This window comes from Bos javanicus, chromosome 5, assembly GCF_032452875.1.
Source record: "Bos javanicus breed banteng chromosome 5, ARS-OSU_banteng_1.0, whole genome shotgun sequence".
Taxonomy (NCBI): domain Eukaryota; kingdom Metazoa; phylum Chordata; class Mammalia; order Artiodactyla; family Bovidae; genus Bos; species Bos javanicus.
Window position 1 is genome coordinate 45,938,888 of NC_083872.1, and position 71,868 is coordinate 46,010,755.

At 41.7% G+C, this 71,868-nt stretch overlaps 2 protein-coding genes and 1 pseudogene across 2 annotated transcripts; 2 read left to right on the plus strand and 1 right to left on the minus strand.

Moving 5' to 3' along the window:
* Positions 1-7,640: 7,640 nt before the first annotated feature.
* Positions 7,641-32,213, plus strand: IL22 (interleukin 22). The gene is made up of 6 exons (XM_061419131.1): positions 7,641-7,710; positions 26,545-26,776; positions 27,734-27,799; positions 27,908-28,054; positions 28,974-29,039; positions 31,680-32,213. The coding sequence occupies exons 2-6, from the start codon at positions 26,591-26,593 to the stop codon at positions 31,785-31,787; spliced, it is 573 nt and encodes a 190-aa protein (XP_061275115.1). The 5' UTR covers positions 7,641-7,710; positions 26,545-26,590; the 3' UTR covers positions 31,788-32,213.
* Positions 32,214-33,559: 1,346 nt separating this feature from the next.
* LOC133248838 (small ribosomal subunit protein uS5-like) lies at positions 33,560-34,953 on the minus strand (annotated as a pseudogene).
* A 16,402-nt stretch (positions 34,954-51,355) lies between these two features.
* Positions 51,356-66,933, plus strand: IL26 (interleukin 26). Its single transcript, XM_061416555.1, has 5 exons — positions 51,356-51,592; positions 51,679-51,735; positions 51,909-52,043; positions 65,518-65,583; positions 65,669-66,933. The coding sequence occupies exons 1-5, from the start codon at positions 51,422-51,424 to the stop codon at positions 65,753-65,755; spliced, it is 516 nt and encodes a 171-aa protein (XP_061272539.1). The 5' UTR covers positions 51,356-51,421; the 3' UTR covers positions 65,756-66,933.
* Positions 66,934-71,868: the final 4,935 nt, after the last annotated feature.

Genomic DNA, 71,868 nt, shown 5'->3' on the forward strand with positions numbered 1-71,868 from the left:
TCTTAAAAAAAAGTGAACTCCTAGAAACCGAGAGGAGAATGGTGGTTGCTAGGGGCTGGGGTGTGAGTGGGGCGTGTGGGAAATTTGGTCCAAGGGGACAAGCTTCCAGTTATAAGATGAATAAATTTTGAAGATCTAATTACAGCATGGTGACTATAGTTAATAATACTGTGTTATATACTTGGAAGTTGTTAAGAGAGTAGATCTTAAGTCTTATCACCACACGCAAAAAAATAGTCATTATGTAAAGTGATAAAAGTGTCAATTAACCTGATTTTAGTAATCATTTCACAGTATATACATGTGTGTATCAAATGATCATGTGTATACCTTAAACTTGCATATCTTATATCAATTACATCTCAATAAACTTGGGGGAGAAAGAGTTTAACTACCTTGAACAGTGAGAGTGAATTGTATTTTTAAATCCAGCTCCTCTTTCTCTATCATTCCTTAAACATTGGCATTATTTAGGACTTCTTTGGACCCCACTGCTCCTCTCATTTTATAGATGCTCCAAAACAATCCCTTTCTCTTCTAGAAAAGACTCTAAACCTTCTCCTAAACTCTATACCTGTATATCCAACTGTTTAACTGTACTCCACAGGCTTGCCCAGTTCAGAATCCTGAACTGTACTCACTACCTCGTTGCCGTTTCTCCCCAAAATGGTCCCCAGTTTCAAAAACAGTGCCACCCAGGAAGATGAGCCTGTGCTTCTTGACTTCTCTGACCCCATACCCCCATCTCCAGCCCCCAGGTGGTTGATTCTACATCTGATATCTTTCAGCTCATCCTCCTTCACTTTGCTCCCCCTTTGAGCTGGGCTCTTGTTGCTTACCTACAATGTTTCACTGGTTTCTCGATTCTCCTGCCTGTTTTCAGTATTGTACCCCTATTCTCATGACTTCAATCTATCTCCCAGACTACAGCCAGAGTGAGAGTTCTATCAAAGCAAAGCTATAATTTACTTCCTGCTTCTGTGTCCCAGGCAGTGTGCTAGAGACCTGATGCACATTATACATACTTCTCACAGTGTACAGTTATACCCATTTGCCATCAGAGGAAACCAAGTTCCACAGGTGATGATATCCTGACTCCTGAGCACTAGAACAAGACCCTCTAGGACTTAGCCTGTTTTACTTCTATTAGTTTCTTTTCTTGACAAATTTTTCTTACCCCTCTGTGCATCCTACCCTCTCGCAATTCCAAACTATCCATGGTTTCCCAAACACCTTGTGCTGCTCCACATTTCCATGCCATTCTTTAGTTATGCCCTCTGCTTGCTGTGATCTTTCTTTCCTTGTGTGAGAGATTACTCGACTTACCACACTCAGTTTAAGCTTTCCAAGTAGAGTTGACCACACCCTTTCTGTTCTCACTGTACTCCACAGAAATCGCAATTTCAGCATCACTTTAGCACATTTACTGATTAAATGTCTTTACTTCTCTATGGAAACTCTTCATACTCTACATCCTTTCTCTGGGTGAGTTCATCCCTGCCCATGACTTCAGTAACTATCAATAAGATGATGAGTTTCTAGTCAATAATAATCTAATAAGCTGATCGGGTATTTCTGCTCAGGTCCTTATCCTTCTATCCAATAGCTTACTTGGACCTCTGTACTAATGTGGTCCAAACCAAACTGACTAATCATTTTTCTCTCTCCAAGCTGCTCTTCTTTTAGCTGCCCTGTGAATGAGACCCCATTTGTTTGCTATTCAGGGTAGAAAACTCTTTTTTCTTCTCCCTCTGTCTTAATGTGCCATCCATCTGTAAATTCTAGTTGTCTTAGATCTGTCTTATTCATGTGTTTTGCACCCATCACTTTTCTCTCCACCCAAATCAGCCACTCTATCCCACTATCTTCCCATTTCTGCATCAACCTCCTAACTCGCTTCTCTATCTCCAATCTTGCCAAAACTATTCTTTTCAGTCTCATCAGAATGCTGTTTCTAAAGAACAAGTAGGAGCTCATTGGTTTCTGGCACTGTAAGCTTTCTGTACCTTGACAATGCATTACTAAGCCTAACTTGGGTCCATTCACCTGAGTGCAGTAAAACCCATCTGTGACACCAGGTTTGGTGAAGGAAAGTGCAGCATTTACTACAGGGTGCCCAACAAGGAATGTGAATGGCTACTGCTCGAAAGGCTTGAACTCTCCAGTGACTTTCAGGAAAATGTTTCTAAAGGCAGGGTGAAGGAAAGGGTTGTAGTGTGAATTATTAGCTTGTGGGCATCCTTCTGATTGGTTGATGGTGAGGTAATCGGGAGTCAGCTTCATCAGTCTTCTGGTTCCAGCCAGTCTGGGGTCTACGTGCTTATGAGCAGCATACAGGTAACTTCTTCCACTGGTGGGAGTTTCAATATTTGCAAAACACCTCAAAAGATGTGGCTCAGAATATTATCTATAGTCCTTTGAGTCAGTTCTAATGATGTGTATGGAGCCTATTATACAGAGTGAAGTAAGTCAGAAAGAGAAACACAAATACTGTATATTAATGCATATATATGGAATTTAGGAAGATGGTAACAATGATCCTATATGCAAGGCAGCAAAAGAGACATGGATGTAAAGAATAGACTTTTGGGCTCTGTGGGAGAAGGAGAGGGTGGGATGATTTGAGAGAATAGCATTGAAACATGTACATTATCATATATAAAATTGATGACCAGTGCAAGTTCAATGCATGAAGCAGGGCACTCAAAGCCAGTGCTCTGAGACAACCCAGAGGGATGGGGTGGGGAGGGAGGTGGAAGGGGGTGCTCAGGATGGGAGAACATATGTGCACCCGTGGCTGATTCATGTCAATATATGGCAAAAAACCATCACAATATTAAAGTAAAATAAATTAATTAAAAAAAAAAAGAACTAAAGGTCCTTGACTTTGTTTAATGGTTAAACTATCATTATTTTGTCTGGCTTGACTGTCCTCCCTTTTTTCCTACATTTTCTCACTTCTCTGATTAAATTTATTCTTTGGAACTTGGAGAAGGCCTAGGAAGCTAAAGGTTTTCTACAAACAAGAGGGGGTAGGGGACATCAATGGGTGGGTGGTGGGGGAAGGTCTGTCCCAGGAGGGCCCCACAGGGTCCTGCTCAGGTACAGTTGCCTTCAGGATAAAGTACACACTTGCAAGAATTAGGATCTTTTAATATCCCTTGCGTTTCTCTCCAGCCTCATTTCTCTCTAGTTCTCCCTTTCACATTAGCCTTTCATCCTCACATATTTGCACACAGTTACTCAAAGGTGATTTTGCACATGCCTCTTGGGCTGCGTAAGTTGTATTTCCCTTCACAAGTCAGCTCAGAGGATTTCTAGTTTGGAGTGTTTTCTCTATGTTCAGAAAACTCTGCCTCTGACTTTGTACACTTTAAACCCATTGAAGAAAAGAACTGTGTATCATCCTCAGAACATAGCCCAGATGCCAGCATGGAGGAAGTAAGGTACAGCTGTTTGCTGAGTGAAGGAATGAACTTTCAATTTGGAAGTGTATGATAACTTGGTATATATTTAATTGACCAATTCATCGTATCCTTTAAAATTGAAAGTTCACTCCTTCATGTGAGTAAATAGTTCCCCTGACATCAGAGAGTGCCATTTTGGGGGGAAAAAGAAAGTCAACCCCCTCATCCCACGTTTCTGGAATCTTTTAACATTCTACCTTTCTTATGCCTTCAGAAACACGTCTCAGCTTGGCTCTGCTTCCTCTCATTCCTTGAGTTTCAGCAACAACAACCATTTCCAGCACTGAAGAAAATTCCAGCTTTAAAGTAGGCAACAGATTACCTTTTGCATAATGTTTGCACAATGCAATGTTTCTATGTCATTGATTATTTTTGTGGAAAAATGATGGGCTTACAGCTAGAATAGTTGTATCATATTGACGTACCCGTCTTTCCTCCTGATGAAGATTGCCATAGGGCTGAGGGACTCAAATACCCCGTTTGTTGGATGATAATCTATAGCCACCAAGGAAAGAAAATATTCTTTCCTGTGGTATAATTTTTTAGACATGGTTATAAACAGGTTTAAGCAGGACTTTTTAAGAAAAATATATATTGACTTAAGCAGAACCTTAAAAAATGAAACACAAAAATAAAAATACAAAACTGTGTGTGCCATGACCTCACTTTTGTAAAATGATTGAGTTAGCATACTTAGAGCAAAAATATGGAGGACTATGCACCAGGCTGTTAAAGGGGATTTTTCTGGGGGGCAGGATCACAAGAGAGCTTCATTTTTCAGATTACAGATTTCTGTTTTTGCTATGCAAAAATGTGCAGAAAATCCTAGGAATATTTTTATTCATAGCTTTATTCTGGGGGCTGTTTTGCTTTTCTTCATCCTCAGAATGGAAGTGCTGCCTAAAACATCATTTAAAGTTTTGGCTCATCATTGTTGTTGCTGCCATTATTCTGATTTTGCACGATGCTGGGGGAAATGTTTTTTTGCTTAGTCTCTTCTCTAAGCAGTAGTTCCCAATTTTTAAAAACGGAATGGGATACCATCCTGAGATCATAGCTCGGCCTAATATGTCTCTTTTGTTTATGTATTTTGGAACATGTTATTATTTTTTTTAAGTTTTTTAAAAAAATATTTATTTTGGGGCTGCAGTGGGTCTTTGTTACTGTGTGGGGGCTTTCTCTGCTTGTAGCAAGTAGGGGCTGCTCTCTAGCTGCGCTGCACAGGCTGCTCATTGTGATGACTTCTCTTGTTGCAGAGCATGGGCTCTAGAGCACAGTCTCAGTGGTTGTGGCACATGGGCTTCCTTGCCCGGTGGAACTTTCCTGGACCAGGGATTGAGCCTGTGTCCCATGCATTGGCAGGCCGATTTCCAACCACTGGACCATCGGAGAAGTCCCGGGACATTTGTTCTTCAATGATATGATGAAAAGTCTGAGACTTTCATGAGTCAGTGAATCATAATTTCCCCCACAGCTAAAATTTGTCAGTTGTTTACAGCAAATAATTTCCAAATTGTAAGACTACATCATCAGAAAGAGGAACTCTGGACCATGCCTCCAGCAGTGGAGCTGATGAGGCTTGTGCCATGGTGATACGGACCACACTCTGAGTCAGAAAGTTCATTAGAGGACTGGGGTTCAAATTCAGCAATTGATATAAGAATCCCTCTGTGACATCCATGATGTGTCAGATTCTTTAACTCAAGGACTCTCAACAGGAGTCATGGAAAAGAACCTTCAGATGACTGCAGCCCTGGTCATCTTGATGACAAAATCCTCATGAGTTTTAGAGCCAGAATTTTAGAAATGATATGAGATAACATATGTTTGTTGCTTTAAGCTTCCAAGTTTGGGGACAATTTGTTACATCTAACCCAGGTCTCCCGCATTGCAGGTGGATTCTTTACCATCTGAACTACCAGGGTAGCCCTTGTTGCATAGCAAGAGGTGGCTAATAAACAAAGAAAATAGTGAATTTATATGGTAGGTGGTGTCTGCAGTTGCCAGGGTGGACTGGGGGGGGGGCTTCTATGAGAAGGAGTTTTATAGCAAACATCTGAGGGATTTGGGGTGATAATAATGTGTCAATGGGGGTTTTCCTGATGGCCCAGACAGTAAAGAATCTACCTGCAATGCAGGAGACCTGGGTTCGATCCCTGGGTTGGGAAGATCCCCTGGAGAAGGGAATGGCTACCTACTCCAGTGTTCTGGCCTGGAGAATTCCAGGGACTGTACAGTCCATGGGGTCACAAAGAGTCGAACGTGACTGAGTGACTTTCATTTTCAGTGCGTCAGTGGAGGTTCATCAGTGGTAACAAATGAGCCATTCCAGTGTGGGATGTTGATAATGGGGAACCTAAGCATGGGGTTGGAAGGTATATGGAAAATCCCTGGGAATGAAAAATTGATCCTAAAGACGGGGAGAGAGAAAGAAACCCTGAAGGAGGTGACAGAGTGAGTCATGTGCATATCTGGGGAAGATTTCTTGTTAATCTTTCTATAGCACTGAAGTCATACGGAACTTACTTCAGTTATTTGAATGTACTATTTTCCTTTTTAACTCCTGGTCTTCCCACATGTTATTTCCTTCACGCAAAACTAAGCCCTCACCCCCTCCCTGGCACCCCAGGCCACCCCACTCCCATTGAGACCTCGTTTAGCCATCAGATCTTAGCTTAGATGCCACTTCTTCATATTTCCCTAGTCTGGGGGTAAGTACACCTGCCTTGTGCTTCCTGTGTCCCTCATCCCCCAACCCCCACCCCAACACACTTGATACACTGTAAGTGCTTGACACACGTAAGATGATGGCCTTTTAAGATGATTGTTGTTCATTAGGTATATTGTACCCTGTAAAGATAGGGCCAGATCCATGACAGTGATAAACATGTCCGACAGAGCAATGGACACTTCTTTGGAATCAATGCATATCTACCCAACTCATGAAGAGATTCTGCTCCATCACCAAACAGCCATCACATCAGTCCTCTGAGTCTCTGTTTCCTCATCTATAGAATACCTCTCTTGGAAAATCCTCCAAGATTGGTAAGGGTCACAAATGGGCCATGCAAACCACCTAGCAGAGTAAGTTCTATATAGTATGGGTCACAGTCTAGTGATAAGAATTTGTTCTTTTACAAGACAGTTCATTCTATTCTATTATCAAGAAGTTTTATTCAGGAGAAAACTGTTGCCTTAAAACTGGGCATTAATACCTTCTTTGGGTAAGCCCCATTTTAATTTTTCAATCCCAATTAGATTTTAGAGTACAAGAGTCAAACATTAGCCAAATTCTTCTTTTCTGCCTCCCTCCCTCTGTTCCTTCCCTCCTTCCTTCTTTCTCTTCTTTTATCAGGTTTATTGAGATATAATTTACATTTAGTAAATTGCATCCTTTTTCAAAGCACTGTTCTATGAATTTTGACAAATGCATGCATTCTTACTACCTCCCCCACACCCTAGTCAAGAGATTTTAACTTTCTATTAATTATCTGTTGATGACAATTCAAAGCAGTGTACAGTGCTTGTGATGCTTCCACTTCTGCTAAAATGGGATTCCCTAATTTCAAATGATTCTGCCTTATTCTCTCAGTGTTTGGGGCATGACATCCAAAGGGGTGCCTGTGTTTTGGGCTGAGTCTCTGCTAGTCTAAAAGGTTGATATTCCAAAGTCATGTTACCCTGCATTTGGATTCCTTTGTGTATGTCTCAGAGCAGAAGACTGTGAATGGTCAAGGATAACTCTTTAGCTTCACTTGGGGCCCTGAAGGTCAAATTCCTTTCTCTTCTCTAATAGAAATAGAAAAAGGAAGATAGCAAGATTTATAACAGGAGAGATTTTTAACAAGAAATTTGTACATGTTTCTCACTATGATCCTGCCATTTAAGATGGGTGTTCTCTTGCTCTTTGCACACCCCCTGCTCAATCAGTGCCACTTCACTTACACCCTACTTACCTGACTACATTTCTGTCTTAATCATAGAGCTGAATCAGTAAATGCCTATGTACTTTCCCCTGGCATCAGTTTATGATTGTTCTAAACTTTAGATCAGAAAGGTTCCACTATGATAGCTTATCAAAGGGGCAGTGAAAGGTCTGCTCTTCTCCTGGTTTCCCTGGTAACCAATGTGTCAACCTGACATCATTCTATAACTGGCAACCTACCCCTATAACTGGCTTGCTCCCCATAGCGAAGCCTTCATAACATGGTGGGGTGTTGCTCCAGGACCTTGCTTCAGACAAGTAAGATTCCCATCCATTCAACCATCTATGTCTGTCGATGACTCAGGGCTCTTTCTTCGGTCTTGAGGCTGGTCAAGCACAGGGCTTGTAGACCTACATGGTACAGCCCAACACTCACCTTGCTCTAAATTTCTATTATATTTAATGTCAGCACCATCTGTTATTTTAATGTTTCCAATTTGCTACTTCTTTCTGTTTGTCTCATTGACTCAAATATAAGATGGGGAGTTGTTCCTTATCTTTCTTTCCTCCTGCGTAATGAGGACTAGACCAGCGTCAGGCACACGGAAGTCATTCAATAAATGCTCTTGTGAGAGACTGACTCGTGGAAAGAAGTGACTTTTAGTAAATTCATGGAAAGGTTTTAGGTGCCCATATCAGGATTTCAGGACAGAACCTCTATCCGAATGTCAGAACTTTTAATTTATTTCAAATTAATTCAATTAATTTAAATCGTTATGATGAATGATGCTTTTGCCAGCACCTAGCAACTTCGTGTGACAAATATAGACATCTAGGAAAGTGGATTATCTCAAACGATCAAGGTAGAGTTTTGGTTGTGGGTGTGAAAAAATGAAAGAAGGAAGCATTTGTGGCTCTTGAGGTTAAGTGATGCTGGCTTCCAGTTCTTTCCTTCAATCCCCTTCATCGTGTATGTCATTGTCGAGAATACTAAACCACCAGGGTGATGCAGGGGAATCCCATAGGCAAACATGATATTAGAACAGGTTCTCAGAAGGGTCTCTGGAAGAGATTTTCTGGACATCCTGGCTACCCAGTAGTGTGTGAAAGTTGCTCAGTTGTGTCTGACTCTTTGCGACCCAATGGACTATACAGTCCATGGAGTTCTCTAGGCCAGAATACTAGAGCGGGCAGCCATTCCCTTCTCCAGGGGATCTTTCCAATCCAGGGATTGAACCCAGGTCTCCCACCTTGCAGGGAGATTCTTTACCATCTGAGCCACCAGAGTGACCCATAGTAGTTTGGGTGCTATAAAGTAGTATGCATGCTATAAAGTCCCCCAAGTCAATCTGGTGCCAAATAATGCAGTCGTACATTCTGGGATCTTATGTGAGAATGTAAGAAAAATCCTCTACTCTATCTCAACTACAGTGAATGCAGCCAACCACAAATATTTCCAAAGAAGTCACAGAAATTTTAATGTTTTAAGAAAGTCAGAGGGTCAGGATAAGGCCTAGACCAACACATTCATAAGAGGCAAAGAAAGTTGCCCAGAGACACGTATCCAAACTCTTTCCTCTACAAGCCGGTCTTTTTGTATCAGCTTCCCACCAGTCATTCCTTTGAGCTAAAATGTTAAAGACTTATGCAAAAATGCTTATTGGCAGTTAGAATTTCTTAGCTATTAGTGTTTAGATTAGTTAGCCATTACTGTCTCAGTTGCTTCCCTTGTGGTTCAGTAGTAAAGAATTCGCCTGTCCATGCAGGAGAGGCAGGTTCGATCTCTGGTTTGGGAAGATCCCCTGGGGAGGGAAATGGCAATCCACTCCAATATTCTTGCTTGGGAGATCCCATGGACAGAGGAATCCGGTGGGCTACAGTCCACAGAGTCAAGAAGACTCAGACACAACTTAGTGACTAAAAAACAACAACAACAGTAACAACAAATTGTTTCAAATAATTACCTGCTGCTACAATGGGTAGTGGAAACAATTTTTGATAAGGTTTGGGACAGGAGGTAAGGTCCAGGGCATGGCATGTTTCTGCTGAGGCTGTGCCTCCACGGCTGAAACGCTGGGCACCCTGCGCAGTCTGGGTTCAACATAAGGTGGAAGAGAACAGGTCTAGTGAAGAAGGTGAGCTGTGGCTGCCTTTGTGGGTTTGTTACCCAGCCAGGTTTGTTTGCCTGAGCGCAGCAAGACAAAATCCTGAGGTGCCAGGGTTTGGAGCAAAAGCAGGGTTTATTCCCAAGGCAGTCAAGAGAGGAGATGGGAGAACAAGTATCAGATCCCCCTCCCTGAAAGCGAGGGGCTCAGGGTATTTATGGGATGAGGAATGAAGCTGCAGAGTGGTCTGAGGCATGGGAAGCCTGGGGAAAGGTGATTGAAAAAAGGTGCAGTGGTTGTGGTTCTGGGCAGGTGTAATTAAGCTCCAGGCTTAAATGTAGGGGTGCTTAGCACCATCTGAGGGTGGAGTTTTTGGCCTCTCTAAGGTCAAATGATCATGAGTTGATCCTCACGCATGTCCAGTTGGAGAGCTCGTGGTCCTAACTAGTCTCAACCAGTTCAGTTCCGACTAGACACAGCTGATTCCACGTTCCTGGAAAACCACTTGGGCAAATATTGTTTAGGCTACAAGACACTTGGAGGACATGCAAGTCTTAAAATGAGCTTGAATAGTGAAGGCAGGTGAAATGGATTTGATGAACAATTATTCACAGCTTCAGTTTTTCATCTAGAGTGCCCTCAGGATGGCCTGATAACTGTGCAGAGAGTGGGAAAGCTGTGAACCTGGGCAGTCTTTGGAGTTGGGTCACTCTGGGGGCATATGTGTCTGCACATGGTGGTAAGAACTGGATAACTTTTGTGATACATGAAGACAGCATCCTTTTTGAGAAGACTTCTTTGAGTGAAATTCCAGGTCTGATCTTAGCTCAGAGAATGAACCACAGCGAGGCTGGGATCACATGGGTGCAGACTTTATCCTTCACAAAATAAGGAAGGGGGTGGTTTGTTCCTTATCTCCTTTCTATATCCATCACACTCTTATTTCCTTATCATTCTCTCTCAATCTCTGCACCTAATGTAGAGGGAGACCTCCTATTAAAAATACTCTCTTGGTTCAGTTTGAGTAATCATGTCATTTGTTGGATGTTATGTAGGATAGCCATCACCTCACTTCTTGTTCTTTTCATTTTACTCCAGGCCATCCCTATAAAGTGTTGGAGAATATGTGCATGTATGTGAGAGAGAGACAGACAGACGGACTCAGACAGACCACGGTATTTAATGGAATTACAGGGAGAAGCAAATAAAAACTGACCTGTCCATGCTCCCTGCTCTGGTGGAATCGACCATGTAGTTGGGGAGATAGAGAAATAGTCAGGCAGTTTACATTCAAATTCACATGTGCCATGATAGGAATGAACACAAGGTACCGTGTGACTTAGTGGAAGAGAAAGTGGTATAGATTCATGGATTCCAGGAAACTTTCTTTGCTAACCAAATCTTTGCTTTGCCTGGATCACTAATACCTGAAATCCTATCATTGGAGATGCATTTAGCTTGACACCTCACTCTGAGATAGCATGAGGAGGGAAAAAACCCTTCATTAGCCCCAAAGTTGTCATTGTGTAGCTGTGTGACTTGGAGAAAGTTATTTCGCTTTCTGATCCTCGTATTTCTTCTCTGCAGAATTTGGAATAACATAATTTGAGAGGTTATTATGAAAAGCAAATGAGATAAAACATAGGCAGCAGCTGAAAATTATGGTTGATACTAGTTTTATGATTTATGACTTAGTGTGATATAAAAGAGTCTGGGGAAGAAGTTGGAGCTAGAGAGATGGTGAATGAAATGATGTGGAAACGAAGAGTTGAAGGTCCCAAAGCACCCTTGTTTTATTCCACACTTTTGCTTCAAATCAATTCTAACTGAAGATAGTAGTTTTTGAGAAATGCAAACAATTGACCCCGTTATTAATGAGGAAAAGGAAAGAAAGACTAGAACGTGTGACTCAGTCATGCTGTCCACAGATAAACCGCCTCTTTTCCTTCCAACAGAAACTATACTGACATCATCAAATGTCCTTTCTTTTTTTCTCAGTCTCAGGATCTGGCAGAGTTTCTGAAAGCCCAACAGGGGCATATTTTCATGGTTGGCTGAGAACAGCCTGAAAATGTCTAAGTGGTTAGCAGAAAAAATCAGATTCAGAGACCAAGATGAAGCCAGGTTAAAGGATTTTAATTCAATTCTTAGGGAGCCCCAAAAGAGAGCTTTTGGGTGGGGCTGGAGGATTGGGTATGGGGAGAAGAGCCGAACAGTGAACTGCGAGGGGTGTTTGTATGAAAGAGAGTTTAAAAGGGTATGTCAAAGATCTTCCTCAAGCAAGAACGTCTCTTGTCCCATCCTTGATGCTTTTGGATAAAGTCCTGCCTTGGGGTCAAATTCAGCATAAACAACTCTCCTCCAGGCTTCCCTCTGTTGAGAACGTGTGGAGATGAGGACAGTCTACACTGAAGCTGAAGATGTCTGTTTTCATTACTCAGTTGCCTCCAGATGTCTGAGTGTCTGAGTAGAAGGGTCTTGGTCTTACTCAGTTCACGCTCCTTCCCAGGCTCGGTTGAGAAGCTGTCAAAGCAACTAGAATGTTTGTTTTCTAGTAGTTTTCACTTAGCAGATCTCTGTCTTAGGTGAGAAGGTCAATTCTATGAGGACAAAATCCAGGAGCCAACAATTCCCTTTTACCCCTCTCTCCAAAACATATAAGCTCTGTGCCCCCAGCATGCCATTCTTATCCTTTCCCCCGACTGCACTCCATTCCACAGGGGAAGCCATGTTTCATCTCTATTCCAATTAGTTACCCATCCCATCACCCCATCCACTTCTGCCCCCCTACCCCAGTCATTTCAGCTGGAGTAGAGGAGGAGTAATCCCTGAGAATAGAATGGAATCTGTTGGGCTCATGGAACAACTAAAAGGAGAAAGTTGGTTAGAAGCCTTTGGGCTGCTGAGATACAATCAATGGCAGCAGTCTAATGATTCCTTCCAAAGCTTCTAAATTTGGCCTAAGTTTCCCTCAGAGTCACCGTTTCCTATTTCACTGATCTCTTTCTCCTAAGTGGCTGCAGCTTCTCAGGGCCCCCCTCCCCCGACATATGGCACCTCTACACTCTGGATATGCCAACTGTTAGGCAGACCATTCAGGCTGATCACCAGCACTCTATGGGACTATGCCTCACAGATCACTCGTTCCTAAAACACTTTAAGTAGCTGACATTTTTTTTCTTTGTACCGAATTGTCTGAAAATATTAAATAGTTTTTTTTGTCACAAACTCAAACTAGCATTAACTCTCAAGTATATTTGGATTCTGACCATTCTCTTCATTGTTTGCTTATTTTGTGTTTTTGAAAAGTTTTTAAATTTTATTTATTTAACATTTAACAATTTATTTATATATTTTTGGGGTATGCCACAGGATATGTGGGATCTTAGTTCCCTGATCAGGGGTAGAACCCACACCCCCTGCAGTCCTAACCACTGGCCTGCCAGGGAGTCCCTGTCTTCACGGTTTCTTATGGCACCAGTACCCCAGCTGTTGCTGTCACAGTCTCCTAGCTCGTCTCCTTGATGCCAGTTTCTGCCTCTTGGATTCATGCTCCGATAACTCTCAGGCTATCTTTTTAGGTTATTGCTTTATACAAGTCCCTTCCATGCACAACTGTCTGTACATGCTAAGTCACTTCAATCATGAACAACTCTTTGAGATGCCATGGACTGTAGCCTGTCAGGCTCCTCAGTCCGTGGGATTTGCCAGGCGAGAATACTGGAGTGGGTTGCTGTGCCTTCCTTTAGGAGATCTTCCCACCCAGGGATCCGTAATGGCTCTCTATTGCCCACTGTCTCAAGTTCAGACTGTTCTGGCTGGTATTCAAAGCTGCTGTTACCCTACATACCCCCACCTCACCTTTGCCACCATTTCTCAAACCATTCCATTCTAATCTTACTGGTCATTTCAGTTCTGTCAGCCCCATCTCCAGGGTTTGTTTTCCCTCTCATTTCCCCTCCTTAGGAAACCCTCTTCCATTCTTTAAACTGATCGCAAAATTAATAATATTAACCGTTTTACTCAGATTCAACATCTTGCAGTCTTGAATGAGTTTCCAGTATCAGTTTCTAATCAGACATCTCTACTGGAATGATTATAATTCCATTATAACATGTTTTATTCCTTTAATGTTAACTTGTAGGTTAATACTACATAGAATATTATTTTTCTCTTTGAGTAATCACCATCTGCATTATACTCTGAGTGCTCCGAAAGCAATAAATTCACCTTATTCATTTGTGCACCCCTAGTGTCCGTCCAGTGCCTGGGACATAGCACTTGAATTAAAAATGTTATAAAATCAATTGTGTTAATAGGCTTCTTGAGGTCAGGGCCATGTCTTAGTCATTTTGCATCCCCCAAAGCCCAAGACAGTACTAGGCACATGGCAGATATTCAGCTGTCATTATTACACTGAGTTCTGAAGATAAAGAAGTAGGAATTATCATGCTTGGAGAGAGTATGTTTGAAAAGAGACTAGATGTAGGATGTGTAGGATGAGCTCTAGAAATCAACAAGTATGGCCTTGGCTTTGTCCATAACCTAAGAAGAGAAACCTGAATAGAGAGTGAAGGTCAAGCCTTCTTGAGAAGTATAGAACTGAACAGAAACAGCCCTGGAAATTATTGTCTGAATTAGAGAAAAATGTGGACAGGGTCACTGCTGAAAAGGTGTCACTGATTCTGAGGAATAGTGATGTTAAAACTTTCATTACTGGAACATACACATAGAAAATTATGTTCTAAGCACAGTGCCACAGAGAACCTGTGCTCTTATGGAGCTGATGTTACAATGGGCAAATGAATAAGTGAATAAATAAAGCAGATTCCCCCTTTTCTCATCCAGCACACATTACTGTCGCTGCTCTACTTCCTGGTAAGCCTCACTCAGATATTTCCTCTTTGACCCATTCAGCTGTATGTTTCCACTAGTTTGTTACTTATTGTTAACTCCCCTCTCTTCTAGCCTTTTAAGTATTACAATACTATTTCCATCTGGTTCTTATATATAATTCCCTCCCTACTCATTGAAGGGCCTGTAGGTACTTCTAATTTCTCTAAAGCTGCATTCATGAACTAACATGAGGTCAATTTCAATTCTAGTTCTCTGGTCAGTATTTAGTTACTTCTTATGTTTCCTCTCAAAAGTACTTCCTCCCACTTCAAATAAATCCTAAGGCTACTAAACCAAATTACTATGTTAACTATTACTGTATTTTTAAAAAGTATTAAACATGGGTTCAAGAATCCTGACTTGGTACTATATTCTAATAGAAACAAAACAGATATTTGTTAAAGAGACTGAAATAGATTAGCTTAGTTTGCCTGGTTGTTAAGATTTGGAAGTAATAACAAAATGGCACTTCTTTTAAAACATATTGCATTTCAGACTTGCCACTGATTTAGAGTGAAATCTTGTCCAACTAACCTAAATTGGTAATGCTTCACCCTATTTATAGCACAAACAGCCTTTGAATTAGGACAGAGACAAAGAAAAAGGAAAGGAGGCATTTTCTCAGGACTGACATTTGTGATATTTTAAAACCAAATTACCTCAGAATTGGAACTGTATTTTATCAGTTGGATTTTAACAAGTTCAACAGGGTCAAGAAAACCTAGGAAAGGTCTAGTTTACTTGGCCCACAATTTTCCCATCAGGGACTGAGAAAGTTTGGTAAAACTGCACTAAGACACACAGAATTTTCAATATGAATTTTTAAAGCAACATTTTAAAATACAATTTAAGCTGGGTAAAAGATTATGAGAAAAACTGATAATCCTAAAATTGATTAGAGAGTTGGGATAAAAGATTCACAGATAATAGGTAATTAGCAATGACTTTGAATATCTGGTGGTATAAGCAAGTGTGAATTAGGATTTTTAAATAGTGATTTACTAGTTAAAATAATCAATGAAAAGAGAGACTGGGATGGATCTACAGATTTAAAAAAAATCTATGCTAGTAAAGGACAGACATTAAGAAGACAATGCCAAATTCTGTGATTATGCCCTAGAGTAGTGAGAAATTGCATAAACATTACTTTCTTTTATCATTTAAGTCAGTTTGAGTACTTGGTATTACTAGAGAGGGAACTGTACTCATTTATATTATGACATCCCCGTGGGTAAGTTCCCTTTAAGATGAGGTAAAGTACAGACTTATAGGGTTTAGTCTTCAGGAAGGAGAGAAAGGTGCCTATGGTTGACAAGTGTCTTTGTGGGTAAAGTGTTAAGAAGGAGGGTGGACACGGTAGGAAGTTGTCCTGGGTGCTGACAGGGCTATATCTTCGAACAGAACTGAAAAGCGGAGAAAGTTCATGTTTAGGGACCCTAGCTAGTCTCCCAGGGATGGCCGAGCCTGGTGGGCTGCCGTCTATGGGGTTGCACAGAGTCGGACAGGACTGAAGCGACTTAGCAGCAGCAGCAGCTAGTCTCTAGCTTGTTCTTTGCTGGATACCTCTAGCTCTCCTCTCTACTGACCTTGAAGAAAACCGCATACTCATTTTGTTTTTAGGAAATGAGCATCCCATAATCTCTGTCTCCAAGCCAAGTTGGTACTCATTCACCACCAAGGGAAAGTGATTAATAACAGCTTAATATCTTCTACTGTGATGTAGCTGGGAATTAAAAATATAACCAGACCTCAGGGAGACAATTTGGAAACACTATCAAAGGTTATAAAAGAAGATCTTATTTATGTAGCCGAGAGATGGTAAATGCTCTGGAATGGGATGAATTCATATTCTAAAGATGCTAATTCTCTCTGAATTAGTCTTTAACTTAAACGATATTCTAAAGTTTCTGCAGCATTTTTCCAGGAACTTGACAAGTCTGTTATAAAATTTATGTAAAATATATGCCAAAAGTTCATGAATAGCTAAGCCAGCCTTGAAAAAGTAGAGAAAAGAGGGTAGACGTCTAGATATAAAGACTCAGTAATAAAAAATATGGAACTGGCTCAAAAACAAAAAGAGAAAACCAAATAAATCAATGGGAAAAAAGCAGAGAGCTCAAAGATAACTGTTTATTAATGAGAAATTCACATATGATAAAGGATTCACTGTTTTAGTAACTGTGTTGGGAAAACTGTCTCATTAAGTGGAAAAAATAAAACTGATCCCCTACTTTCCATCATATACAAAAGGCATTAAAAACCTGATTGTGAAAGGCAAAATTATAGGGTGAAAAGAAGAAAAGACAGAGAAATATCTTTGTGACCCAAGGATGAAGGGAGACTTTTTACACAAAACCTTGGCAAGTACAAATCATACAATGAAAAAAAGAAATTTAAGATGACATCCAAATCACATTTTCTGTTCAACAAAGGAGAAGTAGACAAAGTTAATAGGCAGGACACAAATTGGGAGAAGAGTTTGTTATGCCTACAACCCAAAAGAAAATAATACATAAAATATATAGGGTACATTCACAAATTATCACTAACAATAACAATGAAAGACCAAAGCCCATTAAAAAAATGGGCAATTGATGTAAACAATCGATTTATAAAAAAGGACATAGTGGCTGAAAACATATGAAAAATGCTAATTTTAGCAATGAGATGCCTTTTTAAACCTCTAAAAAGACCTGAATGATGTCATGTGTGTGCGTGTATCTTAGAAAACAGAAATATTACTTCACTGATACGAGAGAATAAATATTGACTCTGCTGTGTCTAGTAAATGAAGAGAATAAATACTGAATAAATACTGACTCTGCTGTGTCTAGTAAATGAAGTTATGTCTATGGCCCAGTAGACCTATTCCTGGGTAACTATTCAAAAATACTCTCTGCGTAACTATTTCAAAAATACTCTCCAAAATTACCATTAAAATGACTTGGATGCAATGAGGTTGCTTAGTGCTGTGATGTCTGCAGAGCAGTGAAGCAGAGGTGGTTTACAAGTAATAAGTCATAAAACGTGGGAACCAATAATAAAACATGGAGACACAGGATAGAATGTCATGTTAGGAACAGGACCTACACACAGCAACACAGATTGCAAGAACACAGTGTGAGTGAAAGGTTAAGAAAGAGAACCATTTCTATAAGATAAAAATGGCACCCCCACTAAACAGCAGTTTACAAGGATGAAAATATATTTACAAATGTATGTCAAATACATGAGAGCAGTTGTTTATAGCAGGCTTAGGGGTGGTGGTGGATGATGGGTGCAGAGGGAAGGAGAACAGTGAGGGTAGGAGCTCACACACACACACACACACACACACACAGAAGGACCCTCATATGGAACAACACTCATGTATGTTGTACTGAGGAGTTTGATGAATACAAAACTTCTTACCTGAGCTACCTAAAGTCCTGCTTCTAGAGAGATGTGTACTTTAAAGGAATGGACTGTGGATTTCCAAGCATCGGCCAATGAGTCAGGAAGGAGTATAATCGTGCATCAGTGAATATTCATCATTCATCACCTGCCATGTGTCTGGCACTGTTCTAGTGTAGTAGCCACGTGTTCTGGGAAACAAACTCACTCAGAAGGACAATGCAGATAGTGGAGTGCAGTTTATTACACCGGCAGGCCCAAGGCAGAGTCTCCTCTTAGCCAAGGACCCTGACCGGTTTTTCTGAAAACCTTATATACCCTAAGTTTACATGCCCAAACCCACCTCCCCAAATTCCCTGAAACTAGTCTGAACAAAGGAAAAGGAAGATACAATCAAAGTTAACCCTGATTCATATGCCTTAAGCCTAGGTAGTTCAGTTCAGTTCAGTTCAGTTTAGTCGCTCATTCGTGTCCGACTCTGTGACCCCATGAATCACAGCACACCAGGCCTCCCTGTCCATCACCAACTCCCAGAGTTCACTCAGACTTATGTCCATCGAGTCAGTGATGCCATCCAGCCATCTCATCCTCTGTCATCCCCTTCTCCTCCTGCCCCCAATCCCTCCCAGCATCAGAGTCTTTTCCAATGAGTCAACTCTTCGCATGAGGTGGCCAAAGTACTGGAGTTTCAGCTTTAGCATCATTCCTTCCAAAGAAATCCCAGGGCTGATCTCCTTCAGAATGGACTGGTTGGATCTCCTTGTAGTCCAAGGGACTCTCAAGAGTCTTCTCCAACACCACAGTTCAAAAGCATCAATTCTTCGGCACTCAGCCTTCTTCACAGTCCAACTCTCACATCCATACATGACCATAGGAAAAACCATAGCCTTGATGAGACGGACCTTTGTTGGCAAGGTAATGTCTCTGCTTTTGAATATGCTATCTAGGTTGGACATAACTTTCCTTCCAAGGAGTAAGCGTCTTTTAATTTCATGGCTGTAGTCACCATCTGCAGTGATTTTGGAGCCCAAAAAAATAAAGTCTGACACTGTTTCCACTGTTTCCCCATCTATTTCCCATGAAGTGGTGGGCCGGATGCCATGATCTTCATTTTCTGAATGTTGAGCTTTAAGCCAACTTTTTCACTCTCCACTTTCACTTTTATCAAGAGGCTTTTGAGTTCCTCTTCACTTTCTGCCATAAGGGTGGTGTCATCTGCATATCTGAGGTTATTGATATTTCTCCGGGCAATCTTGATTCCAGCTTGTGTTTCTTCCAGTCCAGTGTTTCTCATGATGTACTCTGCATATAAGTTAAATAAGCAAGGTGACAATATACAGCCTTGACTTACTCCCTTTTCTATTTGGAACCAGTCTGTTGTTCCATGTCCAGTTCTAACTGTTGCTTCCTGACCTGCATACAGGTTTCTCAAGAGGCAGGTCAGGTGGTCTGGTATTCCCATCTCTTTCAGAATTTCCCACAGTTTATTGTGATCCACACAGTCAAAGGCTTTGGCATAGTCAAGAAAGCAGGCATAGATGTTTTTCTGGAACTCTCTTGCTTTTTCCATGATCCAGCGGATGTTGGCAATTTGATCTCTGGTTCCTCTGTCTTTTCGAAAACCAGCTTGAACATCAGGAAGTTCACGATTCACGTATTGCTGAAGCCTGGCTTGGAGAATTTTGAGCATTACTTTACTAGCATGTGAGATGAGTGCCATTGTGTGGTAGTTTGAGCATTCTTTGGCATTGTCTTTCTTTGGGATCAGAATGAAAACTGACCTTTTCCAGTCCTGTGGCCACTGCTGGGTTTTCCAAATTTGCTGGCATATTGAGTGCAGCACTTTCACAGCATCATCTTTCAGGATTTGAAATAGTTCAACTGGAATTCCATCACCTCCACTAGCTTTGTTCGTAGTGATGCTTTCTAAGGCCCCTTACCTGAGGCAAATTTGTTGACACCTGTTTTATTACAGGAGGGGGCCTCCCATACACAATTTTGTACGGAGAAGAGCCATGGGACTGTGGGGTCATCCTGAGTCTGAGCAGAGCCGTCGGAAACAAGTCCACCCAGGAACAGTCAGTCTCTAAGATCCACTTGGAGAGTGTCTCTTTAAGTGTCTGGTTGGTTCCTTCCACCATCCCAGAACTCTGGGGCCTATATGCTGTATGTAATTTCCAGTTGATGTTTAAAGTTTTGCTTACTTGTTATACTAAATCAGCTATGAAAGCCAGGCTGTTGTCCGATCCAATGCTGGTAGGAAATACAAATTTGGGAACTATCTCCCTAAGCAGGCACTGGGCTACTTTTGATGCTCTTTCAGTCCAGGTATGAAAAGCTTCTACCCATCCCGAGAACGTACATACTATGGCCAGCAGGTAATGGTAGTGTCAGTGAGGTTTCATTTCAGTGAAGTCTACTTCCAGGTGTTCAAAGGACAGCGAGCATTTTACCTGAATCCCTGGAGGTTTCTGTCTGTGCCAGAGGCAGCATTGACCTGTGAGCAGGCAGTGCAGTTCTGAGATTCTGTCCTTTTGACAGCTGGAGGGCCTGGATTAGAGCATATAGTTCAGCCGGTTGAGTGGACCAGTGTGATGGCAGAGAGCTAGCCTCAACGATGGTTTCTTCCATGACTACTGCGTATCCCGACAGTCCTTGTCCTTGTTTCACCAGGCTGGTGCCCTTGGTGTACAGAAGCAAATCTGGGTCCGGGATTGGCTGGTCTCTCAAGGTCTGCTGGCATATTTCCTTGCAATCATATGAGGGCCCACCTTCTCCCATAAGAAAGAGAGTGACCAGATTCAGGGCCTGACAAGGCTTAGTAGTAACATGGGTGTTCTCACATAATAGTCCCTGGTATTGAGTAATCCGGGATGTTGACAGCCATTTATAGGGGTCCCCTCGCAGGAGAGTGTTGACCTCACGCGGGACTTTTATGAACAAATCTTGGCCCAAAGTCAGCTTGGTTGCCTCCCAGACCAGTAAGGCAACTGCAGCAACTGCCCGTAAGCATCCCAGCCACCCAGTGGCAATATTGTCCAGCTGATTAGAGATAAGTCACCAGTCTGTCCCATGTCCCCATAATCTGGGACAACACTCCCATAGCCACCTTGTCCTTTTCAGTCACGTAAAGAGTAAACGGCTTAGCAAGGTCTGGCAGGCCCAAGGCGGGTGCTGATGTAATTGTACCGGGTTTGAGTTCTATTAACAGTGGGACTTGTTTTGCACTGGAGGGCAGGGGGGTGGGTTGTCTTCCACCCAGGCCTCAGGGAATTGTTGAGTTAACACTCTCTCTTGACTGTTTAGGCCCTCCAGTTTCCTTGCTGGGAGACTGTGCAACCTCCATTCATCTTCAGGGGTTACTGAGAGGAAGAGTAAATAGGTGGTTGAGCCCACTCGAACAGTGGGTCTTTCTTGGGGAGAAAGGTCACTTGTGCCCCCAATTTAGACAGCAAGTCTCTTCCTAACAGGTACTGGGCATTCAGGGATGTATAAAAATTCATGAGTCATTTGGTGTCCCCCTACCTGACATTTTCAGAGTAGGCTAGAGATACAAAGGCTGCATTTATCACCATCTGAGACCCAGCAGCCTCTGGCTGGGTCTATTGGCTTATAAAGTCTATAGGCTTCGCACAGTCTTTCACAGAACTCAGAGGGTGATTCACTTTCCCTTTGAATCACTTGGGAGGGTTTTGCGATACTCATAGCTTTTCGGGCCCCCTCTTGAGACCTTGTAAAATAGTCACCTGATATCTCTCCAGGTGGCCCCTCCCTTTCTCTGTGTTACAGTCCCCATTGGGCCTCTTATCGGGGGTAGCTAGTTTTGCCCACTGCTGTGGGTTTGCAATACCCTCAGGTGCCATTTCTCTTAACCATTTTCTGGCCTCAGGATCCTGTGTCTTTCCTCAGTGCTGAAAAGGGAGACTAGTAGTTGGATTATGTCATCCTATGTAGGGCGGTGGGTTTGAAAAATAGTCTCCATTAGCCTAATCATGGCTTGTGGCTCCCCCGAGTTTGGTGGAGCGTGTCTCTGCCAGTTTAATATATCGGTAGAGGAAAATGGCTGGTAATACTAGGCTACAGGGGGCTGATGGTAGTGCCCCATGCGTCCTGAACCGGAGGCTGTTGTAGCTCTCTGAGGAGCATCTGTAGCGGGGTTCTTTCCCCCTGTTCCTTGGCGGAGTGCAGCCTCTGTCTAACTGCTGTGTTTTCTTCCCCCTTCCCATCAGTACTCACCGGGAGAGGTGGATACAATCTAGGACGTCCAGCTGAGGTGGAGTTCTGGGGGCATTGACCAGAGGTCTCCATCGCTGGGATTGGAGCCTGCCGAAACGGTGGCTCTACAAACTCCGGGAGAGCTGGTGGAAGAGCAGTGGCTGCTGCAGCAACTTCACCTGGCCCTGGATGGGGCATTAAGGCGGCCTCCGGTCCTGGTGGAGCACTGGGAGGCAGGCACGTCATTATCCAGTATGGGGGAGGGGTCAGGTCATCCCCGTCCAAATCCTGTAGAATTTCCTTTTTTATCATCAGTCAATGTTTGTGCCATTAATATTTTTCCCTTTCCCTTCTGGATACAGAACCTTGTCCAAGGAGGAGGGTCTTGAGCTAACCCTAGCCATGAGTCAGTATATGGATGTTGATCCAGGTGTCCTGGCTCTCCTGTGACTACTGTATAGACTGCTTCCACTATTTGTAAGTTCATGGTGTCCTCTGGTGGCCATCCTACTCCCACAGGGGGCCATTCGACCTCACAGAGTATGTGGAGGCGGTTAGGCTTCATCTTCACCCCATAGTCTCCTCCTAATCCCTTCTTTAAATTTTTAATCATGCACTCCAATAAAACTGCCTTAGATTCACTTCCCCCCATCTTGCTTACCTTCTCGGACCTTCTTCTACTTTTCCTTTTCGTTCTGTCTACAAAGTTCTCAGTACCCTATGTACTTCTGATATTTCCACTCAATGACACTTGAATTGCCATTCTGCCTCCTTCCTAATTGGGGTGAGAAGAGTCTTACCTGGCCAGATCCCAGGGGGAGAAGGGGGATTGGCATGTCTTCACTTGCCGGTCAGCACAGCCAAACCAGAACACCACGTGGTCCAAGACTGTTTCTCCTTTAACTTTTAAAGTTCATTCTGCCTTGGTGGGCTTGATCAGGTGCGGATGAAAATACAGATGGGTTAAATATCCCATGTCCCAGGCCATCTCCGGAAAAGCCAATTCGTACTCACTTATGTATCCCCCTCCTTCTAGCCTGACAATTCCGAAGGGGTCAAGAATTTCATAGCAGATGGGACACCTCCTTGGGGAGGGCAGAATACAAGCACAAAAAAACCAAGTTTCTTTTCCTAAAAATCCCCTGGCAGTTGCTTGGTAATAATTTTCCCCAAGACGGCGTGGACACCACCTCCTAAATGACCTTCACAAATTTCCTTCCTGAGCTCTAACACGCTCATCAACTTGTGTACCAAGCAATCGTTGCCACCTGCCTATTCCAGCTCCTGTGGGTCTGTGCCCCTTCTAATCCCTCCCGGGGGTGATCAGGCCCCCTCTCCCACCCTACCGGGTGGTTTCCTCCTCACCTGAGCACTCAGTTCCCCTGCTGCCGTCCACTACTTGCTAACATGAAAGGTCCAGGCATTGAGAAGCAGAATCCTTCCAGAAGGGCGAGGCACCTTCCCCCCTCTAGAAGATTCGAGCCGCAAGGCCTCGGAGTAGTCCCAAATGGGACTTGTCTCCTCAAAGTGAGGAGTTCCCCCGCCCATCAAATGTTGTAGCCACACGTTCTGAGAAACAAACTCATTCAGGACAATGCAGATAGTGGAGTGCAGTTTATTACACTGGCGGGCCCAAGGCAGAATCTCCTCTTAGCCATGGACCCTGACCAGTTTTTCTGAAAACCTTATATACCGTAAGTTTACGTGCCCAAACCCACCTCCCCAGATTCCCTGAAACTAGTCTGAACAAAGGAAAAGAAAGATACAATCAAAGTTAACCCCTGATTCATATGCCTTAAGCCTAGGCAGTTAATAGTGGACAATTATCAATAGGCCTGTGGTCATACCCCAATAAGCATAATAGAATTTATGATTCTATTCAGTTACACAGATAATTAGGGTATTCTTTTAGGCAACAGAGAGTCGAGGTATGAGCCCTGGGGCTCTTCCATCCAGGGTGCCTGGTTTTCCAGTTGGTATGTCATTTCCACAGATACTGGGCATATAGCTCAAAGTCCACTGTCCAGCCCAAGATGGAGTCCTGCTTTCAAGATGGAGGCTGTTCTGTCTGTTTCCTCCTTCACTAGGTGCTGGGATGGTGTTTGAATGAGACACAAAGCCTGCCTCTGGCTGGAGACTAGAAATGGTTCTCTTTATTAATCTTTCACTCACACTCTGGTTACCCCTGGCCAATCTGCATTAGGCCAGGCAGATTGTTGCATGTAGCTAAGATCAACCACGGGTACAGTCTATCTGTCTTGGGTCAGGGAGCATGATGCTGCGGCTGCCCTTTATCCAGTGTGGCTTCTGGGAGAGACTTGAAAATTCACAAAGAAATAACTTTAGAGAAGACACATTAATAATCTGTAATTATTTAGCACACACATGTCTCTATGAATAGTTGTTTTCACAGAAGCAGTTTTATGATGTATCTACTGTCTCTCCTAATAGCACATACTTGTGACACTCCTTGTATGATGGTTTGGAAATCCACCTACAGCCCTAGAGCAGACTTTCCCCTTAGTAGGCTTTGTCAAGCTCACTAAAATCTAAGATCTTGGCTCCATTAACACTATCTTACTAATGAGATGATTGTTCATCAGGGCCACATAATGAACAATGCATGTATTGCTGCTACTAAAGACTGGTTTGCAATTTTCTGACATTCTATTTTTGTTTCACAACTATTTATTCCTTATACAGGAACACTGATGAATCTGGCAAGTAGCACTGGGTCAAACCCCAACAAAAGAAGGCAATTCCCAAATTACCTCCATGCAGGTTCCCAAAGACACTTAGTAACTTATTTAATCTATTTATCTATTCATTCAATATGCTCTTACTAAGTCCTTCCTATGTATATAGCACTGTTCTAAGTGCTGGAGATACAAAGATGAAAGAGAGGGATAGACTTTTCTCTCAAGAGCATATAATTCAATAATGTCAGAATTTATTTTCTGCTGGGAACAAAATTATGTATGTTTGTAAGGTTCCCAGGCAAACCAACAGAAGCCTAATTTAATCCATTATATAGTTTAACTCTATATAGAGAACTAAACTATGCATAGAGTTAAGAGCTTAACTCTTAACTCGAATGCTAATATAATTATATAGCATTTTGGACAAAAATGGTCATATCATACATAGCAGGAAATTGGAAAAGAAGAGTTTTCTCATCTGGCATTCATGAATCAGCTCAAGCAAACTTGTACAGTGGGTATAATGGTATGGTTTTTATGTACTCTCCCTAACCTTCCCTTTTAATTACCTTCCCAAATGCTCAGTGTTCTCATGCTGCCTTAACTCTTCACTGTGGCTCCTTGCCGAAGGCCTGTGCAATCTCATAAAATGCTCAAATTTCTACAATTATTCACATGCCTTCTTTGATGCTCCTGATCCAAGCTTGTTGCAAAAAGAAAAATCTGATCAAACTAATCTGCACGAATTTACATTCCTTCCCTTAACAATAGATCAGGGCCCTTGTTTCCTCTTCCCACCTCCTTGGGAAGGTTTCAGTTTTAGGTATTATTTAGAGTTCAATGTATTTTAATAAAAACCACCTGTAATCATTAAATTGCCAGATTCTCTTCTTTAGACTTTCATGTATATAATAAAAAGTGTTATAAGGTTTTTGGAAACATTTGGGGGGGGGGACTTGTGTGTTGTTTAGAATGAGTGCAGGTAAAATGAACTACTTGACTGTATTCTTAAAATACTTGCATGTTAAGACAAATACTGATCAGATTGTTCAGCATTAATATTTTCAAGTTTAAATTGGTATTGATTATGATTTAATGAAAAATTTAAGATATATTTGCATCTACTGTAATTGTTTGGTCACTTAATGCCATAGAATGGGAGGAAAATTATGTTAGCCAATACTGCTACTTTGAAAATTTAAGTCTTCTTCAGCATTCAGCATATTTTTTAAAAAAGGACATAAAATTTTAAAAAATGGAATTGTCTCCAAGCTGTCATTACTGCTTATTTTAAAGTAAAGGATATAGGTCTTTTTTGTTTGATCACCTCTAAAGAGATAAGAATCTATGAAGCTGCTAGGAAAATGAGTCCGTGACCAAAATGCTTACTCACTACAGGAGATCAGAAAATTTTAAACTAAACCTGGAATCTACAAAGACAAAGTAGTCATTTTCTTTGAAAAGTATGTAGGGTTTAGAAACTTTCTGGGATTTGTCTGTAAAAGCACGCCCCAGGCCTAATAGTGACGTTTTAGGGAAATACTGGCGTATCAAGGTGGGAAGGCTTGGAGGTGGTGCTCTGTGGGCTCCTACGGTGGTTAGGTAGTTCTCAGAAGACAGCACTGGAAATTAGATAATTGCTGATGTCATATTTTTCACACACACAATTTGGTGTCCTGGGGGCTATAAAAGCAGCAGCTTCTACTTTCCTATCACAAGCAGAAGCCTCGATACAGGTAAGTCCTCCAACGAACTTGGTAGGATTGGCTTGCTGGGTCTATTCCTTCTGGATACTTAATTTTTTCCCTTAATGTTGATTTTGTTTCTCGTTCTCTTGATACCAGGTTCTTCTTCCCTAGTCACCCATTGCTCAGGTTTGCTTTGTCCACGATGGCTGCCCTGCAGAAATCTGTGGGCTCTCCTCTCAGGGACACTCTGGCCGCTGGCTGCCTCCTTGTCATGGTGCTGTGCTCCCAGGGAGGAGCGGCTGCACCCATCACGTCGCACTGTAGGCTCAACGAGTCCGACTTCCAGGAGCCCTACATCTTCAACCACACCTTCACTCTGGCTCAGGAGGTACTCATCTCAGTCTTTCTCTTTTGCATCTTATCTACTTGGAACCTGAATAGTTCTTAAAATTTCTTCAGAGGACATCTAAGATCTTTAACAGATGAACATTAATCGCTGCTGGTATACCTGTCATCATTTTCTATGTCTCTTTTAAGACTTTTTGGAGATCAAGCTTTACCTCAAGACCTTCCATTTTGCCCGTTAGGCTATGTCCATTCAGTTTTACCCCCAAAGGAGCCAAGTAGTAACCCATCTGACTGTTTATGGTTCCCTTTACTTCTCTAAGCATTCTTTTAGTTTTTGAAGAGAAAGAAATTGACATTTTTGAGCACTTACTATGTTATGAGCTCTATTCTAGGAGCTTTAAATCCATTCTTTCTTTTTTACTGAAGTATAGTTCATTGACAGTATTATTTAAGTTCCAGGTATACAGCATAGTGATCCACAATTTTTAAAGATTATTCTCCATTTATAGTTATTATAACATATTGGCTATATTACGTATGCTGTACATTATACTGTTCTATCTTATTTTTTAAATTTATTTTGAAGTATAGCTGGTTTACAGGGTCATGTTAGTTTCCAGTGTACAGCACGCTGATTCAGGTCTATATATATGTATAAATATACATACATATGTTATATATAATATATGCATATTCTTTTATATATTATTTCCCCTTATTGGTTATTATAAAATATTGAGTATAGTTCCCTGTACTATTTAGTAACTTCTTATTAGTTGTCTATTTTATACATTGTAGTGTATATATGTTACTCCCAAACTTCTAATTTATCCCTCCCCTCAACCCCTGAGCATCATTTTAAACCCATGCACTAAAGAATCCTTTCTTTAGTCTTCACAGTGCTGCTCTGGGCAGAGGGGACAGAGTACAGCTTTGCTTACAGACATTTCTTCTAGCTTTATGATGTCCAGGCACTTAGTCTTTTCTTCTCTTCCAGGCTAGTTTGGCAGATAACATCACAGATGTTCGTCTCATTGGGAACAAATTGTTCCACGGAATCCATGTAAGCCATAGGCATGATGCCACTTGTGGTTACTTGGAGTGGTGGTGAGGATGGGCTGGGTCTTGTGGATGTCGCCTAATTTGAGCCCTGCTGTTTCACTTTCACCAGCAGGTGACAAAGCGCTGCTACGTGCTGAAGCAGGTGCTGAACTTTATTCTTGAAGAGGTGCTGTTCCCCCAATCGGACAAATTCCACCCCTATATGGGAAAGGTGGTGCCCTTCTTCTCCAGGCTCAGCAAAAAGCTAAGCCAATGTGTAAGTTCTTCTCCAGCCTGAGTCCAATCCTCCCAGTGCCTGCCTTTCCTCTTTCTTCTGTGTAGAACCCTCTTCCTTCCCACCCCAGTGCCCCTTCCATGCTGGTAGTGAGAGGTGCCTCCGTCACACCATTACAGAAATCATTTGGCATCACAACCTGTTTGCTTTTGCTTTAACTGAGTCACATTTTGAGTTGATTGTGATGGGCAGGGTCTGAAAGACCACAGGAGGCTCATTTGTCCCTGGGAAAAAGCGATTTGGACTATGTGAGATGAGAAAGGTGTTGGGAGCTGTAAGGAAAAATACCTATTGGTGCAAATGGATTCACTGAATATAAGTTGATGGAGGGAGGGGATGGGAAAGAGAGAAAGGGAGAAACAAGATTTAATATTCGGCAGTGGGTGGGTGGATGAAGACTGCTGCCCTTTTGATAATGGAAGTGACAAAATCAGAGGTGCGTGAGTTTGATGCCTCTGAATATTGAAAACTAAGAAAAATATTTTGGTGGAGTAGGCTGAGCAAAAGGGGCCTACTATTTATTGAGGAGGGCCCTGTTCACATAAGATGTTTTATGTAGGTTTCTTGTTCTGAGCCCATGTTTTTGATGAGGTGCCGTTATGGTTTTATTCTTGACAGGATTTGCATAAACCACTCCACTCTTTCCACAAACTTCAACCTCAGTAGGGTTGCCCAGAGGTGAAGTGAGGTCCCGTGTAAGGGAAATGACTGGATTTTGGTGTCCCAGGGAATTGAAGAGGTCAGAAAATCTAGGTCACTATTGATATCTAGGTCATTGTGGGCAAAATTGCTAAGAACTTTAATTCCAGATGAATTGTAACATACTTCAGTTAGGAAGGCTGAGTTTCAGAATCTTCAGTACAACAATGTTAAACTTGTTACTCTCATTTCCATTTTGTAGCATGTTGAGTCTGACAACCAGCACATCCAGAGAAATGTACAGAATCTGAAGAACACAGTGAAAAAGGTACTACTAACAACTATTAGTACTAAATCATTTGATAGAAGAGACAAATATTGTTTTTCTTCCCTTTCTTTCCTTTTTTCTCCCACGTCATGATTTTTTACTTGACTCTCCTGCCATTGGGTTGATTATTCAGGTGCACATTAAGTATAGATGTGTCTATGCTATGCTATGCTAAGTCACTTCAGTCGTGTCCGACTCTGTGTGACCCCGTAGACGGCAGCCCACCAGGCTCCCCCATCCCTGGGATTCTCTAGGCAAGAACACTGGAGTGGGTTACCATTTCCTTCTTCAATGCATGAAAGTGAAAAGTGAAAGTGAAGTTGCTCAGTCGAGTCCGACTCTTAGCGACCCCATGGACTGCAGCCTACCAGGCTCCTCCATCCATGGGATTTTCCAGGCAAGAGTACTGGAGTGGGGTGCCATTGCCTTCTCCATAGATGTGTCTACGTGTTTATAAGTCAGTTTCCAAATTTTGCAAATTCTAGAACTGGCTGGGAACTTAAGTCATTGACTTTTTTCACCCATGTGCTAGGGATGGCCAGTGTCAGAGTCAGAATAGACTGCAGGACCTCTGAATCCCATCCAGGCCAGAAGTGCTGGATATTATACTTAGTCTCACTAGTTCTTAGGGAAATTTTAGATACCTACTGATTCATGTAGTCTGAAGAAGCATTTGTTCAAAACCAGAAAACTGGGTACAACTTATTTGAAAGAATTTTGAAGTCATTTACACGATGATGTAAAACTTGGAGAAATATACCTAGAACAGCCATAATAAAAGAGCTGGACTTTCACATAGGATGAATTTCTGGAATGGTTTGATACTTATATTTAACTATTAAAATACTCAGCAGCTATTGGTTTTAATTTAAAAGTGAGAGTGAATGTCCCCCCAGTCTCTTTTACACAGTATCAAATAGAATAGAAATATTACTATTAGTAATGGATTCATTGTAGGGAAACGAATGTCCACACTGGAAGCCCTCTTTCTTCCTCTTTCCTTTTCCTTCTTTCCTGGTCTGTTCCTTCCCTTGACAATGTGCTAATGAGCATCTATCTGATATAGGTTAGTGTATATTTTGACAGAGAATGATATGGTCAGGTGGCCTATTTGGGGGGAAAGAACAACAGGGGAAGGCTCAGCTCAGCTGCTGTGACTAATCCAAAAACCAGAGCCACCATGAGCAGCAGCAAAAGTGATGATTTGGTAAGCAGGTACAATTAAACCTCAGAAACAAGAATGCTCTGGTAGATGGAATTTTCAGTAACAAGCGTAACCTCAGTTCCCCCTTTTTTCCATCTTGATTTTTTAAATAAAAAGTATCTCTTCCTGAATGTGATTTAATGAACATTGTCAATGTCTTCCTTTGATAACTGAAGGATTTGTTTTTTTCATTGTGAAGATAAATTCTCTTGTCATAGAACGATTAGCTAGACACAGAGGGCTGAATATTAGCATGCCATAGCCAAGAAGTACTTTGCATTTCTGGTGTGAAAAATTCCTCATATGAGCTTACTTTGTTGTCTTTAGAAAAGTGGAGTGTGGGAGACAAAAAGCTGATGGTGATTTGTGTGGGAAAACAGATTTTAAAGCTCTTAATCCATTTTGAAGGAATTGACTTACACATTAGCAATCAGTTGCCATGTGGATGAGTTGTTATGCTTTTTTTTTTTTTTTACCCTGTAGTTCCAGAAAGCCTAGTGAGAGAGGAATATTATTCAGAGAAATCTCAGCATGCATAAACACCGGTCAGCACTATGAAATGGGAGGGCATCTTGGGGGGATAGTAATCCCTTGTCACTGAAGAAAAGCAGAAAGCAGGCTGTAGCAGAACAGAGAACAGATAGTAGAATTGTTTATCATCTTGGGAGTCTTTGAGATATTAAAAAAATATCTCTTGTCATTATGTCAAAGGAAGTATCGAAAGGTGGAAAGATGGAAGAAAGCAGGAAGAGAAAGACCAAAGTCTAGAGGACAATGATGACTTAGGGTTGCTGTTTTCTTTGAAATAATCTTGAGCACATTTAATAGATTAGACAAGTTTCAGAGGAGGGGATTTAGACTTGTGTTCCCTCTCCCATGGGGAGACTTTTGCCTACTACTTGGAAGGAGGAGGAAAGAAAGGGTGTTAGACTGTATCTGGCCTTTCACTGTTAAAGCAACTAGATAGGAGGCATTTGATATTTCCCCCACAAAAGTGAAAACTTGTTTTCCCCACCTTGGTCAAGAAAGTGGAAACATAAATAGTCCACATGTTTTGGTACATGTGGTAGTTTTGGTTCAAGACTATTGGAGTTGAGTGGTTATACTAACTGATTGGTCACAGCAGTCATGGGACTCAGAGGCAGGGCAAGGAGGGGTGAGTGGTGCTTGGGTTCCCCAGATCCCCCCACAGCCTCTACCTGCTTGCTCTGGTTCAGCAGTGATTTAACACATCAACCAGCTGAGACTGATGCCCATAGGTGCCCTCTCAGATCAGGTCATATATTTTGAAAAAGGGTATTATCACTAATCTTTTATAAAATGTTAAAACTTGGTTTCTGTTCCAACAACCTGACCATCTCATCTCTCTCTAATTTGTTTCTCTTTAGAAAACATGGTATAAATGCTGAAATACTTGTGTGTTCTTATTTTCACAGCTTGGAGAGAGTGGAGAGATTAAAGTCATTGGAGAACTGAACTTGCTGTTTACAACCCTGAAACGTGAATGTGCTCAAGTAGACCAAGGCTGGAAAATGGGTTACTAACCTTTCTCACCTGCTAAACAATAAGATCCCCCGAGGTTTTATCAAAAGGAAAAGGGGGAGCCAAACTCCACAGTTCTGTGTAAATTCTAAAAAAACCCCCGGCTTAGCTTCAAAATGAGAACAATGTCACTTGTATCCATACGATCAGAAGCTAGACCTTCCAAGCATATTAATAACTTTTTATTGTAGTCAGTGTTTTATACACAGAAATTTAACTATTTCCCCACAAAAAAGATTACTTTCTATCTCTTTAGAAAAAGCCCCTAAATAACTTCATTTCCGTAATTAATACTTTATATTTATGAATTAATTTATTGTTATAAGTACATGTCTTATTATTTATGTCACTTTATAATATGGGTTTATTTATGGAAGCATTATAAAATATTTCTACTTAATTATAAGGTGAATAGTAATATTTATGATAATAATTATGGAGTTATGTTTATTTAGTCTCAATAAACACATCGATATCCTAAATCTTGTGGCTTTGTGACTTTTTTCCCCGTTAATGTTTTCACTACCATCATCACCATCATGATCATCATGTAATCATTCCTATTTGCTAAATGGGTCCGAAAACTGTATAAATGATTTTATTCCTGACTCTAAGCAAATGAGGTGCTATTAGTATTATCCCCTTTTACTGGTGAGAAAACTGAATCAGAAACATGTTTAAAATATTGTGTCACTTTGAGTAGTTGGACCTTTTAAAGCTAGGTCTATCTGATTTCTAGGGGATCTTCTGTATTACTCATATAGATTTATTGTGTTGATTCAGCATGTGATTCTGAAAGTTAAAAGGTAAGAAATTTAAAAGAATTCATCTGCATCATTAGCAGTTTGTGGATAAAAGAAAAGAATGATGCTGGAGGAGAAATACATATTGCCTCTGTTGCTATAGATGAACTGCTTTTAGTTCTAGGTAGAGCCTGTTAGGCAGGGCATCCTCCAGTTCGCCCGTGAGTCAGGAAGGAAAGTGGAAGCTGATTGAGTTTGGGGAGTCTCATCTGCTAGTGGAGTTTAGCCCTGATAGAGAAGTCTTGTGAGTGGAAGATGACACACACATGAGGGCAAAACTGGACATTGTCAAGATCTGTGCAGCAGTACAGAGAAGAGAGAAGAGATTAAAGTTGGACTAGTTCTGTCTAGAAGAATGGACAAACAACACCAGCACTGAAGCTTGTGTAGGTCTCTCCATAGAAGGTGGAAGTCGGTGGTCAGCAGTCTAAAATGCTTTCCTGTCCAAAAAACCAGGAACTATTTTACAGGGCACTCACCAATTGTTTGCCAAGCTCCTGAAGGATGAGGTCAAGACTGATGATGATTAATATATAGAGCACAAAGAAGTGGTTACCTGTGGGGAGAAGGGCAATGTTCAGGCAAATAAGATGTACAAACTATTAGGTATAAAATAAGCTACAAGGATATATTGTACAGCATGGGAAACAGTGAATATTTTATAACTATAAATGAAGTATGCTGCTGCTGCTAAGTCACGTCAGTCGTGTCCGACTCTGTGCTACCCCACAGATGGCAGCCCTGCCATCCTCCTCTGTCCCTGGGATTTTCCAGGCAAGAATACTAGATTGGGTTGCTATTTCCTTCTCCAATGCATGAAAGTGAAAAGTGAAAGTGAAGCCACTCAGTTGTGTCCAACTCTTCCCGACCCCATGGATTGTACCCAACCAGGCTCCTCCGTCCATGGGATTCTCCAGGCAAGAGTATTGGAGTGGGTAGCCATTGCCTTCTCCGATAAATGAAGTATAATCTTTATTTTTTTTTCTGGTTTCATTCACTTTATTATTCTCTTTATAAAATTATGTGGTGGCTACATCTGGGGCCTGGGTCCTCTGCATGGAGACACTGGTGTGGGTCTTCACAAGATGGTCAGTGAATTCCTGATATGGAGACTTGGTGAACACTGTCTCTTTCCAGAGGTCAGGGGTGAGGTAACTGTAGGTCTTGAAAATGGCATCAAAAGTGGCCTTGGCGAAGTTGCGAGGGTGGCAGTGCAGCCCCTGGCAGAAGTGTAGCAGTCATCGATGGCGGCCGTCATCAGCAGCTTCTTGGGCACAGGGGTGGAGACGACGCCAGTGCCTCTGGGGGCAGGGATGAGGAGCACCAGCACGGAGCCACAGCGGCTAGTCACGTTGCAAGGAACCATGTGGGGCTTTCCGATCTTGTTCCCCCAGTAGCCTCTTCACACGAGGACAATGGACAGCTTGGCCAGGATGATGGCCCCACGGATGGCAGTGGCTACTTCCTTAGAATACCCAGCTGACATGTCTGTTATAATCCCGGATAGCAACAAATGCCTTGAACCTGGTCCGCTGGCCAGCAAGGGTCTGCTTTTGCATAGGCATAATCTTCAAAACCTCATCCTTGAGGGATGTGCCCAGGAAAAAGTCAATAATCTCAGACTCCTTGATGGGCAGAGAGAAAAGATAGATCTCCTCCAGGGACTTGATCTTCATGCCCTTGACCAGGAGGCCCAGCTTGGTAACTGGGAGCCACTCCTGTCCTCGGCCTTGCCTCCACGAAATCCGCGGCCTCTGACCCGGCCCCGACCCCGGCCAGGACCCCTGCCTCGGACGCCACTGCCTAAGCCTCCGTGGAAGCCACTGCAGCCTCCCATTCCAGGGCCCCCGGAGCTTGCGGGTCCTCCCACAGGACCGGCGTCATCTACCAGTTGGTGTTTTCATGAAGAAGCAGCAAAGTATAACCTTTAAAAATCATGAATCACTATATCATACACCTGTAACTTATATAATGTTGTACAGCAACTATCAGTTCAGTTCAGTTGCTCAGTCCTGTCCGACTCTTTGCGACCCCATGAATCGCAGCACGCCAGGCCTCCCTGTCCATCACCAAACTCATGTTCACCCAAACTTGGAGTCCATCAAGTTGGTGATGCCATCCAACCATCTCATCCTCTGTCGTCCCCTTCTCCTCCTGCCCCTAATCCCTCCCAGCATCAGAATCTTTTCAAATGAGTCAACTCTTCGCATCAGGTGGTCAAAGTATTGGGGTTTCAGTTTCAACATCAGTCCTTCCAATGAATACCCAGGACTGATCTCCTTTAGGATGGACTGGTTGGACCTCCTTGCAGTCCAAGGGACTCATAAGAGTCTTCTCCAACACCACAGTTCAAAATCATCAATTCTTCTGTGCTCAGATTTCTTTATAGTCCAACTCTCACATCCATACATGACCACTGGAAAAACCATAGCCTTGACTAGGTGGACCTTTGTTGGCAAAGTAATGTCTCTGTTTTTAATATGCTGTCTAGGGACGGGGAGCCTGGTGGTGTGCTATCTACGGGGTCTCACAGAGTCGGACAAAACTGAAATGACTTAGAAGCAGCAGGTTGGTCATAACTTTCCTTCCAAGGAGTGTCTTTTAATTTCATGGCTGCAATCACCATCTGCAGTGATTTTGGAGCCCAGAAAAATAGTCAGCACTGTTTCTACTGTTTCCCCATCTATTTGCCATGAAGTGATGGGACCAGATGCCATGATCTTAGTTTGCTGAATGTTGAGCTTTAAGCCAACTTTTTCACTCTCCTCTTTCACTTTCATCAACAGGCGTTTTAGTTCCTCTTCACTTTCTGCCATAAGGGTGGTGTCATCTGCATATCTGAGGTTATTGATATTTCTCTTGGCAATCTTGATTCCAGCTTGTGCTTCATCCAGCCCAACATTACTCTGCATAGAAGTCAAATAAGCAAGGTGACAATACACAGCCTTGACGTACTCCTTTTCCTATTTGGAACCAGTCTGTTGTTCCATGTCCAGTTCTAACTGTTGCTTCCTGACCTGCATATAGGTTTCTCAAGAGGCAGGTCAGGTGGCCTGGTATTCCCATCTCTTTCAGAATTTTCCACAGTTTATTGTGATCCACACAGTCAAAGGCTTTGGCATAGTCAAGAAAGCAGAAATAGATGTTTTTCTGGAACTCTCCTGCTTTTTCCATGATCCAGTGGATGTTGGCAATTTGATCTCTGGTTCCTCTGCCATTTCTAAAACCAGCTTGAACATCTGGAAGTTCACGGTTCATGTATTGCTGAAGCCTGGCTTGGAGAATTTTAAGCACTACTTTATTAGCATGTGAGATGAGTGCAATTGTGTGGTAGTTTGAGCATTATTTGGCATTGCCTCTTTGGGATTGGAATGAAAACTGACCTTTTCCAGTCCTGTGCCCACTGCTGAGTTTTCCAAATTTGCTGGCATATTGAGTGCAGCACTTTCACAGCGTCATTTTTTACAATTTGAAATAGCTCAACTGGAATTCCATCACCTCCACTGGCTTTGGTCATAGTGATGCTTCCTAAGGCCCACTTGACTTCACATTCCAGGATGTCTGGATCTAGGTGAGTGATCATACCATCGTGATTATCTGGGTTGTGAAGATCTTTTTGTACAGTTCTTCTGTGTATTCTTGCCATCTCTTCTTAATATCTTCTGCTTCTGTTAGGTCTGTACCATTTCTGTCCTTTATTGTGCCCATCTTTGCATGAAATGTTCCCTTGGTATCTCTAATTTTCTTGAAGAGATCTCTAGTCTTTCCCATTCTGTTGTTTTCCTCTATTTCTTTGCACTGATCACTGAGGAAGGCTTTCTTATCTCTCCTTTCTATTCTTTGCAACTCTGCATTAAAATGGGTATATCTTTCCTTTTCTCCTTTGCTTTTCACTTCCCTTGTTTTCACAGCTATTTGTAAGGCCTCCTCAGACAGTCATTTTGCTTTTTTGCATTTCTTTTTCTTGAGGATGGTCTTAATTCCTGTCTCTTGTACAATGTCACGAACCTCCATCCATAGTTCATCAGGCACTCTGTCTATCAGATCTAGTCTTTTAAATCTATTCTTCACTTCCACTGTACAGTCATAAGGGATTTGATTTAGGTCATTCCTGAATGGTCTAGTGGTTTTCTCCACTTTCTCAATTTCAGTCTGAATTTGGCAATAAGCAACTACAGCAACTATACTTCACTTTAAAAAAAGACTAATGGTGATTGTGAACACATATGTAAATTGCACGTTCACTTGTGGATAAAGCAGAGTTAATACTTTTGGTGTTGGCTCCAAATGCTGAAAGGTACCGAAGCTAAGCTTCCAGGATGATGGGATGAGAATTATTTATGGGTTAAGCTGAGTTTTAGGACTCTTTTCTCTCTTCTTCCAACTAAGTCTCAGGGTAATGACTAGGGAAAAATTTGGTACTGCACTTGTTTTTGACCAGTCTTCTAGAAATCGAGCCATCAGTGGAAGAATACCTTTAAGACTGGATTCACAGATGCTTCCATCCTATGACAGAGAGTCTGAAATGAAGAGATTTAAAAATTCTGAATACCAATGGATATAAGGAATATGGTGCCAGGATCCTGTCCAAGTCTGGAGAGCAGTGCTGGAAATGTGACAGTGACATGAGATAGTCCAAATTCCTCATGGGGAACCTTGACATAATCACTGGCAGTTGCTGTAGCAACTCTTTTATATTTTTGGCATCAGTGGCAGTGACTAGCATTTGGCTGGTACTATTGGCATGGCTCGTTCTTGGCCCTGGCAGAAGCCTTGGGTGTCTACTTCCCCAGCAGCAGATGGCAACATTCAGGTATTTAAGAAGACTAATCTGTGAGCTTGTATGAGACACAAGCCCCCTGAGACCCTAACCAGCATTTAGGATTGAGGAGATGCCCCTTGAGGGTTTCAAGTGTGGGAAGACTTGATATGACTCATGACTGTTGGGTGGAGAATAGTTCTAGGAAGGTAAGAATAGAAACAAGGCCAGTGCAATCATTGGAGGGGCACCCAAAGCTGGTGCTATGGGACAACCCTGAGGGTTAGGGTGGAGAGGGAGTTGCGAGAGGGGTTCAGGATGGGAGGCACACATCTATACCTGTGGCCAATTCATGCCGATGTATGGCAAAAACCATCACAATACTGTAAAGTAGTTATCCTCCAATTAAAATAAATAAATAAATAAATATATATTTTTAAAAGGAAAGTGGTGATTGAACTGAAATAGATGAGGTTAGAGCCAGAGTGTGACTGTGTGTGAGTGTGACTCAGCGACTTGGTGGCCTGGAACTTAAGAGCTGTGTATAGATCAGATTCACTAACAGGAAAAGTAAGCCTTTAGTTTTTCTCCTGTCCCTTCATTTACACCATAATATTCAGTAGCATGCAGTGCTTCATATAGGAATGATGATTTTTGTACTGAAATAACTGAAGACAGTGATTTTTGTACTGAAAGGAGGTTAAGATTTCAAGATTTGAGTGCAGACACTTAAATCAAATGAGGAGAATGCAGTGATATCAAGGTTGAAAGCCAGGGTCCTATTGTCCCTGAGGCAACCCCCCGGCATAGTGACTTTATCTTTAAGGAATGCTTATTGTTGTCGACAAAACAGCTAGACAAGTCTGGACTGTTGTTGTGCATCGTGCTAAGTCCTGTCTGACTCTTTGGGACCCCATGGATTGTAGCCTGCCAGGCTCCTCTGTCCATGGGATTCTCCAGGCAAGAACACTGGAGTGGGTTGCCATTTCCTTCTCCAGGGATATTCTTACCCAGGAATTGAACCTGAGTCTCCTGTGTCTCCTGCATTGCAGGCAGGTTCTTTACTCTCTGAGCCATTGGGAAAGCTCAGACGAGGCTGGTATGACTGATCCTAATTGCCAAGAGGAACCTGTATTACTGCTACATCCTGCGGGCTAGGTAGATTGTAACTGGACCAAAGAGGTTCACTTGATTGTCTTGCCAAATTGCTCAGACTTATTGACGGTCTGGTCAATAAAAAACTGCATCAACCCCAAAGAGACAGGATCCTCAAGACCCCCATTTCTGAAGGAATGAGGTTTAGTCCCTTTATCAGATGAAGGACCGCATGCAGTGAAGGGGCAGGCAGACAGTAAAGGGAATGGGTGGTGGAAGAAGGAATTCATGATTGTTAAAGTCCTGTGAACAGCTATAAAAGCAGGAATTATAGTAGATATGGTTTCTGTTAATTCATTCTTTGTCCTCTTTTCTCCTCCTCCCTCCTCTCTTATATGAAGAGTACTAAAGAGGGCTGAAATTTCAGTTTTAAGGTGGGACTATGACCACATTGACATCCTCCATATGGTGTTGTTGATGAGATTCTGAGTATTTCCTGTGTTGCAGACAAGCATTTCTCATCTGAACAAAGACAAGAGTGGGAGCTGAAGAAAAGAGGAATGGGTTTTGCTACTTTGGCCCTCTAGATCCATCGTCTGTTCTTTCCCACTCTGCTTTGTCTCCAGAGAAATTGACATACATGAATTGCTCCCTATATGTGCTGACTTTCTGGATTTTGATTGCATTTGGCAAGTGAAATAAGGAGCCTGAAAGAAGACAATACAGCTAAAATACATATTCCTCTGGAGCCCTCCATCCAAGTTGCCTTGCAGGTTGGTTGTCTGCTGCTACCCAAAACCTCAGCTCGTGCAGATAGTTCTCGTCCATATAATTCTCCTTCCTAGATCAGGAAATTGTTCTCAATCCTGGTCCCTAAAGGGCTTCCAGCTATTGTTAGCTTTGGGGCATCACACTACTTCTTTACAGGGTTCCTTAAATCCTCTCCACACCTTAAAAAAGTCAATCCCTTATTAAGCTCTTTTTCAAACACAATATTGTAAATCAACTGTACATTAACAAAAAAATTTTTTTAAACATAAATTAGTTCAACCACTATGGAAAACATATGGAAGTTTCTTTAAAAACCTTAAAATTACCATATGATCCAGCAATCCTACTCCTGGACATTTACCTGGAAGAGATGAAAACTCTAATTTGAAAAGATACATGCACCCTCATGTTCGTAGCAACACTATTTACAATAGCCAAGACATGGAAACAACCCAAGTGCCCATCGACAGATGATTTGTTTAAGAAGCTGCAGTATATATATATACTGTTAATTTAATATTGTGTTGCATATATATATATATATATATTACTCAGCCATAAAAAAAGAGTGAAATATTGCCATTTGCAGCAACATGAATGGACCTAGAGATTATCATACTAAATGATATAAATCAGGAAGAGGAAGGGCAAATATATGGTATCACTTATATGTGAAATCTAAAAAACAATACAAATGAATCCAAACAGAAACTTATAGAAAACAAAACTTATGGTTACCAAGGGGAAAGGGAAGGAGAAGAGGAACAAATGAAGTATGGGATTAATGATACACACTACAATAAATAGAATAGATGAGCAACAAGGATTTACTGTATAACACAGGGAACTATATCCAATAGCTTGTAATAACCTATAATGGAAAATAATATGAGATATCTATATCTATCATGTGTGTGTGTGTGTGTGCTCAGTCATGTCCAACTCTTTGTGACCCCCATGGACTGTAGCTCGCCGTGCTCCCCTGTCCATGGAATTTTTCAGGCAAGAATGGGTTGCCATTTCCTGCTCCAGGAGATCTTCCCAACCCAGGGATTGGACCTGCATCTCTTGTGTTTTCTGCGTTGGTAGGCAGATTCTTTACCACTGCATCACCTAGGAAGTGCATATCTATCTATGTCTATATATCTATATCTATCAACTGAATTACTTGCTGTATACTTTAACACAATATTGTAAATCAACTATACATCAATTAAAAGAATAACTCTTGTCCATTACCCAGCTTGAGTATGTTTTCCACTGGGATTCTGACCTGTATATCTCTGTTCTCTCTTCTGTTCTCCTGTTCTCCTCCCAACTCCTGCCCGGTAGCAGGATGGAGTCTACTAGTTTAGATATCATTTTTTTTTTTTTACAATAAAGGGCTTCCCTGGTGACTCAGTTGGTAAAGAATCCGCCTGCAATGTGGGAGACCTGGGTTCGATCCCTGGGTTGGGAAGATCCCCTGGAGAAGGGAAAAGCTACCCACTCCAGTATTCTGGCCTGGAGAATCCCATGGACTGTATAGTTCATGGGGTTACAAAGAGTCAGATAGGACTGAGAAACTTTCACTTTCACTTTCATGGACAATAAGTAAAGTCAGTTTCTGGCATATATAAGTTGTGGAAATGTATGACCCTGCAATGAAGCAAAATAGAAAGCAGTGGTTTCTAAAATATAAATACTTTTTAATAAAAAAAAAATCCTATTTCCACAATAGATTTCTCCACGGGAAAGAGAGGCATTTAGGTCAACATGCAGCATTACCTGAAGTACCTAAAAGGCTTTCTTCTCCCTTTTGGCCCAGGAGTACTCTTACTCCTTCCTGCTGAGCCTCCCCCGTCTCCCTGCTGCTTCCACGCCTGGCACATGTGAACCCGGTCCAAGTCGGGCTATTGTGCCCACTAGAGGACGGGAGAGCTATTACACCCAAGTCTTGCTGACTCCTCTCAGCTATGTGTATTGGTTGCTTCTCTTTTGTGTGACCCTTCCTTCAACTCTTTTCTTGTTACAGCTGCTAAGGATATTCGGCAAGAATGTCTGTCTGAGTCACAGTGCCTCCCTTATTTCTATGGGGTTTAAATGTCTGGCTCATTCTTTGATTCATTCCTTCAAAATGACATATATGTACACACACACACATTCATGCTAAGTTGCTTCAGTCACGTCTGACTCTGTGTGATCCTATGGGCTGTAGCCTGTCAGGCTCCTCTGTCCATGGGATTCTCCAGGCAAGAAAACATCATTGGGTTGCCATGCCTTCCTCCAAGGGATCTTCCCGACCCAGGGATCGAACCCACACTGGAAGGCATGTTCTTTACCACTAGCGACACCTGGGAACCATATAGTCACACATGATTTAGGGACTAAACTATAGCAATGTTCCAGGCACTATTTCAGATGGTGAGCAAAACAAACAAACATGAAAGTAGACAGAGTGCTCAGAGGAAGATCAGAGGTCCCCAGTGTGGCTGGAATACAGATTGTGAGGGCAGATGCATGAGGTACCTGGGCTGAGCCAATTCCTTCCTAGAATCTAAGCTCTGTGAGGGTTAGCGTTTTGGTTTGTTTTGCTTAGCATCTGGAATATCGCCTGTTGTTGTTTAGTCCCTAAGTCATGTCCAGCTCTTTGCGACCCCATAGATTGTAGCCTGCCAGGCTCCTCCATGCATGGGATTTCCCAGGCAAAAATACTTCAGTGGGTTGCCTTCCTTCTCCAGGGGATCTTCCCAACCCAGGGATCGAACCTGCATTGCCTACATTGGCAGACAGATTCTTTACCACTGAGCCACCTGGGAAGCTAATATGTATATAAATTAATACTGCTTATCTTATGGATAAGATCTGCTATGAGCAGTAGAATAGTTTATATATATACACATATATATGTATGTATATATATGGCATTTTGAAGGAATTAACAAATACATTGATTCAGACAGAATCCCTGGAAGACACTAGCATCAAAAACAAGTAAGAATAAGAGACCTCTCATTAGCTGGTTCCTGCTAATGAGACCACCCAGGCTGGTAATACCAAAACACAAATGCATTTAACTGCAGTAAAGTGAATAGCTGGCGTGTAGGAGAGAAAGACACAGAACAAAAAGCAGTAGCTAGCATCCCCAACGCAGAGCTGCATGAGAGGTTCGCATCAAGTCGAGATGCTCAGCTGATTGGATCCTCCTACGCGTCTGGTTTGGTGTGAAATGCAGAGGAGAGACAGGAAACAATATCGAAGGCGGAAGGGGAGCCCACTGTGGCCTCTGAAGATCTTATAGGTAAAAGGAGAAGATAAAAAGCTGCTTGTGGCTGCCCGACATAGCTTAGAAGTGGGTCGAACTGCTGAGGCAGAGTTTATTATCTTTAGGTCAGCACCCAAATTTCTTTCTCCTTCCTCCTTAGAGCCCTGACTGTCTTTTGGTCTTCTCTCTCCTCACTGAGTGTTCCGTGGTGATGATGGGAGTGTAATCAGTAATCCAACAGTATTTATTGAGCACATACTATATGCTGCTGCTGCTACTGCTGCTAAGTCGCTTCAGTTGTGTCTGACTCTGTGTGACCCCATAGTTGGCAGCCCACCAGGCTCTCCCATCCCTGGGATTCTCCAGGCAAGAACACTGGAGTGGGTTGCCATTTCTTTCTCCAATGCATGAAAGTGAAAAGTGAAAGTGAAGTCGTTCAGTTGTGTCCGACCCTCAGCGACCCCATGGACTGCAGCCTACCAGGCTCCTCTGTCCATGGGATTTTCCAGGCAAGAGTACTGAAGTGGGGTGCCATGGCCTTCTCCATACTATATGCTAGTCGATATTTATTAATAGAATCAAAGTAACTGCAATGACCAAGCAGAAAAAAATTCCCTGCCCTGATAGAACTTAGATTTTAGCAAAAGGAGATAGATAGTAAACAAAATATATAAGTGAAAGGTATGTTAGACAATGACAAGAGATTTGGAAAAAATAAAACAGAAAATGGAGATAGAGGAGCTGAGATAGGGTCAATTCTCATTAGGGTATTGTATTAGCCTGCAAGGGCTGCCATAACAAAGTAGCACACAGGCTGAGTGGCAGTTCTGGAGACGAAGTCTGACCTCAAGATGTCAGCAGGATTGGTTTTTCTGAGGCCTCCCTCCTTGGCTTACAGATGGCCACCTTCTCTCTGTGTCCTTACATGGTCTTTCCTCTGTGTGTGCGTGTGCATGCTAAGTCGCTTTAGTGTCTGACTCTGTGTGACCCTATGAACTATAGCCTGTTAGGCTCCTCTGTCTCACTAGCGCCACCTGGGAAGCCCTCGTCCATGTATCGTTGTGTTAGTCTCTCAGTCATGTCTTACTCGGAGAAGGCAATGGCACCCCACTCCAGCACTCTTGCCTGGAAAATCCTATGGACGGAGGAGCCTGGTAGGCTGCAGTCCACGGGGTCGCTAAGAGTCAGATACGACTGAGCAACTTCAATTTAACTTTTTACTTTCCTGCATTGGAGAAGGAAATGGCAACCCACTCCAGTTCTAGCCTGGAGAATCCCAGGGACGGGGGAGCCTGGTTGGGCTGCCATCTATGGGGTCGCACAGAATCGGACTCGACTGAAGCGACTTAGCAGCAGCAGCAGCAGCAGCAACATGTCCTACTCTCTGTAATTCCATGGACTGTAGCCCGCCAGGCTCCTCTGTCCATGGCATTCTTCAGGCAAGGATACTGGAGTGTGTAGCTGGTCCCTTCTCCAGGGGATATTCCTGACCTAGGGATCGAACCTGGGTCTCCTGCATTGCAGGCAGATTCTCTACCGTCTAAACCACCAGGGAAGTATCCTCTATGTATGTCTGTGTCCTAATCTCTTTTTATGAGGGGAGGAGTTACATTGAATTAGGGCCTTCCCAGACAGTTAATACATCTTTTAAAAAATCTTTTTATTTTGTATTGTGTTATAGCCAATTAAGCAACAATGTTGTGATCGTTTCCTGTGAACAAAGAAGGGACTCAGCAATACATATACATGTATCCATTCTCCCCCAAACTCCCCTCCCATCTAGGCTGCCATATAACATTACCTTTTCAAAGGCTGTACCTCCAAATACAGCCATATTCTGGGGTGCTGAGGGTTAGGACTTCAACATATGAATTTTGGAGGGACAAAGTTTAGCCCCCAGTGGATCGTAGGAAAGAACAGCTGGGAAGGTGGTATTTAAACAAAGACTTGAAAGACTTAGAAGCGCTGGCCATATAGATATCTAGGGGAGGGAAGGATTTCAGGCAGAAGGAAGAGCCAGTGCAAAGGCTCTGAAATACAGGCATTATGGTGAGTTTGAATGGAGGTTTCGTGGCTAAAGAGGTATGCAGGGTGGTGGGGGGATGAGGGAAATAGGAGGAAAAGAAGCTGAGAGGAAAAAAAGAATAGCAAATCAGGCCCTTAGGCCATTGAAAGGATTTCACTTTTACACTGAATGTTAAAGGAAGTCCTTAAGGGAGAAATCAGGCTGCTAGTGGCCTGCAAGTTGAAATTCAAGTGCATTGCTTAGTCTGAGTAGAATCTATCAGGCACTATGCTGCCTGCCCCAGAACCTCAGGGCTGAGGAGATGGACCAGCGATAAACACTTTTGGATGGAAAGGATACATCTATTTCTAGGACTTTCACTGTTGCAATCTCTAAACTCTGTCTCAATTCTTACAGTTATTACTGTCAACTTTTCTTTCTGATGCACTTAGAGAATGAGTTAGAAAAGCTACTTTTTAAGCCATGTGCTTTGATAAAACTTTGGAGGAGGCGCGGATTGGTGCATCCTGGTGTGTCCTTTCTCTCTTTTCTTCTGGGCTAAGGGTGAGGCGGACAGTGGCAGAGGTGTATTGCTCTCATCCCAATTGTGGTGGGTTATTATAAGAAATCTGCTTATGACTTCTTTTCTATTTTGAAATCATGGCTAGGGTACTATACTCTTTGCAGGTTTTATGGATGTCATGCCGTTCATTGCCAGAGAACAAATGACCAATATGTACCCTACCAACATGTCAAAACTGAAAATGCTAAGATAACCAACACCTACACAGCTATTGCTGTTGCTTAGTCGCTATGCTGTGTCTGACTCTTTAATGACCCCGTGGGGGTAGCCTGCCAGGCCCCTCCGTCCATGGGATTTACCAGGCAAGAATACTGGAGTGGGTTATCATTTCCTTCTCCAGGGGAGCATTCTCACCCAGGGATCGAACCTGAAGTTGAACCCACATTTCTGTATTTCCTGCATTGGCAGGTGGATTCTTTACCGCTGAGCCACCAGGGAAGCCCTTCAAAGCTATGTGATACTGCCTAATAGCTATTGGAATAGATAATACTTTTTTTTTTTTTTTTTTGTATTGGTGTGTTGGTTTTTTCTCACACTGTCCATCAAAAGATCTTGAACTCAATCATACATCATGTTTATTTATTAATCTGGGTCAAAATGGTACAGTGGAAACACCATTGGATTTGCTGTTCAAGGACATGGGTCAAAGCCCAGGTTGCTGCTTCCTGTCTTTGCACCTTCAGACTAGTCATTTAACTTCTTTCAGTCTCAGCCCTCTTACCTGTAAACCAAGAAAAAAAACAAGACCTCCTTTACCTTTTTTAGAAGTACTGGGAAGATCAAGTAAAGGAAAATATTTATGATTAGATATAAGATTAGATATTCCTATAGTGAATATGCAAGGGTTATAAAATATCACAGAGATTTGCTTTACTATTCCTTACGTTTTGTCTTTTTGTTCTTTTTTCCTTAGGGCACTGCTTTCCCATCTCCTGTTTTCTGTGGTGCCCACCACAGCCTCTGACACTCCTTGTGTCCTGCTCTCTAGTGTGGAGGGAGCCCACACACAGAGTGGAAAACATACGAGCTTTGGAGTCTCACAAACATGGGTGGAATTCTCTGCCTTTTAGAACTGTCACCAGGCATGTGATTCAACTTCCCTGGACCTCAGATTTTTTTCTCTGTAAAATGGAGCAATTCCAGATGCTCTAAGACTAACTACATTCTCAAGTATAATGGGAAGTATTTAGTTATACCCTGAACATTAGGATATAAAAACATTCTTCTCCCAACATCCGCCAATAAGCCTGGGGCATGACAAGCACTCAGTTTAAGAACCTGGTGAATGAATGAATGAATGACGAAGGGTGAAAACATAGAGTACCAGCTGCCTAGCACAAGGCCTGGAACATAGGCTGAGACCCTCAGTGAATGTCCACGCTGTTTCTTCCTTATGCTGCTCATGTGTCCGACATCAATAGCCCCCTTTCTTCTATGCAGACCATTGACAGCACTCTTCTCCCCACCTCTAACCTGTTCTCACCCATCCCTATAGGGATGTAAATATAAAATAAACAGGTTTCTTGGATGGTTCAGTAAAGCAGGACCTACCATTTCTGAGGGGACAAGAATCAAGCTATCATTGTACTGAACAAATTATCTGTCTATAACTATTTCATGTCTGTATCTCCTGACTCTATCCTGGGAAAAACATTGGATTTCAGTGTTTTTTGTTTTTGTTTTTCTTTGAATGACTGGTTTAAATAGATCTATCTGCTTCTTATTCACATCTGTGTTGATTTTAGGATTTATGATCCTGAGGGTCATACCAATCTTTGAGGTCAATAAACATCAAATATCAACAAATTTAAGATGCAGTATATTGGAAATTGCAGTATTCTTTCATTTACCACAAAGAGAAAGTAAAAAACATGTTGCTGAATAAACTACAATACAATGCTTTTTTAACTTTTAGCATGTGGCTGTTGCTTTGCAAGAAAATATGTATTTTTGGTCATTCTTCCAAAGACAAATATTTACTTCCCTAATATCAGGTTCATAATCCACTGTTGCTCTGCGCCTTTCTATAAACCCATTAACTTTAGTGTCAAGGCCAAATCATAGGATAACCTCTCCAAAGGCATCTGAACAGCACTTAGCTCAATAACCACAGTAATAGCCACACACAGTTCAACTGAAGTGATTACACTGTTAGAAAGAGACGACTGTACAGACTCTGATTCAGTGATGTAATTGTAAGACTCCATGTATTAGAAAACAGGCTAGGATTTCAGAGATATTAACATGTGAAAACAAAGCATCTTAGAGTCAACAAAATGATTTAGCAAATTAGAAATCCCCATTTTTTTTCCTCCTACAGAGGAGCAGATGCACCATTGAGGACTCAAAGAGAGCTATGACTCTCTGCAGAAGCTGGTGAGCTCATTTTGCTTATTGGACACGTTTGAGCAGCAGGCTGCTAGCTGCTAACATTCTTCTGGATGGGAAGGGACTTAAATTTCAAGGGAAATGGCTATCATGTCGGCCTTTAGGAACTGGGGCATTCATTGTGCATTGGGGCAGATAAAGTGTTTGAATGGTCTCTTGTATATTATGTAGGAGTGGCAGCCTTAAAACATTCACTTCATTGGTCCTAGTCTGCCCTCTGGGTGTGTGTGGGATAAATGGAACGCTTCAAGCCCACACTTTCTGAAATGCTGTCAGATCACTGTTCATCCTTCCCTTTTCTCATTTTCTTCACCCATTTCTCAGAGCTTCTCAAGGCTTGTAATGAGCTTGAACATTATTCAGAGCGTTACACATGCATTTTGCCATGGTCTGCATATTTGTGTTTTTTCCCCCTGCCCCTACCTCCAGTTTGTATGTGGAAACCTAGACACCAAGGTGATGGTGTTTGGGAGAGGTAATTTGGTCATGAAGGCAGAGCCATGGTGAATGGGATTCCTGCCTTTAAAGAAGAGGTTCCAGAGAGCTCCTTCACTCCTTCCAGCATGTGAGGATACTGTGAGAGGTCAGCGGACTGCAACCCAGGACAGAACACTTCCTAGAATGTGACCATGCTGGCGTGTTGATCTTGGACTTCCAGCCTGAAGAGCTGTGAGGAATAAATTTCTGTTCTTTGAAACCTACCTAATGTGGTATTTTGTTAGAGCACCTGAATGGACTAAGACATATCTATTATTTGAAAAATAATAATGCAGTAGCTACCACTTTCAGAGAGCTGCTATAGCTGGCATTGTGCTAACCATTCGACTCATACTGTTGTATTTTTTGCTCATGATAACCCTTTGCAATAGGTGTAATATTGTCCTGTTTTAACAATGACACAAACTGAAGCTTTCCCAATGCCATAATAACTAATGAGAAGTGGATCTGAGTTTCAAAACCAAATCTCCTTGTAATTTTTATACAAGTCTGTAGAAGAAAATTGTGGAAGTGATATAATAAAAATAAATCCAAATGAGCAGACACTTCTCTTTTAAATTGGTACCCGAAGGACTCGTGTACTTCTTCTGATGGTTCTTCTACAGTTTAGGACGCTTTTGGAACACACCTTGGGAATTGTCTTCAGGATCTGTGCTTTGAGTACCATTTTCCCTATTCATCCTGTGAGGTCAGATTTGAGTCTTTAATGCACTCTAACGAGGCAGGTCTGCTGACTAAGGTACAGGACGACTGTGATCATTGGGGTGACATAGTTTCCAGTCATGAAAAGACTGGTTTTCTTAATTTGGCTGAAAGCTAAATCAGAAGCACTCTTGGGACATATATGATCTTTCTTGGATCATGAGGATTTGAGATACATAAGATATTTATGGAAGTGCAACTATCAGAGGTCAAAAAACAGCAACCCCGCTGACTGTCAATATTAGTAATTGGAGTTGTATGTATGTTTTGTGGGTACATATCGGGGTCCCCGGATTTTAGTTGCTCAAGGCAGAGTATGGCTCCTGGCAGTATTCTGTGTGGTGTTTTCATTGCTATAGGCTACATGACTGGGTAGACTTTAGGTGTGGTGGCCATGCAGAAGTCCCTGTTGCCTTATGTCTACCCACTCAGTGTGTTAATCCCACGCCTGCTGAAAGCATTTGGGGTTTTGATTCCCAATGTTCACACTCTTTTGTCTAAAAGAACTTTGAACAGTTGGCAACACTCTGCTTGGAAAAACAAAACCAAAACCAAGAAACCCTTAAGATATTGCACATCCAGTTCCAACATCCTTTAAGCTACTCCCAGTTAAAAACTCAAAGCCGGAACACTGGGACAACCCTGAGGGATGGGATGGGGAGGGGGTTGGGAGGGGGTTCACGATGGGGGACACATGTACACCCATGGCAGATTCATGTCAATGTATGGCAAAAACTACTACAATATTGTAAGGTAATTAGTCTCCAATTAAAATAAAGTGATTAAAATAAAGTAATTAATTAATTAAAAAAGAAAAAACCCAATTCTTCCTTTTCCCAAACTCTTACAAAACTTCAGTAAATTCACTTTGCACTCCTAATCAACAGTCTTCTGGTAGGTCTTTGGGAGGAGTTCTCATCTCATTTCAGAGGGAGTGTCCTTAATTAGCAGAGGTGCTCCTATGGAAATGACATTTGGGCTCTCCAAAGAGATCCACTTACTTTTTAAAAAAATCTAATCTTGTTTTATTTCTTTTAAGTCACTTTTTAAAAATTGACCTTGTTCATAAGTTAGAATCATACTTGTTTTTTAATTTATACTTTATTGTGACCATACCACACAGCATGTGGGAATCTTGGTTCCCTGACCAGGGATCAAACCCATGCTCCCTGCTTGGGAAGCCCAGAGTCTTAACAACTACACCACCAGGGAAGTCCTGACCCACCTACTTTTTGAAACAGCGGAAAATACTCCCATGTGTTTGGATTTTTTACTTTATACTTTCCTCCTTTGATGCCCTGAATTCACTCTTGTGTTCTGATGCCTGTTTATTGATTCTTCCTAGTTTTGACAAATCTCTTACTCACAACCAGAGTTTTAGTGTTAACTTGCCCAGACTGAGGTTGGTGCCATTTGTTCTGGGCTTTGGTGACCTAGCGCTGCTTCTCAGTATATGATTCTGAGCTGTGTCCATGTCTTATCTCGGGGATGCTATGCAGAAGGAACCATACTTATCACCACGGGAAGAACTGGGACAGAGTAGAGGACAGAAGTCCACGGAGCGTCTACTTTAGTATGTGGGCCCATGGTTCTAAGCACTGTTCTTTGTACAGAGAGATGCTTGGTAAAAATTTGTTAATGGAATAAACGAAAAAACAAAGCAGTTATAGCAGCATCTCATAATGTGGGAAGGGAAGTACTATTCAGCTAATACTGAACATGCTGCTTCTTTACCTGAGGTGTCACAGTAGGTGCTGAGAATTCAGAGATGGAAAGGTAAGGAATTTTCACTCTATTGGAAATTTAGAGTTAAAGGAAAAGTCTGGGTGGTTAGCTTGGACAGATGATAAAGAAAGAAAGAAAGTGAAGTCATTCAGTCATGTCCGATTCTGACCCCATTGACTATAGCCTGCCAGGTTCCTTCGTCCGTGGAATTTTCCAGGCAAGGATACTGGAGTGGGTTGCCATTTCCTTCTCCAGGGGATCTTCCCGACCCAGGGATAGAACCCGGGTCTCCTGCATTGTAGGCAGATGCTTTACTATCTGAGCCACCAGGGAAGCCCATGGACAAATGATAGAGAACTTATTAAATTAATAGGTTAATTAGGTAGGTTAATTAAGTAGGTCTTAATTCCAGGTCCTGGTTCAAAGAAAGTCTTGAATATGTTGGGGGAGTTACAATGTATGAGGTGGAAAAATTCTTGAAAACAATTGGACATTTTTTTCTCTTGAGTCTTGATGGTGGGCTGCACAATGATGGCTTCTGGTGGGGTAGGAGTGGGCAGGTGAAGGATCTGGCAAAGGTCAAATGTTAAACCCATATGAGGTCATGAGCAGGTTTCTCAGGGCTGCTCATTCTACACTTTTTCTGGGATACTAGTTACAAAAGCAGATTTTTTTTCCCCCATATTTCAAAACAGTCACACAGCCTCCAGGAGATCAGGGTTTTTTACTGGCATGGCTTGGCTTTTAAAATAATGAAATCTGTTGTGAGACACATCTGAGGTTCTGAATTCTTTTTGGAAACAGGGCCCCAACCTTGCCAGTAAATATGAGCTTTTACTTAACGTCACAGTATGGTGTGGTCAGTGTTTTTTGATTATGAAGCAAGCTCTAAAAAATTAGAACTGAAGTGATCTTCCTCTTTCTAAACTGTAGGTTATCTTTCACGGCATCTCATTGGAGAGGCGACCTTGAGGGCTAAAGTAAGTAGGTTACCCTCCCGTCTAACCAGCACAAGAACTGTCTGGTTACTGTGAGCGACACGAGCTGAGTGGGGTGGAGGGAAATGTGGGTGAGTTGCATTTTGAGATGTGGGTTGCTCTTTGTCACTCTGTCTCTTGCCATTGCTAAGCACAAGCAATCATCCTTTGCTGAAAGGTGTTACCCAAGGGGAACCCTGTCCCAAGCTGTCGATACTCTCTATGTCAAGGCAGCAAGCCTCAGAGCAACGATTCCAGTAAGTATTAGGCTCTGCTTAGAAATGAAGACCTAAGGGACATATGAAATTCTGGATACATCTTATTTCTCTTTGTTTTATTGTAGGAAGATCGCATAAAAAATATACGATTATTAAAAAAGAAAACAAAAAAGCTATTTATGGTAAGCCAGGGGTTGCTTTTCTTTCTCACATTTCTACTTGTTGCATGCTTTTCTCCTTGCATTTTAAATTTTTCCAGATGGTCATGAAGTAATAATCAGGGGGATATTTTAGTTTATTTTACAAAAGCTGCTCATGGTTTACCTTATGCAATTTTTTCCTATCTTATTTATAGAAAAACTGCAGATTCCAGGAACAACTTCTGTCCTTCTTCATGGAAGATGTTTTTGGTCAACTCCAATTACAAGTTTGCAAGGAAATGCACTTTGTGGAAGACTTTCATAGCCTCAGGCAGAAACTGAGCCGCTGTGTAAGTATGCACAGCAAATATGGCTTTGAGCCTAGACATCTACTTAGAAAATAGCATATTTTGTCTTCACCCCAAAGGGTGAGTAAAGGGATTTTCTAATTGTTGGCTTGTAGTCCCAAATGGAGAATCCATCACCAGGGAAACAATATCAAATAATCCTGTGTAACTTGTCATCCACTATGTACTATTTCTTAAGGAATGACATGTAAAATAAGTTGAAGAGAGCTAAATGAACATGAGATGTGCCTCAGATCAATATTTAGTTTTTCAAATCAGTCTCTCTTTGTGCAAATCCCAACTAATTCATTCATTTAACAAATATTTCTGAAGCACCAATGATATGCCAAACACTTTTCTAGGATGTCATTGTTTTTCTTCTTTCCTTTATTTTTTCCTTTCTCTCTCTCTTTTTCCTCTTTCTCTGTTGCTCACTTTCTCTTACCTCTTCTCTTTCTCTCCCATATTGATAAGTGCTTTTAGATAGACTTTTTCTTATTTATTTGTGTAAGTATAGAATTGTATCCTTTACAAGGCAAAGTCTCAATGAAAAGAAAATGATAAAAGAAGTGTGTCCTTCTTTGGTACCTAAATTATTTGATGCTGTGGTATGGTCACCATCACCCTAAGCAATAAAGTACTAATTAAGAAGGCAGAAGTGACAGTATTTCTAACACCCAAGATCAGTAGAGAAAAACAAAACAAAGCAAAACAACCAAGCCAGGATCTGGGCAATATTAGTTGGCTTGCCTCTGTGAGAAGTGTTGAGTCTTTTCTGTGGCGTGGATTTTGTTCTAAGTATGCCGTCTCCAGTCTCCTGTGGTTGTATTGGTAGGTGGTACAAAGTAGGGGGTAGTGAAGGTTATTACAGTCCTTGGGTCGCCAGAAGGTAATGAGCTTTCTATCCTTGGGCATCAGGGTCATGAAACTTAAACTCTGGGCTGTTGGTAGCAGATTTTCAGTTTTAAAATACCAGGACATCTTTTTTCTTGTGGTCCATGAAAGTACACAGTAATCCAAATTCCAGCCTACAGTGCAGAGAATTTTTATAAGGGTAAGCTAGTCAGTAGGGTAAAACATACAAATTTATGTTCCCTTTGGTTAGTTTGTGTTTAAGTTATATCCTCCTTTGGGACTTGGGTTGCATTCAGTTCAGTTCAGTTGCTCAGTTGTGTCCGACTCTTTGTGACCCCATGGACTGCAGCACACCAGTCTTCCCTGTCCATCACCAACTCCCGGAGCCTACTCAAACTCATGTCCATCATGTTGTTGATGCCATCCAGCCATCTCATCCTCTGTCATCCCCTTCTCCTCCCACCTTCAATCTTTCCCAGCATCAGGGGCTTTTTAAATGAGTCAACTCTTCGCATGAGGTGGCCAAAGTATTGGAGTTTCAGCTTCAGCATCAGTCCTTCCAACGAATATTCAGGACTGATTCCTTTAGGATGGACTGGTTTGATCTCCTTGCAGTCCAAGGAACTCTTAAGAATCTTCTCCAACACCACAGTTCAAAAGCATCAATTCTTTGGCACTCAGCTTTCTTTATAGTCCAACTCTCATATCCATACTTGACTACTGGAAAAACCATAGCTTTGACTAGACAGACCTTTGTTGGCAAAGTAATGTCTCTGCTTTTTAATATGCTGTCTAGTTTGGTAATAGCTTTTCTTCCAAGGAGCAAGCATCTTTTAATTTCATGGCTGCAGTCACCATCTGCAATGATTTTGGAGCCCCCCAAAATAAAGTCAGCCACTGTTTCCATTGTTTCCCCATCTATTTGGCATGAAATGATGGGACCAGATGCCATGATCTTAGTTTTCTGAATGATAAATTTAAGCCAACTTTTTGACTCTCCTCTTTCACTTTCATCAAGAGGCTCTTTAGTTCTTCACTTTCTGCCATAAGGGTGGTGTCATCTGCATATCTGAGGTTATTGATATTTCTCCCAGCAGTCTTGATTTCAGCTTGTGCTTCATCCAACCTGTCATTTCGCATGATGTACTCTGCATATAAGTTAAATAAGCTGCCTTGTTTCCCCAAAACTCTAATATTCCATTAAAATAATAAGGTACAGGTGAAGTTGCACAGTCGTGTCCGACTCTTTGCGACCCCACGGACTGTGGCCTACCAGGCTCTTCCATCCGTGGGATTTTCCAGGCAAGAGTACTGGAGTGGGTTGCCATTTCCTTCTCCAGAGGATCTTCCCGACCCAGGGATCGAACCTGGGTCTCCCGCATTGTAGCCAGACGCTTTACCGTCTGAGCCACCACGAAACACAGAGCCATCCAATTTAATGTAGTATTATTGTAAATGAAGTTTGTTAATGATGCTGAGGTACTAGAAATCCTTGTCTGATACAGTACAGTATATCTGGACACCTGGAACTCCCAAAAGCCACGTTTGCTTTCACCATTGATTTTATTTCTTCAGCTCATATAGCTAGAGACCACATAATAGTTATAACCTAAACCGAGCAATATTTCAGACCAAAAACTTAGAAACCATAGAGCTATCTAGGAACTCTGATTTTCCTTGACTTGTTGTGGAAGAAGTCATTTCCTAAAGGGACCTTAATTTGTCAAGAGCTTTTCTTGAGAGACGGGCTACTGCAGAATGGGAGTAGGCCGTCCTTCTCAGGCTGATCGTGGAGGCTTTCCAAGGCGGCTGGCTCCCCCTTGTGGCCAAATACGAGCACATCACCTAGCCAATCCTGCTTTTGCTGCTGCCGCTAAGTCGCTTCAGTCATATCCGACTCTGTGCGACCCCATAGACGGCAGCCCACCAGGCTCCCCCATCCCTGGGATTCTCTAGGCAAGAATACTGGAGTTGGTTGCCATTTCCTTCTCCAATGCATGAATGTAAAAAGTCAAAGTGAAGTCGCTCAGTCGTGTCCGACTCTTGGGAACCCTATTGACTGCAGCCTACCAGGCTCCTCCGTCCATGGGATTTTCCAGGCAAGAGTACTGGAGTGGGGTGCCATTGCCTTCTCCATCCTGAGGGCCACCTAATTCTGGTCTTTCCTTCTAATCTCCCCTCCCAATACAACCCTTATTAGCTTTGGTTCATTTGGCTCATATGTGCTGGAGTAAACAAACCGCCTCCGTGAAACTCTAAAAAAGAAAGTCGAAAGATTAAGCTGAGCTTTAGAAAGTCGCCTCAGATATTGATTTAGGGAAATAAGTTTAATTTTAATAACAGGCTTGCATTTAGTTTTTCTGGCAATCACCATTTTTTTCTTTTTGGCTACAGAAGCAAGTATGTGTAATATAAATCAACTGGGCATTTGCCTCTCTATGTGGAATTCTGAATCAGTGGATGGGGCAGAGTTTAGGAGGGAGAAGTTATAAAATGCGATAGGTGACATTTATTTACATGTGATATTTTCTTTTCTTCTTTTTAGAACATTTGCTTTAATTTGGGGAAGATAGGCATGGGGGCAGCTTTCCTAAGCAGAGCAGCTGTGCCCTCCACCAGATGTGTGATTGTCACTTTGTTTCTTTTTTCCCCCTTCCTTCCAGGGACCTCAGGCTATCATTAATTCTTGAATATGCCAATGAATCAAAGCTTTGCAAGTTGCAGAAACTTTTCTCCCCCTTCTATGTGGCTCTGCTGGTTGCTTTAAAGCTCTCCTCTCTCTCTTACTGAATCTTGGGCAGACTTTCGAGGAATTGATTCTGAGACTAAATCCATGTCTTGGTCTGTAGAATTGGAGTTAGAAAAAGAAAACCAGAAATAGCATTTATTATCCACTCCAGTCATCTCTTTTTTTATTGGATGCAGACATTCCTAGGTGTGGTGATTCTGACTGAAGAATGAATCTCTGGAAATATCTGTATAATATCCCTTATAGGAATCCAAAAAGAAATTATATAAATAAGCTTATTTTACAAAACAGAAACAGACTCACAGAGAGGGGAAAGAGTCGAGGGAAGGGAGGGATAGTTAGGGAGTTTGGGATCGACATGTACACACTGCTATATTTAAAATGGAAAACCAAAAAGGCTGCAGCAATTTACATTCTCACAAACATTGTAGAAGGATTCCTTTTTCTCCACATCCTCTCCAGCACTTAGTATTTGTAGACTTTTTGATGATGGTCATCTGACCAGTGTGAGGTGATACCTCATTATAGTTTTGATTTGCATGTCACTAATGATTAGTGATATTGAGCATCTTTGCACGTGCCTGTTGGCCAGGTGTATGTCTGCAGGGGTGAGACTCCAGGCAAAATAAACAATGAAAAGAGCACTGCAATAATGTGCTTGGACCAAAGTGTGCACACTAGTGTCATAAGGGAGGACAAGGAAAGTCTGAGGAAGAGAGCAAGCAGCCTGGGATGAAAGTGGAAGTGTCTGGCTCTTTGACCCCATGTACTGTAGTCCGCCAGGCGCCTCTGTCCATGGAATTCTCCAGGCAAGAATACTGGAGTGGGTAGCCATTCCCTTCTGCAGGGATCAAACCCAGGTCTCCTGCATTGCAGGCAGATTCTTTATCATCTGAGCCATTAGGGAAGCCCAGACTGGGATGCGGAGAAGGTAATGGCACCCCACTCCAGTACTCTTGCCTGGAAAATCCCATGGACGGAGGAGCCTGGTAGGCTGCAGTCCATGGGGTCGCTATGAGTCGGACACGACTAAGCGACTTCACTTTGACTTTTCACTTTCATGCATTGGAGAAGGAAATGGCAACCCATTCCAGTGTTCTTGCCTGGAGAATCCCAGGGACAGAGGAGCCGTCTATGGGGTCGCACAGAGTCGGACACGGCTGAAGCGACTTAGCCGCAGTAGCAGCAGCAGGATTTAAACTAAATGGTTTTACAGATGATCCCTAACTTACAATGGTGTGATTTTTGACTTTATAGAGGTACAAAAGGTATGTGTTTCCAGTTTTCCTGGGCTAGTGATTCCTGGCACAGTACTCTCTCTTGATATTGGACAGCAGCGGCAACCCCAGCTCCCGGTCAGCCATGAGATCATGAGGGTAAACAACCAACTCACTCACCACCGCTCTGTACCCAGACGACGATGCTGTTTTTCACTTTCATTACAGTATTGAATAAATTCTATGAGATATTCAACATTTCATCATGAAATAGGCTTGTGTTCGATGATTTTTCTCCATTGTAGGCCAATGTAAGTGTTCTGAACACGTTTAAGCTAGGCTAGACTAAGCTACGATGCTTGGAAAGTTAGGTATACTATGCATATTTTTAAGTCTTTATTGAATTTGTTACAACCTTGTTTCTGTTTTATGTCTGTTTTTTGACCTTGAAGCATGTGCGATATTAGCTCCCTGACCAGAGATTGAACCCATACTCCGCATGTTGAAAGATAAAGTCTTAACCACTGGACTGCCAGGGGAGTCCCTTAAATGCATTTTTGACTTAAGATATTTTCAACTAACAATAGGTTTACCAGGACTTGAGACAATTATAAAATGAGGAAAATCTATATATGTGTCATATTCTTCAAAGTCTGACTTCTTCTACCCAGTATAATTACTTTGAGATTCATTCATGTTATTGAATGTATCAATTACTTCTTCCTTTTTCATTGCCAATTAGCATTGCACTGTAATGATATACCACACTTTATCTATTCATCTATTGATGGCTATTTATTTTTTCCAGTTTTTCATTATCACAGATAAAGCTGCTATGAATATTTATATACTTCCCCAGTGGCTCAGTCAGTAAAGGGGGTTCAATCCCTGGGTGGGAAAGATCCCCTCGAGAAGGAAATGGCAATTCACTCCAGTAATCTTGCCTGGAGAAATGCCAGGCAAGTCTTTGTTTGGAGAGAGATTCGCACTTCTGCCGAGTCAACACTTGAGAGGTAGGAGTGGTAACCACCTAGGCTGGATCATAGGTTAGGTGTGTGTTTAATTATGCAATAGACAGCCAAGCTGTTTCCTAGAGTGGCTGGAGCTAAAATTGTTCAAAATCCTTGTTCTCGTTTTTGTGGTCAATGGCAGTGTTCTTCTGTGTTTTATTGTGAAGTGAAGTGAAGTGAAGTGAAGTTGCTCAGTCGTGACTGACTCTTTGTGACCCCATGGACTGTAGCCCACCAGGCTCCTCCGTCCATGGGATTTTCCAGGCAAGAGTACTGGAGCGGTTTGCCATTTCCATCTCCAGAGGATCTTCCTGACCCAGGGATCGAACCCAGGTCTCCCGAATTGTAGGCAGACGCTTTAACCTCTGAGCCACCAGGGGAATTGTGTTTTATTGCGGATAGTTTCTATTGCTATATCTTCAAGTTTACAAAATTTACAAATCTTTTAGTCTATAATATCTAACCTACTTTAGTCCCATTTCTTACTAGAAGTCTGAATTTGTTCAATATTTTCCCTTTCCTACTTCACATGATCCATCTTTCCTTTAGCTTCTAGAATGTACTATATGACCTCTATTTCTGTTATCAGTCTATGCTAATTATTGTTTAGATCTATTAATTCATAAAACATTGCAAAATAATGCTTTTAAAATTCTATTCCTTTATTTATAAATAAGGATAATTATGTAAAGAAATCTCCCCCTAACTAATTGTTTGGCTGTCCTGAGGACCTTATCATATAAGAAGGTGAGAATAAACATGTAATTCTGGTTCTTACCTGTTTTAAATATTGTGATTTTCTAGATAGTGTGCAATTTTATTTACGGTCAACTGTTTATGCAAATATATGAGATATTTTTAAAAGTTACCAAATGATGACATATTTTTAATTAAAACCTGTCATTTCATTTGCTCCAACAATTTCATCTGTACTGTTAAAAAGAAACATGTAATTCTTTTTCTTTATTTATCAGTTTTCAATATAAGGATTGATTTTCTAATATTCTTTCAAGGTGACCAATGAGTTGTTATTTTCTCTTAGCTTCATTATTACCTCATGGACAAACATTTTTTTTCATTTTTGAGAAGTGTTTCTGGTTCTTTAAAGTTTAGGGTTTCTCTATAAATCCACCGAGATTGGCATCTTCTTGAGCCATTCTTAAGACACGACACTACAACAGTTTTCATGACAGACTCCAATGTCTGGAATCCCAGCAGCACTACATTTGAATGTCATCTTATTGTTTCTGAGAACATTCTAGGTATTTTGCAGCACCTAGTAAAATATTATACATTTTAATAAGTCTGATTTGGGTAATTCAGGTGGCATAATTGTTTAAAGAAAAAAAGCAAAGGATAACATAAATATCTTTATTTTTAATCTTTGTTTTTAATCTTTGTTAGCCCTGAAAAGTGAAAGTGAAAGTTGAAGTCTTTCAGTTGTGTCCGACTCTTTGCGATCCCATGGTATTTGTCTAAATGATATTTGGAAAGTGCCTCTTTGTAAAAAGATGTTTTAAAGATTCTTATAGAAAAACTCTCAGACTTGAAAGTTGCTTAGTTGAATTCATAGGGTAATTAAAAAAGTACATTAGTTTTCAAGATTTCATCATTTTTAATTAATATTTTGAGAGTCTAAATAATAATTGGTAATTAGAGAGCTCTGTTTCTTTACATTAATTGTATGTGATTAATTTTTAAGTTTGGTAAGTCTTGTCAAATAGAATATTTGTATCTCTAATTCTTGTAGAAAGTTTGATAAGTAATTTGTATCATCAGCTGCAACTAGCTTATCAAATTGTGAAGCATTGCCAATTATTTATGTTTGCAATTTTGAATATTTTAAAAATCATAATTGGCTGAACTGATAGAAACTGAAGCAGGAAGTAAGACTAATCCTGATTTATTCTTTCATTGACTATAAAGTCCTAAACTTGTCTTTAACAATACCAATAATCTCATCATGTGGTTTTTGGAAGAATTAAATAAGATACTATGTCAAAGTGCCTAATACGAAGTAGTTCTGTAAAATTGTTCGTATCTTTCTTTACTGTTTTCCATACTTAGAACACTAATTTTCTTTCAATTACATTTTCTCAACAATTTCCAAAGGAGAGATTCTCTTAAACAATCAAATACCTTTTTAGTGCCTAAAGTTAGTGTTTTACTTATAGTGTTACTTTAAGTGAAAGATAAAGAGATCATTTATAAGTCAGTTTTAACTTTTGTAAATGTATTTTCTAATTATATTATAGAACTTATTTTCTGTCAAAGTTATTCCTTAGTTGTGCTGTGCTATGCACACCTGCGCTGTGCTAAGTCCATTAAATCGTGTACAACTCTGTGCGACCCTATAGACTGTAGCCCGCCAGGCTCCTCTGTCCATGGGATTCTGTCCATGGGATTCTCCAGGCAAGAACACTGAAGTGGGTTGTCATGCCCTCCTCCAGGGGATCTTCCCAACCCAGGGATTGAACCCACATCTCTTACGGTCTCCTGTGTTGGCAGGCGGGTTCCTTAACACTAGTGCCACCTGGGAAGCCTCATAAAAGACTATAGTACATGCTCCTAGAGGACTATAGTATAGTAAAACTCTTTTTGTAGGAAGAATTTGAGGTCATTATTTGTAACAGTACAGGGTGAGAGACTATGACAGGTACAGCTGTCCACTCCCTGGCCAAGCTATTTCATTTCCTCAGAGTTATCAGCGAAGAGGGATTATTCATTTTTGTTTTAGTGTATATAATACACAATTCATATTTTCATGATTTTTCAAACACGTTGTGGATATTGGGGATTCAGATTTAAGGATTACATTTATTTTTTCATCAAATTGTTTTAAACAGAGCTCACTAATGCCCAGAATATACTTCAGACTACTATTAATATTAAACCAGTGGGCTTTGTGAACTCCAAAGCTCTAAGCTGATGCTTGCATTTCATTCATTGATTCATTCATTAAATAAGCCCTGAGTATCTAGTGTTGCTGAACACTATTCCAGATGCTGGAAATTCACCAAAAATTGATAGATAATATCTCTTTCTGTACAGAACTCTTTTGAGAATGCTCTCAGTCAGTTTCAGCAACTCTCAGATTTTGATAGGTGCCATGAAGGGAGCAAACAAGAGGATGCTGAGGGTTGGAGGTTGGGGGCCATATCACAGGTAACAATCTGAGACCAGAAGGGTGTCTGAATTATCATTGCTGGACTTCCGTGGTCCAGTGCTTAAAACTCCGCAGTGCCAATGCAGGGAGCACAGGTTCGATCCCTGGTTAGGGAACTAGGATCCCACATGCTGCCAGGGATTCAGGTTCAAGGATTACATCTATTTTTTCCACATGTGGCCCATCCCACATGTGGCCCCCAAAATAATAACAATAATAACAAATTAAATAAATAAATAATCTCTGTTCTCTCCAACCTTCGAGCATCGGGCTTCCTCTGCCTACTCATCCATTCTTTCTGTTTCTTCCACTCCATTTTAGTCACCCTTCAAGATGCAACTCTCTTGTTTTTTCCTTCTGGAAGCCTTCTGGGATCCCTCAGTTGGATGGCCTCTGATGTGTCCCCAGAACGGGTTTTTGTTTTTAAATCACAGTATTCATCATGTAGTATTGTGATTTTCCTTTGCTGTCTCTGACAGTTATGAGCCATTGCTTGTGCCCCAAGGCGGTTTTCGGCATTTAGGGGCACTTTTATAAATTAAGTAAAATCAATGCTATGTGGTCAGACACACGATTATATGCCTAGCATATAGTAAGTATGCAGTAAATATCCATTGACTTAATGGTGAATGATTAGGCTGTTGCCTTGTGTTTGCTATTCTGTGACTATCACACACACATTATTTTTTTGTTTTTGAGCCAATCCCTGGTTATTTCAGCCCTACTAATACATTGCCTCTTGTCCAGATCATGACTGCTTTGCCTGAGTCTGTCAAATCATGCAGCCATTCTTAGAACAAAACTGCTGCCCTTTGGTTTTGCATGCTGTTTTCTGCAAATGGAACTATACCTTGAAATATAAGATAAAGGGAATCATTGTTTTGTAAATTCCTCCTTCCAAGCAAAGAAATCTGAATTAGCAGTAAAATCAGGCTATCCTACTGGGTCTATAGACGTATTTATAACAGTGAGGAAAATGAAAACCTCTTGCATTTACTAGGGGTCATTTATAGTAAATGGATCTCAAGGCACCAGAAAGAATCCCATAAACCTACAGAGCTCTAGAGGAAACACTGCCGCTATTAAGTGATGGGTTTTAATTTTTTGCCAAACCTTGTTTTTCTCCTCTTCTACTCTCTTTGTTCTTCTTAGGGTAGCGTGTGCCTTAGATGGAATGAAGTCAGAAACCTTTCTTGTAATTCCTGCCTTATTTATGGGAGGCCCTGTAGGCCCAAGCTGTCTGGGGGAGAGGGCCTCATCATTAAGGAATGCCTTGCTGCTGCTACTGCTGCTAAGTCGCTTCTGTCCTACTGCCCGACTCTAGCGACCCCACAGACGGTAGCCCACCAGGCTTCCCCGTCCCTGGGATTCTCCAGGCAAGAACACTGGAGTGGGTTGCCATTTCCTTCTCCAATGCATGAAAGTGAAAAGTGAAAGTGAAGTTGCTCAGTCGTGTCTGATTCTAGCGACCCCATGGACTGCAGCCTACCAGGCTCCTCCGTCTGTGGGATTTTCTAGGCAAGAGTACTGGAGTGGGGTGCCATTGCCTTCTCTGAAGGAATGCCTTAATGACATTTAATTTCTGTAATGTCCAGAATTTGGTTGGCTTCTTTGGTCTCACATTTTCAGTGTTAAATCTTTTTTTTTTTTTTTTAATATTTATTTATTTTTGGCTGTGCTGAGTCTTCATTACAGCATGGGTTTTTCTCTAGTTGTGGCCAGTGGGGGCTACTCTCTAGCTGCAGAGCACAGGTTTTTCATTGCAGTGGCTTCTCTTGTTGCAGAGCAAGGGCTGTAGGGTGTGCATGCTTCAGTGGTTGCAGTTCCTGGGCTCTAGAGCACAGGGCTCAGTAGTTGTGGTTCCCAGGATCTAGAGCACAGGGCTCAGTAGTTATGGCTCATGGGCTTAGTTGCTCTGTGGCATGTGGATCTTCCTGGATGAGAGATCAAACCCTTGTTTCCTGCATTGGCAGGTGGATTCTAGCGTTAAAATTTTAAATCCGGACACAGGCATATTTGATATTGTGCCCTATGACTTGCTTATTCAGTTCCTTGTGACTGTTCTTTGCATCTAAGAACTTTGGATATATTGGAATTGGCAAGTATTGATTATCCTCATGAACTCCTCTCTTCCAGTTGCAATGTTTGGGCCAACTACATTTATACTAGATAATTTCTGACTGGACAGATTTAGCATCTAGCCAAATTCTCCATTTAAAAAGTGATAGGCAGTCTTCTCTATAATAATTATTTCCAGAACTACTCTCCTGGCTGGAACTAGACACGGTATTTCTAGAATTTACTTTTGCAGTTCCAATCTGGAAAACAAATGAACAAAGGGAGCAAAACACACACACACAAATAGACACACACAGAGTTTTTCGTCTTTTGTTTGTTATCACACTGTGCATTTTCAAGTTGAAGTCTCTCTGTCTCTGTGTGTCTTTCTCTGTCAATTAGCTTAGGCTTTTAGAGGCATTCCCAGTATTTCCCCTAGGATAATACAGAGTAGAGATCTTTGACGGAGAAGGCAATGGCACCCCACTCCAGTACTCTTGCATGGAAAATCCCATGGGTGGAGGAGCCTGGTGGGCTGCAGTCCATGGGATTGCTAAGAGTCGGATACGACTGAGCGACTTCCGTTTCACTTTTCACTTTCATGCATTGGAGAAGGAAATGGCAACCCACTCCAGTGTTCTTGCCTGGAGAATCCCAGGGACGGGGGAGCCTGGTGGGCTGCCGTCTCTGGGGTCACACAGAGTTGGACACAACTGAAGTGACTTAGCAGCAGCAGAAATCTTTGAACGAATCTTTCTTTGGAACTGGATATTTAAGATTTTCAACAGGAGAATGGCTTGGCTGGAATATCTTTTCCAAGTTATGCAGGTTTTTTAATCTAAAAAAATAGTATAGTAGTGCATATATAGTGTAGAAATAGTGTAATATAGTGGCTTTTAAATACATACTCTGGAGTCAAAATACCTGGGTTTGGATCTCAGCTCTTCCACTTATTAATACTATGTGAACATTGACAGAATGTTAACTTCAATGCTTGGTTTTTCTAACCTGTAAAATGAGAGTGATAATAGTACCTACCTCATAAGGTTGTTTTGAGGATTGAATGAGTTAATATAACCAAAGCCTTCATATTAGTGCCTGACACAGAATGCTAACAAAATGCTAATAAAACTATTATTTTTATCTAACAATCTTCACATGGAGGGAAATTGGGATAAAGAAGAACTGCTGGATTTTTATCTTCTATTATTGATCTTGTATTTGTTGATTTTCCCATCTATCACTATCTATTTGCTACCTCTGTTTTGCTCATTATTATGAGTCTGGCACATGATCTGACAATTAGTAGGCACTTCATGAATGCTTGTTTAACGAAGGAATGAATTCTTTCTGACTGTATACTCTGATTCTGGCTACCACTGCCCTGGATGGGTTCCACATTGTCTTGGCCTCACAGGATCTGGTGTGGGAGGAAACATCCTCTAAATTGATGGCTCTTATCACAGGGAGGTTCAGCTCTTGTGCTTGTGAGTCCTGCAGATGGAACCTTCACATTCTGTGTGCAGCTCTTCCATGCCTCATCACAAAAGCCTCTTTCACAGGAAGAATTTCTACCTTCCTATGCAAGGTCTTCCCTATGGGACTCTGTGGGAGAAAACAGATGAGGAAAGGAAGATGGAGAATTTCTTCCCCATGACTCCTAAGTGATTCTCGTGCTCATATTTGAAAACTCACCTCCTCAAAGGAGACCAGCATTTCCCAATCTCTCCACCCCAAGTCAGGCTACAAGCTGTCTTCTCAAGACACTAGCTTACTCTTCTTCATGATTTAGAAACTAATATTCATTTCCTGGTGCTTTCTCCTGGGAATCAACATCAATATTTAAAACAGCCAGGGCGATTTTTCAAAAAGTAAAATTTTTTTCTCATCATTCCCACATCTCTTGTGTTTCTAGCATCTCTCTTGCTCCAGCCATGGTTTCTTTAGGTTTCTGGAAGGCATAGTCTTTCTCGCCTCAGGACATTTGTACACCTTTCACTCAGGTTCCCTGAATTATTCCACCTGTGTATCCTTTCCAAATCCCTCTTTTCTTTCTTCACTTCCCCACATACCTGCTGCCTCCCCCCTTTTCAGACCTTAATTTAAGTGTCATTCCCCAAAAGAACCTTCTCTGACCATCCACTTGAAAGAGGGTCATTTCTGTAAATCTCTATCATACAGTCATGCATTACAAACACAGCTTTAGTTGCAGTTTGTAAATTTTCATTTTTCATTTTTTAAAAATATATCATTATTCTCCCTCATGAAACTGTAAACTCTGTTAGGACAGAGGACAAGTATTATTTATTTGCCAGCGTATTTCATGCCCACAATGTGCTCAAAAATTGTTGGTTGAGTGGGTGGAAGAGTGAATACTAGTCCTTCTTCAGCAATATTTCTGTATTTACTGCTAATTTCTTAGATTTCCTGTGCTTCATCAGCTAGAGAGATGAAATCCATTACTAGGATGAAAAGAACATTTTATGAGGTTAGTATACCAAATTCATGTCTTTGAGTACTTTTTTTAAAGATATGAAATATTTCTGCTTCTAATATTTCTACTTTATCTGCAGATTGGAAAGAAAGGAATCTACAAAGCCATAAGTGAACTGGATATTCTTCTTTCGTGGATTAAACAATTCTTGGAAAGTATTAAGTAATTCAAGGATCCAAGTAGATTGATTTGATTATTATTTTGAAATATAATAAGCACAGCCAGAGATCAATTTACAGCAGTGTATTTCCTTTTAAATATTTTGTACATAGTACTAACAGCAAGTTACGACTAGAGGAATTTAATGCAATAGCATTTTGGAGATAAGTTTATTATCTTATCTTATTAATTATTATTAATATGCACATTTTCTGTATTTTCAAAGAATGCTTTCATCTTGAATATGTTTTCTCATTCCCAAGTGCACTGTATGAGTTTAATCTAAAAGTGTATAACCAGAATTAAATCATGTAATATTTGCTCAAAGAAAATGACAGATTTCTGGGATATAATATAGTGAGACTCACATAGATGCCATGTATATAATTATTGTCTACTTAAGGAGTAAGCATAGCATAGCGTAGGGCTTGATGATAATTAATTATGCCCAGTGTGAACTTAGCCCCTAGCAGATTTTGATTTTAATGAAATAAGTTGTGTTTATTTGTCCTGGATGTCCTTTCTAAGACAGTATGCTAGAATTTCATTCAGTATAATGGGTAACTATCAGATCAGATCAAATGGTTGCACATGTAAACTAACTGCTTGGAATGGTTTACTAGATACACTTTTAACAGGTAACTCAAGCTACATAGACTACAAGGAACTAATTGGAAATGATGCTAAAGCTTGATTATGTTCCTTCAAGGTGCCATGTAATTAAGAATGTTATTAAAGGCCAAATAGAAGTCTGAATGCAGTTCAGATTCTACCACAGGAAACTTGCCATACTATCTAAAAACCTTACCCATACAGCAGCCCTTCAGTTGAATGAGTCATACAGCCTGAGTATTGTTTTGCATCAAACAATACTGCTTCAGCATAGTAATCATGGGCAGTTTCAGAGAGCAATTTGTGTGATGGCTAATTCACTTTCACAAAGCATCCATTCTGTCTCTGCTGCACACAGACAACTCCAGGACTTGGTGTTTTGTGATAGGAATAGACAGGGTGTCTTGAAGGCCTTTTTGGTTTTCATCCTTGGCATCTCTTCTCTTGTTTTCCCACCATCCAGTCTTTTCAATCACATAGTCATTTATCTATCCACTGGGGACTCCCTTCTCTTTCATATTCCAAAATTATCCCTTTGTTTCTTGCCCCTTCTCCTTTCTGTCTTCCCCATCAACGCCCTCTGGCCCTATGTCTTATCCCACTGGGGACCTCATTATTAGACAAGTCCACAGGCAGGGAAAGGTGTGGTGAGTGGAAGGGTTTGGGGGTGGGGAGCCTGGGGTACTCTGCTTTCCTTTCGTGCTGTTGACTTAGGGCTTTCCGGGGCAGGCTTTGAGGCCATCAGTAATGCGGCAGCCTTCCTTGTTGAGAAATATTTGGAAGAGCTGGCATCTTGGGGGTCAGGAATCTTTCCCCTGGCTTTCCCATGGACCCGAGAGGAAGTGGTGAACCATCCATGGCCTCTCATTGCCTCACTTTCAGGGCCTCAGTGTTTTCCAGGAACGGGCACCCTCAGAGCTGAATTTGTGCTGTGCTTCCACAGAGCTGGGAGCTGCCCGTCTTGGTTACCATTCTTAGGCTGTTTCATTACTTTGGAACTCCAGGTATTAGAGGGGACGTGAAATAGTCACATTTGCCAATCAGACAACTTTAGGTCCTTTGGGATAAAATTTCACCTATGTTCTAATACTTTGGAGTAATTGAATTCAAAGTTGTTTTTAAATTACTTTTAATTGGAGGATAATTGCTTTACAATGTCATATCAGTTTCTGCTGTACAACGATGTGAATCAGCCACAAGTAGACATATGTCCCTTCCCTGCTGATGAATTTGATGTTTTTGTTTCTTGAATTCTTTGGTTTGCCTAGAACAGTTAAAAAGCTGCTAAATTCAGAAGCGCTGTAGGATTTTAAACATCATCCCTGAACAAGAAAGCAATATCCTTGTGCTGGTGTCTAATCACAAACTTTTTTTCAAATACCAAAGGGAAAAGCATGTTTTTAGTGTGTTTGAATAAAGACTAGTATTTTGAAAAGGCAGTTAAGCAGAGAGGAGCTGGTGTCCTGGTGCACAGGGAGGAAACTATATTGGGTGCGTCACTGTGGGCTCAGGGCAAAAGTTTCCCTCTGATTACAGGTCCCACTCTAGACTTTACCAGAACCAGTGATGGTTGCATACTGGGAAGTAGCTGCATACCCCAAATGCCCACAGGATGCTCTAGAATCCCCAAGCAATTTAGCATTCCTAGGGGAAGATTCCTTCTGGCAGATCCCTCCTGGATCACACCTAGGAGACTACATTTCCTATTAAAATGTTTTGTCTGGCAGCATATAATTAGAGCTAAGGGTTTGACTCTGCTCTTAGCACAGGGAGAACAGAAAGAGCCTGAGTACTACCCCATTGCCTGGAGTGGTAAAAACAAGCCCTCAGTGAGACCAAGAGATCTGATTTGTCCCAACTTCCTTCAAGTCTCTGCGTGCCTCCTCCGAGGGCCATCCATCCAAAGCATCATCCCCCCACCCCTCACTTTTCTCTAAACCACTTCTCTCTCACTCATGTGCTTGGTTTGACTTGTTTGCTTACTGACTCTCCACCATGTCAGAACACAGGCTCTATGGGGGCAGGACCTTTATCTCTTCTGCTCCCTGGAGGGTCTCCAGCACCCCGAACGGGGTCTAAATGCAGGGCACTACATTAGCACAAGGTGAATGCATGAACTCTTGAGAGAGTGGACCGAGGCCTGCGCCCTGCTTCTCTCAGGAGGTGTGGCTAATGTCAGGTCAATTCACTTCCTGGGCCTGCGTTTCTGGATGAATCCTGACTGAAATTAGCTACCATGCGTGATCGACTGAGGTCTTCCTTTACGCCAGATACACACCTTCAAAGGACCTCACACACTCTGTTCTCTTCCCTGATCTGTCCCCAATACCACCCTCAAGCCCTGCTCTGCCTGCTTCATTTCTCCTAATCCTTTAAGGTTTCATTCAGGTATCATCCTGCCATTAATGGTTTCATACACTTTTTACTTCTTCACAGAACCTGTCTTAATTATAATTCCTCTGAGATTTAGTATCTGTTTCTCCTACTAGACTGTCCCTCTCTGATTCGCTGCAGTTCTATCCAGATGCTTTTAAAAGGTAAGTGCCGGATATATATTTGTTGAGTGAATAAGTGAATAAAGTAGTAAATTGGAGCAGATACCTTCCAAGGTTTCTTTCAGCTCTGGCATATCTGCTGTCAGGATCGTCACTGGTTGGTATGAAATTTGAAGCCTGTGATAGCATAGTGCTTCTCTACCTGAGTCCTCTAAGAGCATCTGTGTTATTATTTACATCAACAAGGAATTGAAATTAACATACTTTTTTACTCGCCCCAACTCAGAGGTGGCTGTAAATAAACATATGACTTTTAACATAGGTCATTAAACTTAAACAAAGACAGTCTCAACTAAAACATGCTCATTTGTGTACCTTGTAGAATCATCTTCCTAACCCCAGGTGGAGCGTGTCTCAGACACTGGGAAACACTGCATTTTAATGAATTTCCACTGCCTCATTCTGGTCCAACTTAGAAAAATAGTTGGAAATTCGAACATGATCATTTTGACCTACCCACAGAGACCAGTTTAGAAAAAGCCAAGCCGCGATGTTTAGGTTTCAAGCTGGTTTCAGAGCTCCTGTCATTGTTTCCAGAGACGGAGTTACGAAAGCACACTCACCCAGTCAGTCATTCCACTGGGCTGATGACTGTGGCTCCCCACGAGGGATGCTAGAAGGTGGTACAGCCCTGGTCCTGCCCCGGTCGACCTTCAGGGAGCACAGTCTCTGTCCAGGTAGCTGTGGTCTACACGGCTTCCGGAGAGGGAAGCTATGGGAGTCACTGTTAGGGAGGTTCTGGAGAGGTCAGATGTGAACACAGTGCCGGGAACAAAAAGTGAAAGCTCTGTCAGGCTGAGTAGAAGGAGCGGCAGAAACTCTAAAAAGTACTTGCAGAACTGTGCTATGAGTTACTACCCATCCTAAGAAGTCAGGAGAATCGTATCCTTTGCTAGGCCTGAGAGTTGTTCACTAAAATGAAAACCAATCAATCTGTAAATATTCATCAAATGCTTAGTGTCTGCTAGCCTCATGGTCATGAGCGGGGTCATAATCATCAATAAAACTCATAATTGCTTTTTAGCAATTTAGGACTTAGGAATGGAGATAGATAAGCAATCATATGGTGAAATATAAGCAATAATGGAGCCGTGGAGAAGGTGCAGTGGAGTGGAGGTCAGGACGCATGGCACTAATGGATGAAGTTTTAGATAATTTAGCCTTTAAATCTCACCTCAGGTGTTGCCTCTTCCAGGCTTCCAGGCTTCCAGGAAGCCTTCTATGACCCCTCCCCCCAGCCCTGACTCTCAGGCTGGGTTATAGGTCTCTTGCAAAGCATAGCTTTTACCACATCATATTGTAATTTTCTATTTGCTCACATATCTTTCTTGAAGACAGACTGAGTCTTATTCAACATCATGTCCTTGGTGCTGAGTATGGCATTGTCCTAGACAGACATTCAGGAAGTATTTTTAGAATGGAACAATGCCAAAAAAAAAAAAAAAACCAACAACAAAAAACAAAACAATGCCAGTGAGGCTGGAGAAGGGAAATGGATTTTGGAGATATTTAGGAGGTAAAATTGATATAACTCAGTGACCAACTGGTTTACAGGGAATCAGTGCTGAAGAAATAGCCTAGGATGATTCTAGGGTTTTACATTTTCTACTGATAAGGTAAACAAGCCCTGGAGGAGGAAATGGCAGCCCACTCCAGTATTCTTGCCTGAAGAATCCCATGGACAGAGGAGCCAGGTGGGCTACAGTCCATGGGGTCACAAAGAGCCAGACACCACTGAAGTGGTGCAATGCACGGCAAGCAGGCATGCAGTGTAAACAAGGATTCAGAACAATAAACTGTACTGAGATTCTAGCATCTCCTTTTCACCAATACAGAAATGTGTTGAAATCTGGACTTCCTAGGAGCATGCTTGTGTGTGTGTGAGAGTGTGTGTACTTAGTTGCTAAGTTGTATCTGACTCTTAGCGATCCCATGGACTGTAGGCCACCAGGCTCCTCTCTCCATGTGATTTTCCAGGCAAGAAAACTGGAGAAGGTTGCCATTTCCTCCTCCAGGGGATCTTCCCGGCCCAGGGATTGAACCCACATCTCCTGTGTCTCCTGCATTGGCAGGTGGCTTCTTTAGCACTTGAGCCACCTGGGAAGCCCTCATAGGAGGACAGACTCTCATAATTTGAAAGGAACAATAAGGGCATGCTGTCCAACTTTGCATGTTATACTAGAACCTTCATTATAACACTGTTCCCACCTAGCATTTCCTTACAATTAAGAACGACTACCTTCTGGAACATCCCTCTCTTTCTCTAAATAATCTCACCTATTAGCATTAGACAATCATTTACATTGATCTAAAATCTATCCTCTTGAATTTTATCTATTTATCTATTTTTCCCAGTTTCCAAATTTGGGGTTTTGAGTAATTGTGACCCATCTTCCACAGGACAGGTGGGTTAGTTAAGAGGTATGTTGGGGGAGAAGAAGCTCAAAGTTTCAAGTTGGAAGCACAGCCTTTGTGTGCATAGACCAGGGCCAGGACTTACAGAGTCCTACTCAGCTGCAAGGAAGGTGAAAAATACAGCCTTTATTCGGGGTAGAATGCATCCAGGTAAAAGTTGAGGGTCCCATGCCATGAGGGGGGGAGAATGGATGTTGGGTGATGCAGCCATACATTAACTATTTGCAGGCATTCACCACGTCCTTTTGTTTCCGTTTCAGCTTCATCATCCCCTCCCCACTAAGCTCTTCTCTAATAAACAGCTTCAAATTTCCCACCTGTTCTCAAATGGCATGGCTTGGTGTGCTTTCAACAGCTAAAGCTTATTCTCTTCCAATTAAATTCCCAACTGTTCCTAATGAATCCTTGTTGGGTTTTGGGGGCCATGTTTTATCATGGTCCTCCCCTTGCTTTTCTCTTTTATACTTTATTAGTGTTTTTAAAAATTATAAAAATAGGGGCTGAAAGAAATTGCTGCTGCAGGAGACCTGGATTTAGA

What these genes read in the sequence shown, in the direction of transcription:
- IL22 (XM_061419131.1), top strand. Translation starts at nt 26,591, where the DNA reads ATGGCTGCCCTGCAGAAATCTGTGGGCTCTCCTCTCAGGGACACTCTG. An exon ending in CCTTCACTCTGGCTCAGGAG is followed by an intron (nt 26,777 to 27,733) that starts GTACTCATCTCA and finishes CTTCTCTTCCAG; the next exon opens with GCTAGTTTGGCAGATAACAT. An exon ending in TGAAGAACACAGTGAAAAAG is followed by an intron (nt 29,040 to 31,679) that starts GTACTACTAACA and finishes TTATTTTCACAG; the next exon opens with CTTGGAGAGAGTGGAGAGAT.
- IL26 (XM_061416555.1), top strand. Translation starts at nt 51,422, where the DNA reads ATGTGGGTGAGTTGCATTTTGAGATGTGGGTTGCTCTTTGTCACTCTG. An exon ending in GGCAGAAACTGAGCCGCTGT is followed by an intron (nt 52,044 to 65,517) that starts GTAAGTATGCAC and finishes CTAATTTCTTAG; the next exon opens with ATTTCCTGTGCTTCATCAGC. An exon ending in TGAAAAGAACATTTTATGAG is followed by an intron (nt 65,584 to 65,668) that starts GTTAGTATACCA and finishes CTTTATCTGCAG; the next exon opens with ATTGGAAAGAAAGGAATCTA.